At 32.8% G+C, this 67,510-nt stretch overlaps 5 protein-coding genes across 5 annotated transcripts; 2 read left to right on the top strand and 3 right to left on the bottom strand.

Annotated features, from left to right (window-relative positions):
- Window positions 1-2,531: 2,531 nt before the first annotated feature.
- Window positions 2,532-2,711, top strand: LOTGIDRAFT_127398 (hypothetical protein; the record flags this gene model as incomplete). Its single annotated transcript, XM_009063314.1, has 1 exon — window positions 2,532-2,711. A coding segment is annotated over one exon (180 nt), but the record flags the coding sequence as incomplete, so codon positions are not given.
- A 5,201-nt stretch (window positions 2,712-7,912) lies between these two features.
- On the top strand, window positions 7,913-14,155 carry LOTGIDRAFT_234917 (hypothetical protein). The gene is made up of 3 exons (XM_009063315.1): window positions 7,913-8,197; window positions 11,610-11,756; window positions 12,794-14,155. The coding sequence occupies exons 1-3, from the start codon at window positions 7,987-7,989 to the stop codon at window positions 12,943-12,945; spliced, it is 510 nt and encodes a 169-aa protein (XP_009061563.1). The 5' UTR covers window positions 7,913-7,986; the 3' UTR covers window positions 12,946-14,155.
- Window positions 14,156-16,071: 1,916 nt separating this feature from the next.
- Window positions 16,072-22,632, bottom strand: LOTGIDRAFT_234918 (hypothetical protein; the record flags this gene model as incomplete). Its single annotated transcript, XM_009063316.1, has 9 exons — window positions 22,058-22,632; window positions 21,548-21,711; window positions 21,145-21,256; window positions 20,001-20,137; window positions 19,291-19,372; window positions 18,855-19,012; window positions 18,172-18,328; window positions 17,713-17,808; window positions 16,072-16,167 (listed from the first exon to the last, which is right to left on the bottom strand). The coding sequence occupies exons 1-9, from the start codon at window positions 22,544-22,546 to the stop codon at window positions 16,072-16,074; spliced, it is 1,491 nt and encodes a 496-aa protein (XP_009061564.1). The 5' UTR covers window positions 22,547-22,632.
- Window positions 22,633-26,426: 3,794 nt separating this feature from the next.
- LOTGIDRAFT_234919 (hypothetical protein) lies at window positions 26,427-34,164 on the bottom strand (the record flags this gene model as incomplete). The annotated part of the gene is made up of 3 exons (XM_009063317.1): window positions 26,427-27,186; window positions 28,064-28,365; window positions 34,147-34,164. The coding sequence occupies 3 exons, from the start codon at window positions 34,162-34,164 to the stop codon at window positions 27,075-27,077; spliced, it is 432 nt and encodes a 143-aa protein (XP_009061565.1). The 3' UTR covers window positions 26,427-27,074.
- A 20,869-nt stretch (window positions 34,165-55,033) lies between these two features.
- LOTGIDRAFT_234920 (hypothetical protein) lies at window positions 55,034-65,826 on the bottom strand (the record flags this gene model as incomplete). The annotated part of the gene is made up of 8 exons (XM_009063318.1): window positions 55,034-56,085; window positions 56,505-56,585; window positions 56,674-56,708; window positions 57,573-57,757; window positions 58,651-58,809; window positions 59,407-59,484; window positions 59,643-59,771; window positions 65,806-65,826. 8 exons carry the CDS (start codon window positions 65,824-65,826, stop codon window positions 55,034-55,036), a joined length of 1,740 nt encoding a protein of 579 aa, XP_009061566.1.
- Between the last annotated feature and the right edge of the window lie 1,684 nt (window positions 65,827-67,510).

Raw genomic sequence — 67,510 nt, forward strand, 5'->3', positions numbered from 1 at the left:
CATCTATGCTAAACGCAACTAGGATACACAATCTATGCCACAATGCAACTTGGATACACAATCTATGTCACAACATAACTTTAAATCATAATATGATAACAAAAACCTAAGATACAATAACACAAGAGGATACAACATCCAAATCACAAAAGACAAAACATCAAAACACACAAAGTATCCAAATCACAACGCACATAGGATACAACACACAGGTCACAAAACACCTAGGATACAACACCCAAGTAACGGCACACCCCAGATACAACACCCATGTCACAACACATGTAGGATACACACAGATAAAATTGCTATGTGACAAAACTCAAATGATAAACTTCCCTAGGATACAATATCCATGTCACGACGGACATAATATACAGCACCCAGGTCACAACGCACCTCTTAAAAAAGATACGACATCCAAGTCATACATACACCAAGTATACAACACTCTAGTAACAACAAACCTCAGAAATATCACCAATTAACAACACACCTGAGACGCGACATCCATGTTAGGTTGCAACACAGATATAACATCCATGTTAGTCTAAAACACACATAAAACACCCTTATTACAAAACACCTAGGATACAACATCTATGTCACGACTTACAACAGACATCACCAATACCACCGTATACTCTAAAACATCTAAGAAAATAATGATATACCTTTGATGCAATCAAATGGAATTAATGGCACTGCACATGTAAGATACAACACCAAAGTAAATATAGGTCAACTATAAAGGGAGAAATTAGACTTTAAGATTAACCTGACACGGAAATGTAATTTAAATAACATTGCAACGAACCTCCTAAATGATTGGGTATTTAGTATAAAAAGTGTCAAATGAATACATAAATCATCCACATTAAAGACTGGTACTCAAAATTCGATCAATCATCAATTACAAGAATACCCTTCGCTTCAGGCCAAACGATGTCTTCTTGTAAACAGTTACAGTTTGTTATTGGCTTAGTTTCATTTTTTAACCCTTGAATTTAGTCTTCAAATATTACACAAAACACAACAATGAAACCTTTAATGACAATAGACGAGACACATACCAAACTATGAGGAAATATGTGCTGAACTGCTTTTTCCCATAGAAAATAAAATATCCTATGCTCACTGTTCATAAAATAAAATAAAATAAACACATAAATTTAAGAAGAAAAATAACTTCAAATATATATTGCAGTTTTATAAATTTTGAAAAATAATCAGAAGGTCTATGCGTTACAAATTTGCAGGTGCGCTTCAGCAAATGCAGTAATTGCCTGAATCCCAAGGCCATATTGAACTTGTTGCGGATATCATTTACTGTCTTGGATGTCTAATTGGACAACAGTGACAGTGTCATGCCATGAATATATTTCAAAATATAACTCATGACTAAATAAATAGTTTGTTTACAAAAAATGTTTACAAATTATGTATGCAAATATATCATACCATTATTAAATCAAAATGTGGATCAAAAAGTGTTGGAAAAGTGTCTGCAAAGCGTTGACACTTACCTGAAGTTTACGAGGCTTGTTCAAAACAGCACTATTTAAAATGACCGAAAAGATCGTTAATGCAGTATGGTTACCTGCTGATGTTAGCGACACGTCAAATACTGTCTAGTGACAAGTCAGGTGTGACAGCGAGATGATAAATACGTCACCTTCGGCCATAAAATAAACCTTACTGCAAACGGTATCACATAGAGAATACAGCGCTGTGTATAGATCTTTTGTACTCGTAATATCAGAATAAAATCCGTAATAGCCACTAAATATCAATAAATACAATGCCCTCTTGTAGTGAATTATGATAATTCCATTCACGTTTCCGTTAATATGAATATGAATATGAATATCCCTAGTTTCAAATCTCGAGATATTTTAATATCTGAAAATTTATCACGATTTGATGCAAATAACTTATTCAAATTTTATGCAAAAACTATGCAATTTTACATCAAAACAACAACATTTTTATGGTATCGCTGGGAAATCTCAACGTATTCCTGATCGTATCTTGTTTAGATAAAGTAAGTATTGTCTTTCTAAGTAAGTACATGTGTTGTTATACTAATGAAGTAACTATTGCCATAGTTGTTTGTATGGTCACATTGGTTACAGTCAGTATTGTCATACTAATAAAATAAATATTGTCATAGTAACTATTGTCATAGTTGTTTAAGTAAGCATTATCATATTGGTTGTTTAAGTCAGAATTGCAATTTGGGTTAAAGTAAGTATTGCATTGGTCGAAGTAAGTATTGTCATAGTTGTTTAGTTAATAGTGTAATATTGGTTACAGTAAGTATTGTCATACTATCAAATATTATTGGTTACAGTGTTAATAGTGTAATATTGGTTACAGTCAGTATTGTCATACTATCAAATATTATGGTTACAGTGTTAATAGTGTAATATTTGTTACAGTAAGTATTGCCATACTAATAAATTTAGTAACTATTGTCATATATATTTAGTTGATATTGTAATATGGGTCAGTATTGCCATACTGGTTAAAGTAAGTATTTCAATATTGGTATAAGTAAGTATTACAATATTGGTATAAGTAAGTATTGTCATATTGGTATAAGTAAGTATTGTCATATTGGTATAAGTAAGTATTGTAATATTGGTATAAGTAAGTATCGTCATATTGGTATAAGTAAGTATTGTCATATGGGTATAAGTAAGTATTGAAATATTGGTATAAGTAAGTATCGTCATATTGGTATAAGTAAGTATTGTCATATTGGTATAAGTAAGTATTGTAATATTTATTAAAGTAAGTATTGTCATGTTGGTATAAGTAAGTATCGTCATATTGGTCTTAGTAATTATTGTCATATTGGTATAAGTAAGTATTGTCATATTCATTGGTATAAGTAAATATTGTCATATTGGTCTAAGTAAGTATTATCATATTGGTATAAGTAATTATTGTCATATTGGTCTAAGTAAGTATTGTCATATTGGTCTAAGTAAGTATTGTCATATTGGTATAAGTAATTATTGTCATATTGGTCTAAGTAAGTATTGTCATATTGGTATAAGTAAGTATTGTCATATTGGTATAAGTAAGTATTGGCATAATGGTATAAGTAAGTATTGGCATATTGATTGAAATAAGTATTGCAATATTGATTAAAATGTTATATTGATTAAAGTAAGTATTGTAATATTGATTAAAGTAAGTGATTAAAGTAAGTATTGTCATATTTGTAACAGTAAGTAGGCCTATCATTTTACTCGTAACAATAAGTATTGACATATTTGTAACGGTATGAATTTTCATATTTGTAACAGTATGTATTATCCTACTCGTAATATTGTCAAAGTAACTATTGTCATATTCGTATTAATAAGAGTGTAAATATTGTTATGTCGTTTACGTCGAGTGTCATATTATTCAAAACAAGTATTGCTCCCGACAATACAATTTTAACAGAGATGATTTCAATTTCCCAATTTCGATTGTTAATTTTTTCTTTTCATTGGCAGCAATATTCTTCAATCTCAATTTATTCTCTGTGTTTTTCATAAGATGAGCTTTCGGCTTAAAATAAATTATAAACTTCTAAACTTCTCACACATAGCTTTTATCTTCGCAATTGGAAAACTTTTCGATCGACTTCACGATTTCATTGATAAATACAATAATCTTGTATCTTTCATGATATCAAATTTGCTCAACGATGAGTTTACTCCGTGATAACTAATAACAGATCTAAGAGTTCTGATAGGCCCCGTATATTTACGCTAGCACAGTTACTTCCCTTGATATATGGAATTTGTTGAGTGACATAGCCTAATTCAGTGAGTTATATATTTAGAAACAACGGGGTAACGTTATACAGGTGGCTCTCGTTATATGATATAAAAATACATGTCATGTTTGTGAGCAGCCTCATCAACAACGAGACTTATTTTAACGTTATTGTCAGTCAGTATCAGAGAATTCCAGTCCTTTTTTTTTTTATATCTGTTGACATCTCTATTTTACAAGATATTTATATTTATAATTGTATAATAACCATAGAGTAATATATCTATTATAACTCAATGATAATAACCTAGTTAATTTGCAAATAATTCATTCATAAGGGGAGGCAATCAAAGATAGTGAAAAAGATTAAGACAATACACGTTTCCTCCGGTTCTCTCTTAAACTTTTTAATGCACACTTTCTAATTTTATAAATGAAATCGTTTATTTGACTATATCATTGGTTGAACATAGTACATTTGCCCATATTGCATTATTAAATACTTTGTCTCTGAAATTTCTAGATTAATTCTTAAAGATGGGTTTCCTTATTTTCTAGTGTCAAATTAGGTAAACTAATTGATTAATTAGTGTTTCTAATGAATTATCATGTATTCTTAATCATATCATTATGTTCTTATTGCATAGAAATAAGAGTTTTAACCAATCATAAATGTCCATGTATGTCAATTCTGGATAAACAAAAAAAGACTTTTTGACCTTTCTTGATCGGTCACTCATTGGAATTCTGCTGGTAATTTTCTTTAGCAAATTGTGATTTAATTATGGACATGTGACACAAACTGGTATTTTTCCAAGTCATTAGAACACTTCTACTTTCTATTCATATAAGTATTAGCATTTTCATTTTCATAAATGAAAATAAGGGAACTCATCTTTAAATGAGAGATTAATGATATGTATTTAGCCCTATACGCCTACATGGAATATAATGTAGCTTATGACTGAATTAGTTACTATTCTGAATAGGCTAGATGTTGTTCCGATCCTTTAACACATAGATTGTATATGACGTAATGTTCTACTACAGCTGGTATTTGGAAAGACAATTTACAAATTTGTTTTTTTATAATAGACACGACTTATAAATCAGGGAGGTATATTAATATAATGTACATTATATCCCAAGGCTATGTGAAATCACTTAAAGATGACAATGATGCAAGTGTTTACTGTAGGTTAGTCGAGTGCATGTATTTCTAGAGCAAACCAACACCCACGCGCATAACTATTTATATTGAATCTTCGTCGAAATATCAACATCGGTCTGAATATAGTACACAACTCTTACAGTTTGATATATTAACATACATTCTGTATTGGCCTATTTCAAGTATTTACATTTCGTTTAACAGTAGACATCAATTCACTATTAGTTTAGAGTTGGTATAAATATCTATAAAGTTTACTATACAAGCATTAATTTGAAATAAATGGAATAAAAGAATTAGCAAGTTTATTTTGCCTTTTATTCTGTCCCTTTAAAATATATTGTTAGACACACTGAGGGCTTCCTAGTATCTATCATTAGATTGGAACCATAACCTGACCATTTAAACGGTAAAATTGGACCTTCATTTTGTACATTACAGTTACCATAAAATTCTCTGTAAAACTGTATGACCTATTAACAGTTTTTATTTGGCAAACATTCTTTTAATTTGCATCATTTTTCGCGACTACCAACTTATACACCATATTTGGTTTTCTTTTGCAAGATCGTAACCATTGAGGCAGGTGTAGATATGAAGATGATGATGTAATAGATTATAAATTAAGAGTAAACATATCACGTTGTTAAATTGTTTTCAAGGTTTCTCTGACATGAAAACATACACCGCCAGAGACATACACCACCTCTCATCAGATGATGTTCGAATGGAAGAACAACAATAACATCACGAATTCACTATCTCTGGCGGGAATCGTGTACTTTTGAGGCATAATTAGGTCTAGGTCTAGATTTCAGGTTTACTGGATGGTCGAACATTTTCAAAATGGAACATATATATTCAAGTTTAATGCATTTTTCCAATTATCGCATGTACGTACATGTTTTGATGATGGACCATTCGTGCGTATACTTAAGATACAATCAGGCGTTTGTGGGTATTTATTATATATGGCATAACTCACACGATGTTCATTGACCATCTCCACAGAAGTTAGTTCCATTAAATCCTCTATGGTGATTAGTACAAGGCGATTTAGATAGCGCCATCACGACTGCTTCTGATTATAGGAGATGGTGTAATATGCCCCTCGTTATCAGTGACGTTTCTATAAATAAGGTGGATGGGAAGAGGGTCTAGCAGGAACCATTATTGAAGTATCAATGGAGCTTACAGGCCTTTCATTTCTATGTAAATTGATCAAACGTTTGAATGTGGGAACAACTGGTATTTCTATAAGCCATTAGGGGCAAGTGACGTTTGTATGAATCTTTAAAGGAGGGGATGGGGAGAGGGGTGTGTTGGAGCGAGTACCCAATCTCGCATTATGGCTTTTCGCTGTTTATGTTCCTATTATTTCATCAAGAATGCTGGGTATCGGACTTCAATGCTGAGAAGAGAAAAATAACAGCATTGGTATACAACAACATGCTAACGAAATTTCTGACTTTGCATTTACATTTACAGTCCATTTTCTTATACAATCAAGCCTTGTTTCTCCGCCATTAGAATGATGTTATCGGCAGTGCGGTTGGAGTTTTTACACCTACCGTACAGAGGTTAAGAAAAATTAATCATACCAAATAATATCATCCAGTACAGTAAACTATAAACTAGAATCGATTGTATGAAACGTGGCATAATAACATCATCATTATTATGATGAATATGTTGAGTACCCATTGTTTATTATAGTCTGATAGGCCATATAGCATACTGGAAGTCACATCTACAAAATTAACTACGGGTCATGCTGCCTTCATTAAAATAAGAATATTACCATCTTTTGAATTCACGGCAGTGGTATTAAAGTATAAATGAAAAGCACGAAACGAGTCTAACATGATGCAAGTTTGAGTAATTAGCAGCAATTTGCAGTGTCTCAGAGAAATCTTACATTTGAAGTCAGCAAACCAGTTTGACTTTCCACTTTATACTGTAATTATGTCATTTTAGACTGATTTAACCGTTTATAAAGTCGAGAGATAAGATCACAACTTTTTGTGGCAAAACCGGAAGTAGTATTTTTGGCACTTGTAATTAGCAATATCCATACCAGAACAGATTTTTGTTTGGTCTGCCGAACCGGAAGTATATTCATCAAACACAAAGGCACATTTCTTTACAGGGCACAATCTAATATTTGATATGATACGTACAGATCAGCTGGTATTTCTGAAATCCCATTTCAGCAAATCAGTTCTAAGGCTAAATTATTATTCCTGTACTTATCTGACATACAACCTTTGAATATTAAAGTGGTTAAAGAATAAACACTGTGGTATTTAGGTAATTATCAATAAGCCTGTATACTGATAATTTAAAGTAGCCCTGTCTGAAAATTTGACATTTTCCAGAAACAAAAACCGCTGAATTGGTTATAAATTACATCCATGTGTTCTTCAACAGCAAAGCCAGCAAAGTTCAGAAGACCCATGGAGATGGAATTTTCTGTTAATTCAAAATAGTTGATATGGTTTATTAGTGTGTGTTTATTTGAAAACCTGCTTCCGGATGCCGATCTTTAGATTCGTATAAGTTAAAAAATTTAAATCCAAGTTTATAAAATAAAAAATTGAGTAAAATGTGCCACACCCCAGTTGAAATGAGTCAATTAACAATAAGTTGATTCAGTTGTACAATGATAACAGGAAGACTCGTCAACTTGCGAGAATGTCGGTACAAGTGGTGATATATAAATACAAATAACGCCTTCAAAATCTATTTTTAGAATGCATTTGGTACCGCAGTAAATGATTTACCGTGCCATGAAATCAACACTTATTTCCTACTACAGTAGTAACACGCCAAAACTAAATTTGACTTCAGAAGGGTTAACCTTAGTAACCATGGCAATGACTGGGTTCGGTACCTGTTCTTTAATCTGATTGGTTAATTCCGCGTGGAGTAGAAACTTGTTAAACAGACTGGTACAAAGTTGGTGATCAAGCAACCGGCGTCCTGAGTGAAGCGCGATTGGTTTTGATTAGAGATTCCGTGGACTTAATTTTGCCAAAATGGCTTCACTGAGAAGTGCCTCTACCTGGCTGAAAGTGGCCTTTGCTTGTTTGATTATTGCTGTAATTTTGTTCATAGTTGCATTCGCCACCTCGGCCTGGGTATCTTATCATTACCGAAATGATTACCAATCTATTGGATTATGGAAAGGCAGACACTGTACTGGAAACTTTTGTACCGAAGGAAGATTTAGGTTTTCATTTAACTATGGTAAGATTTCTATTAATATTCATAGTTTTATTGTAGCAATTCATCATTACTTTTGTCTGGGACACGAGTCTGGACCAGCAGTAATCGGTAATTCATTACAGACACAGTGGGAAATATATCAATTAAAAACATCACTTGGACAGTGGCATACACACATACAGATGCTCCATTTGACGATTTGAATTATTGGTGGAGTACTATACTGTACTCCAAGACCAACGTATATTAGATAAATGTATTTTGTAATGTAATACATCTAAGTGAAGTATGACTCAAATTAAAAACTGTAATTGGATTGACTTGTTTGGTCAGATTGCGACTTGTTCTGTTGAAGAGCTGTGATATGAATAATGTATACTGTATCTGAAACTCGTTATTCTGTAGGTAACAAGAGTTAAAAAGTCATTCTTTGAATTTAGTTGACTGTGTAGTTAAAAATCTATTCATTGAAATTACATGTGCCCGTGTATTAAATTTTCATTTTAAATCTCTAGTCTTTGAATTAAGTTGACTGCGCAGTTGATATCTATTGGGGTTAAATTGAAATTATTATTGCATATGTATTTAAATGTTCATTTTATATGCATAACCATATCGTTATGATAATAACAAGATTTATGATATCTAGTAATATCTGGCCTTAAAGACTTGTATCGCATAAATTTCTGCAAAATAAGCATTTTTATATGAGTATTATCTTATATAATATAATCAGCAAATAAGTGTAACACACTGAAAAAAGATAGAATTGTGCAGTTCACTTTGAGTTTCAAACGGGCTCTACTACTTATAAGGTTTTGTTTTGTACAGATCTAACACTGTCTAAAATCTAAGTCTAAAATACATCAATAAAGCAGTATTTGACAAACCAACAACTACCAATCCTGTGCAGACAAATCCAGACTGGTGATTAACGCCAGTCCAATTAATCATCTGGACACGCCTGTAATGTCGTTATAAAATTCCCTTTACACTCAACCCAGCCCTTCAACTTCCCATCTGGAATAAGTTTGATGTATTTCTCACGACTAAAGCTGTGTATTTAGCTTGAGCTAGTGGAATGTCAGTAGTTGAAATGTGATACTGACGATAGGTTTTTGAGTTTCAGGTAGTTGATGATCTTACAGTGCAGTAGATCGTGTAATCTATGGGAACTTGGCTGTAAACTGTTTAAAATACACCATTAGTTCGACTTAAATATATATAGACCCAAATTTTGTTTAGCTTTTTTTCTGTTGGGATTCTACCATCTGATGAATCTGAAATCGAAACGATATATTTTATCTGTATATCAATGAATAAAGTATTTTTTCACAAGTATGTATAGTTCATATAATAAACAGTGAATCATAACAACCAGTGAATGGTTTATGTATGAACTATTTCCGCCTATTTCAGAATGATCTTCCGTACTAAACGTGAAACATTCACCCAGGCAAATACTTTATAATCAATGAGCTCATTGACTTAACACAATTAAGAAATTAGCACAAACAATCAGGGGTATTATCGCTGCCTTTAGTATGACTAAAAACCGAATTGCTGTATCCATGTTAGGAAGGTGCTAGATGGTTACTTGTAAAATTCGAGGGTAATGAGTCGAAATGACTATCACAGGTGGTTTTGTTCTGACTATGAAAGTTTTCAGTAGACAGAATGAACCTAAATTTAAGTTGTTCAGAAGTTTAGAATGTTAATAAAGGTCGAATAGGTAACTTGATACGTGTCTGATTTAAACTAGGTACTGAAGTAGTCGAACGAGTACTGATAGTAGCTGTAAGTTGTTTAGTATGCAGTCCATTTACTACCAAAAATAGAGTATTCTGTACTGCCCATGGTTCAGTGACTATAATTAGTTGGTATGTCTACTGTAAACAATATGTCATCAGGTCTTTACATTGCAATAAATCTGCCCAATTAAAGTTTCAAAATAAAGTTCTGCCCTAATGTTTGACCAGTATCATATTACATACATACACATCTTTATGACCTCTCTTACAATAACTTTTCTTATTGGCGTATGAATAGACTTCGCCTATGGACCCCACTGAGGCCCCCCCACCCCACCCCCTAAGTGGGCCACAGACCCCACGCTGCGACTGTCGCTTCATTCGGTATGAATGTATGTCCATAATGAGTTGCTGTTTCTGTCTAAATGTATTTTACTGTAATATAAAACACTTTTATACCTCGGGGACCCATCGACCATCTATGGCGCTTCAGCAATTTCAGTCATGAAAAGCAGCGATTTAGTTCATTTACTTACTTACCCTATTTTAGACTGCTAATTTTATGAGCACAGATTTGAAGATTTGGATGCATTTCCTACAAGAACTTATTCATAAAAATATTACCGGGTACTGTCAAATTATGAGTAACAATCTATTTATCTGAATAAATACGTTAGCCTCCAAACTTTTTATATGGTTTTGAAATGCTAAAACTTTGCAACTTTTTAAAAATTGCAAAATTTGATCACATATAAAAGTGTGTTTCTATAGTGGTTAGATTTGTTTGTTGATATTCCTGATTGATAGGATTCTGATTTCTGAAATTTTCACGACTATCTTCTTTTCAAAGAACAGAGTTTTGCTTAAGAGAACCAAAATTTCAAAATTAATCTAGTGAAGCAGGGCTCTATACTAAATTTAGAACATGAAATGTAATACCAGGGTGCCAAAAACAGGTCAAGTTATAGTACCTTCTTAGTGAGGTATTATCAATTGGTGACAAGGTGCAATATAAATTTGTATCATATCTGTCAAAGAGTAATGAACCATCACATTCCAGTTTTGGATGTAATGGCCGCCAAGTGGTAGTAAAAGTTAGGACTGTATGTTGCTATTACTTACATTGGATGTACACATATGTTTCACAGCATATACTACAACATGTATCTTGTTTATTTATTAATCTGCTCTGATAAACATATATTTGTAGATGTCATGGGTTGTTGGTGATCTTTGTAAAATATGTGATGTTTACAATTGATGTTATCACTGTGGTGCCCAATGACAATCTAATCATGCAGTAGTAGACACACAATTAATTAGAACTACAACCCTTTTCCGTTAAATATACATAAAAGGAACTGGCCGATAGATCGAAATTGATGTGGTGTTGATAGGACAAATGTCTTTGGTCACTGAAGTATTCATTACAGCAGAAACGAACTTTGGTACAGCTCCCACGAAATCCCGTAACATTCTTTTTAAAAGTCACAAAAACACATACGTCAGATGGTGGTTTCATAAACATTAGTTAACCATATATTTATATTTATGCCATTATTTTTAGATATACCATCAACGATGATGTAGTTTGTTACATGAATGTAATGATACGAACCTCGAAACGTCCTCACCCTTATTTTTCAATGATCTGCCAACTGTTATATGTTTATACATTTCAGATTTCCACCATGCTGTCCAGGCTTTGGAATGTTTAGGATTAATTTTCATCCTCCTATCTCTTGTTGTTCTTATATTATATATATTTGTTGATTCGTGTAGAAGAAGAAATGCTCTAATCGCCATTATTGTCTTCATTTTCTTATCCGGTAAGTAGCCATCTTTAAATATTTTGAGAGGGAAGCACCGCATGCTACTGGGTTACAAGGTCAACTTGTTGGTAGTTCTGACAACTAAACCCTTCCATAGTCAGTGTACCGTTGTTATAGGTTAATATCCTACTCCAATTCGATTACAGACTTCTTTATTTTTTCAAAGTCCATTTCATTTGGTACACCCATGCCGACAGAAAATTTTTTTTTATATATTTCCTGACTGGTACAAGCTAGACTACAAGATTTTCGATGATATTGTCGGTTTATGTACTTTTACCAAGAAAGTCAGTGCCGCAGTGGGCATTGGAAGGTCATTATGTTATGTTCCCGTACTGTACTCTTCTAGAGAAGAGCCGATTGATAGCTTCTCTCAATGGAGTAGAACAGTAATTTAACTACACTTTATAGAGTTGAACAAGGACAAACTTCTCTTAAGAAAACCATCGAACAGTATCGAAGCAGCTGCACCTCTTGTAGTTCTGGGGTTATGGGTATAGGTCCCTTTCTCCTTGTGATGTATTTCTTCTAAATTATGTTTTGTATTCTCAAAGGTAGACATGTTGTTAATACCAAACATATTCATTAAAACATATTTCAATTCATTCACAAAGGCGGGAAATGTCACCTCTTGGCCAGTAAATTATTTTTATAGTGCTATACTGTATAGTATTTAAGAGTTATGGCTTTGTAGAATGTCATAATGGTACCACGTGTTTCACCAAGGCTGATAAATGTCACGGGTTCGTTTGTATTTAATGTACAACATATGCATATCGTAAATTGTAAATAAACCAGAATACACGACTGGAGAATCTAAATCACAGATTTGTCAAAAAAGGTGATCAATCGGTACATCTAAATAATTATTCCGAACAGTACAGAACATGATTATTACACTCTGAAACCTCTGTAATGCTAATATTAGACTCTGACACCCCCAGAACATGATTATTAGACTCTTGACACCTCTAGCACATGATAAATTTTCTGAAAAACATATATTTATACAATGTGATTTTTTCTATTTTCAGTGTTCTTCATCGTTGTTGGTATTGCTGTCTGTGCTAGTAAATACGAAGATAGAGGATTCAGCATTGCATGGTCAATGGGATTGGCCATAGCGGCAGCCATCTTTGATTTTGTTGCTGGAGTTATGTGTGTGCTCCAAATTATCAACGTCTGAACAAACAACAACTCTATATAAATTTCAAGTGCCATCTCAATTTTCAGTCCAAATCTTAAACATGTATATCTTCTATTTATTTTGTTAATTATTCATTTGAAATTCTTTTACCTCAACCGCCAGGCTGTTGAATGGACTCAAATGTTCGAATGATATTCGAGCTTGGTCTATTTGTGAGGTGTTCAACTCATGAAATTTACTAATGTTTGAAGAAATGTCTTTTCTTGTATGGAAACTTGCATGGCTTTAAGTTACGTAATCATAAAATCGTTATTCTTATACCGACGAAGACACTAGTGTATACTGTTTTGAAACGAATGATTTCACTGTGATGTCACGTGAATGACGTTCTTATAAGTTTACCAAGTTTACCAAAAAGAAGATATAGTGATGGCAAAATACAGCATGTAAGACTAACAACATCATGATTCAGAACGTATTTAGCAACCTCAAAAGCTAAGCAAAATATTATTTTATATAGTTCTTTTAAGTTAAAGCTATCATGTTGGCTAAAAGGGGAGACATATGCTTTGTTTTTATGTCCTGTCCTTTTTCTCAATGATGGTAGTTTGAATATTTGTGTTTTTATTAGCATGTAGAATGAATCTAGGTAGAATTCAGAACGATTTAACCACATTTTGTATTTGAAATACTAATATTTTGTCTTTTGTTATACTAGTACATCTGGAACGGATTTCCTTGTAACTTAAAAGTTAAAGGAATTCTTTCCTTAAAGTTTAGACCTTGTTATAAGAAACATCTTAACTTTAGATTTATGAACCAAAACTATTGGTAAGAAATCTGCTGATTCTGGATTGATAACGACCAATCACAAAACTCAATACCACACAGTGAGCAGAATCTAAAGTTAAGATGTTTCTGACATCAAACTCGCTATTTTTACTATCTCAGGACGATTTCAGCAAGCCTGAATACAAATAATAACTCTTTTATAAGTCGAAAGCATCGACTTAAGACACCATGGAGCTCTTGCTTTACCTGCATTGTGTAAAGGATCCAACAAATCGAGTTGGATATGATGTTATTACAACTCAATGGTGTACATACATCAATTCACAGATGTCTCCGTAGTGAGTTTTCTGGGTATTTTTTCTAACAACTATAATGTTTTGTTGATATATAGCTGTTTCTATTTTCTATTTTAAGGTGTTTTTGTATGTTTTTTCTATATAAACTCATCTTCATAACTGTCTAGTTTTTTCCCCAATGATTGATGGTTATCTTAATTCAGTGAAGGCTCGGGAACAATACCTTTCGTTTCTGATATAAGTACAAACCAAATCTCAAGAATGAGGCTAGATCACACCTACATGAATTCATGTTCCTTGTTTAAAAAGGAATTCTTATTCAGAGGGTATCATCTATAGAGTTATAATATTATTTAACTTTTTGGAGTTACTCTGAATTACAACAAGTACTTGTTATAGCTACTCACTGTGTAGGACTTGCAAGGTACTATTTTGAAGACGTATAGTGAGAGTTTTTGAGAAGACCAAAATCAGATTAGCCGTCGTCATTTTAATTGGTTAAATCTCTAACGATTTTTTATTGTAGATGAACTGAGTGAAAGTCATTGGCCAATAGCCTATTCGTGATCTCTTTAAGTGAATGTAAGTATTTTAATATCTCATGACCCGGCGTGACCCAGTATAATAGCTGTAAATCACGAGTATGTCACTCCGTCAGTAGGTCAATGATAAGATGAAAAGGTACATATCAAATGTAAATTTCAAATATCAATGAAAATTTAAAACAGAGCTTTTTCGGCATTCTCATCCTTCGGGAACCCCTGATCTATTTCGAAGAGTACAGTACTGCACATAACCAGCAACCAAACGTCTTGTAGACAATAAATATCGCTTGCAAAAGCAAAATATCTATTTGTGGTATGGTGACACGTGAACCCAGCACAACACAACTGAGTTCACATATTATTATAGCAAGTTGTATGGTTGTTAATAACCAGATAGTTACAGAATGCATGTGTATTAGAAAATAGTCGTATCTCTTACATATTTTCAACAGAAGATATAAATATAGCAAGTTTAGGATAATTTGGCAAGATTACAAACTTTCACTGTATACATTATTTACACGCATTATAAATATGCTGAAACGTTATATTTTATATTATCATACATAACTGCAGATATATCTTACTGGAATTCTTCCACAACGAATGTTTACCCTGCCAAAATAATTTCTCATAATCTGACGGGCTGACGTGCGTATAGCCAACATGGTTTGTAATAATGGCCACCTAAACTCAAATCGGACCACATTGATGAAAATCATAAATCAAATGAGCATCAGCAAATGTGGAAGGCCACAATTTGTTTGACAGGGTTTTCAGTGCATGTATGCATAATGCATAATGTGAATAAGTTAAAGCAAAATTGGTGGCAATCCGTCACTTCTGCATCACTGCCATTATGAAGTTAAGAAATTTTACTTCCCCAGTCATGACATATTGAGTAATCTCTGTACACATCAAATAAACGCGATCCACGAAGGAAAACTACCTTTATGTCTGATAATTAGCCACACAAGAACTGACTCTATCCACTTATAAACAGCCTCTCCCCCTTTTATTAACTGACAGCTTGAAATATGAGTTTCATGGACAATAAAATTTTAAATAAATAAATGTGATGAATCAAATAAGCAAAGTGAACAATTAAAAGTGAATAATTAAAACTCATATTTCTATGTATATAAAATGAAATAACATATTGGGCTTAATTATTATAACAAATCGGCCTAAACACAATCTTTCATCATCAAAAACCCAAAATCGCCCAGGAAAACGGCTTTAATTCAGAAACCTGCTTCCAAACGCAATACAGTCAGAATCTCCGAAAGAGTTTAAATGTGAGAATATCTCACGTTGATCTTTGCAAGGCAAAGATAAAAAAACTGAATGGTATAAAAGGCGCGAAATGTAGAGATTACCTACAATGCAACCAATGAAAATCAACTTAAAAACAACCAATAGCAGATTACGATTCAAAACATATTATCATCAAACCTTTTTATGAAATATATGAAAATATCCATGAACCAATATGGTTCAACAAAATTAACAATGATATCATCACTGAATCATTAACAGGAATAACATGTCATCATATCTTCAAAACTTTCTGGCTTCTTGATAATCCTCCATGTTGACCCACTAACTAATATTTCTGCTGCTCGTCCCTGAAATGTAAATTATAACTGAATTATATAACGTCAGAAGTATACAGCTTATCTTTGTTAAAACGTGTATTTACTCATAGAAAAGTAAGTAATCCGTGTTTTATGAACCTCGTTTGGTTTTGTTCATTATCTAAACCAAGCATTTATATACCGAAGAGATTTTGAATCCAATGATATATGACTATTCTCAGATCATGGATTGTCAGTGGAGTAATGCACAGAAAAAAGTGATTTCAGGTTGGGTTTAATCTGATTAATATAATGATAATAGTCATAATTATTATAAAGCAAATGCCACAGAAATACAAGGGCCTCATTATTGGAATGATAAATATTTTCTTTTCCTCTAGAACACACAGTGGATAACTTTGGATTAAATGTAAGTTATGTGAAGTTGAATTTGTTTTCTGACATGTAGGTCACGAATTAGAAATAGATTACACAGGCGTTTTAGAAAAAAAACTTCAGTAGTTAACATCATATCACCTTATCATTTCTCCTGAATGTATTTTGGCTAGCATCCAGAAATGAGGTCATAAATTGAAGCGGTTTCAAGGTAACATACTTAAAGAACTATGGTGGGTGAAGTGTACCGTTAGGTCAATTAATATGGTAGTATGTGATTAGCCTTAATATTTGAGGTATGTAAAGATTTTGGGGATCGGATGAAATAGTGTTTGCAATCAATACTAATTCTAACAATAATTGGATATAGAGTCAGTTATATGAAGGGAATTTTAATCAAAACCAACGACTTACATTTGGAAAACGGGATATTTTAACAGTCCACCAAGAAAAAAACAGAGTTGGGGAAGCAAGTCCTGAATATGCAACAATTTTATTAACATTATGGTTTTAACGAGCCAAGTCAGCCAAATTATCTACAAGTCGGCAAATTTAACCAGCCACCTGAACTGACTACTAGTAAGCTATATTTTAATGATGAAAGAAGTGGCATCACGAGAATAACCTTTTTAAATGTAACCTAATCTGAGAGGGAAGGAAAGGTGTAGCCTGTATAAAGAATATTAACACAGTCAGTCATATTAGTGGAGCCTGTAAATCAATATAATTGATAGTTTGTAGCTGTTGTTCATTCACGATCAAGCTTACATCACGATTTGGTATATATTACGATTTAGTTTACATCACTATTTAGTTTATATCACGATTTAGTTTACATCACGATTTAGTTTATATCACAATTTAGTTTATATCGCGATTTAGTTTATATCACGATTTAGTTTACATCACGATTTAGTTTATATCACGATTTGCTGTAACACCTATTCATAATGCCTATGTAAATTCTAATATTGGCAGGATTTTTATTTTCGTAATTGCTCGTGATTCCCTTATATTCTGGAATTTTCATTCTCCATACGGCACCGAAACCGCTGTTGTTTCAGATTTCTCGTGGACATTATATTTTTCAGATTGTCTGGCTGGACAATAGTTTGCTCCATTGCAATGATGTGCCAGATTCAATCGGCCATGGACAAATTATTACCTTATTTTGCTAATAATGGTGAAAAAGAACTTTACCCTTAGATTATAGTTGGAAGCCATACTGTAACAATAAGCACCAACATCCCATATAGCTAGACCACACCCAACATGAGGCGTGTTTAAAAATCTCTCCTGAAACAAAATAAAACGAAAACATACCAAAAAACGTGACAAAAATAATGTAATAAAACCTGCATCTTTATAAAGGAAAGGATAGTATTCCAAATACGAAGATCACTCTGAATGGCTCAGAAAAGAGTGTACTAATGGGAAAGAGTGGGGTTGTCTTTGAAACTCAACCAAATGACACAGATAACGAGGAAATGGTTATCGACACGAGATACAGAAATTTCCAAGAAAATATCCAAGATGCAATCAGGTAGAGAAGAACTCAATAACTTAACCCTTCACTGGACTGTATCGCTTGGTTCTCAATTAAAAGAAAGCCTTTCACTTATACAAAATATTTAGGAGGACTATAAGGAATAAGTTTACCTTTCCAAGGAAATCGGCTGATTCACAAACGGGACCGACAACATTGTACAGATAGCGTCTTGAGTGTCGGGAAGGTTCTATTAGATCTATATGATGATAAGATCCATATAAACTTGGTCTGATTACTTCAGTCATAGAACCAGTAGTTATAATGAACCTAGAATAATACAAAAATACACATCTGAGATCCAAGTCTGTGTGATCTCTCCCAAAAGGCATGCTGGCTGGTATCAAGTGTTCCAGAAGAGTGACCATGTAGTGCTACCAATAAAAGTCCCTATTTTACAGAGAAATCATAAGGCTAAAATACCCTTATTTTCCTCATCAGGTGAATAATTTAAAGCTTTGGCCATAAATTGGCTCACAATGTCAAGCTATTAAGAATTTAGTTTTATAACTTGACTGCATTAGCTACAATTCTTGTATCATGGAATGCAGCTTTTTGATTGGATTGTATGCAAGCGAATACAACCAATCAGAGCCTTTGACATAAAGATTGTTTATATTTTGGCATATATTTATACAGAGTTTCTATTGAGGCCTCTGTTTGGCTGTTTTCGTTTGCGTACAATCCAATCAAACCGCTGCATTTACAACCATCCGGAACATAAGAAAGGTGGCTATTGCAGTCAAGGTTTAAGATGAAGTTCGTAATAACTTGCTTCACAGCACGATATCCTTACCTAATATTACCGCTCTCCTTACAGCCCAGAACAGTGGACAATAACACCGCCGTATTGCCAACTATAGAACGACCAGGCTCTACTATAATGTCAAAAGATTTATCAAAATTTACTTCCTTTAATTCTCCAATTAAATCACCGGGATTCGGAAAATGTTCCTGAAAAAGATTGGGATTTTGAATCAATGTTGCTGTTAATGTTGAATAGCACAAAGTAATCTTAACATTCGAAGTATTACCATTAGATATACAGCAAAATAAGACTCGTAGGCGCGGCCTTTATCTCATTATTCTATCTCAATCCATTAGATTATCACTTGCAGGATGGACTTTATTTATCATGAGAGTCAAAAGGAAATGTAAGATGTAGTATAAGGCAGTTTGGGAATATCCATCAGGCGAGGAAAGACATTAAAAAACGTTAGAGTGTTACAAACCTTATTCAAGCTTTCTGGAAGATCTACATTCAATTCTGATTCGCCAGCTCTTAGGGTGTTCAACCAATGTGATCGGGTACATCTGAAATTAGGCGATAGAATAATTTATAACCATATGAACAAAAAAAAACATCAATCTCAGAAAATACCTTTCGTTCGTTCTACATATACTAGAATTGATTCCCTAAAGACTGAAAATGGTTTATCTTGGATCGAATGACATCCTGGCAATAGAATTCAGCTTAATATCATGGCAAAAAAAAAGATCTACATTCAATTCTGATTCGCCAGCTCTTAGGGTGTTCAACCAATGTGATCGGGTACATCTGAAATTAGGCGATAGAATAATTTATAACCATATGAACAAAAAAAAACATCAATCTCAGAAAATACCTTTCGTTCGTTCTACATATACTAGAATTGATTCCCTAATGACTGAAAATGGTTTATCTTGGATCGAATGACATCCTGGCAATAGAATTCAGCTTAATATCATGGCAATCTAGAACATAGAAATACTTGGCTATTTTCGTTTCATCCCTTCACGTCCCGTCAAAATCGAACACTGATTAGCAAACTTACAGGCAACTTTGAGATGCCAAGCAGGCATTTTATCTGTGGTCATAATGTAGGGTCCCTAAGAAAAGAAAAAAACTGAACAGAAAGCCAAGACGGAAACGAAGCAAATGTGGATAGTACAAATGCCTCACTCTTTGTTACTGTAAGACTGGTGAACGTTGCTCATCTGAGCTGCAATTCCATTTCTCCCACTTACAGATTTGATCCAGGTATTCACAGCTTCTAATTGGCTATCAGTCTCATGGTGACAGGATTTGGTATCATCACCCTGCAAGTGATAAAAAATATATGCATTGGCTATGTAGATACTCCGATGGGTATGCCGAGTTGTTGAACACCCGCGGCGGTACCTCTTTAAATACTAAACACTAATAAAGTTAAACACTATTTGATTATGATACTATCATTACTGACATCATCTTTGACGAAGATGAGAGTGTCGTTACTGACGATTATGACGATGCCACCATTAACAATGATAATGCCACCACTGACAACGGATCTTATAATATTGCCCCTGGTGATAATGATTATGATTCTACCACTGACATAATAATAATGCTGCCACCACTGACGTTGATGTTGATAATACGTCCACTAACGTTGATGTTGATAACATCACCACTGACAATGATGTTGATAATACTACCACTGACAATAATGGTGATGATACTACCACTGACATTAATGGTGATAATACCACCACTAACGATGATGGTGATAATACTACCACTAACGATGATGTTTATAATACAACCACTGACAATAATGGTGATAATACCACCACTAACGTTGATAGTGGTAATACCACCACTGACAATAATGGTGATAATACCACCACTAACGATGATGGTGATAATACTACCACTGACAATAATGGTGATAATACCACCACTGACGATGATGGTGATAATACCACCAATAACGTTGATAGTGATAATACTACCACTGACAATAATGGTGATGATACCACCACTGACAATAATGGTGATAATACCACCACTAACGATGATGGTGATAATACCACCACTAACGTTGATAGTGATAATACCACCACTGACAATAATGGTGATAATGCCACCACTGACAATAATGGTGATAATATCACCACTGACGATGATGTTTATAATACAACCACTGACAATAATGGTGATAATACCACCACTAACGTTGATACTGTTAATACAACCACTGACAATAATGGTGATAATACCACCACTGACGATGATGTTTATAATACAACCACTGACAATAATGGTGATAATGCTTACTTACTCTAGTATAGTAATCTATATTCAGTCCTCCACCAATATTGATACATTTGAGATTCACAAAGGGCAATTTATTTAAATCTACTGCAAGGTTCTTCAGATTATTCATACATAACCTAGAAAGAATTCTCAGTGTTGTCATGCACATCTAGATATCAGCATAAGGACATTTGACAAAATACCAAGAAATTACCCAATGTTTGGCGTGTTTCTTACCACGAACGTGCATTTTACATTAAGAAATTTAAATGGGAATGAGTTAGGCAAGCATGTTCTGGTGGAAGCAAGTGCACAACAAGAGATATCCAACTGTAATAATAGAGATGACCTGTTTCCAGATATCTGTCATGTCGATGAGATTGGAACGTTCTGTAAAGAATTTCGGGATATATTGAAGCAGTTCCTACCTAATGGCAACAAGATCTTCTATAGTTGACCCCAGATGACAATGTAATCCAACTACGTTTATATAAGTTGTATTTTTAACTATATCTAGAATATTATCAAGTTGATCTTCATCAATACCAAATTTAGATCCCGCCATGCCTGTACTGACATATGGATGTACATTCTGAAAGAAAATGGACATATTGAGCTGATCTCAATCTAAACAGAAGCGTTACACCGATATTCAGCAATGATCAGAGAAGTATACCGAATTTAGATCTGCTCAGAATTGGGATGTTTTCTCACATGTGTTGAAGCGTATGCCATCATTTGAAGGAATGCCTAGTCAATTATCAGATTTGATGGGATGTGTTTCAAACTATTCAGAAAAAGGTCCAAAACCTCAAAACTGTTGAAGGATTTTCACTTTTGGAAAGTTGCAGACATTTACTGTATGCCCCGGACAGAAATAAGGAAAAGTTTAACAGGCCAAAATTGTATATAAAATACTTTTGTGTAATGTTACTTACTACATCGATATTTAGATTTATCCGCAGCAAAATATTGGCCTCGACCTTCAACTCGTGACAAACTTGTATTGCCTGCCGTAAATCAAAATCACTGTCTACATTAATCAAACATCCGGATTTCACCGCGAGGGTGGTTTCCCATCGCGTTTTACCATTACCATTCAATAGGATCTTCTTTGGATCAAATCCCAATTTCAGAGCCAGTCTCAACTCATTCCCACTAACAAGAGTCAGAGAACAGCCTGCGTCCTTAATGATCTTGAGTAATTCTGGATTAGAATTGGCTTTAATGGAATAATTCACTGTGGTCTGATTCGGTATTTGTCCTAAGGCATCTTTATATGCCTTGATGTTGTCTTCGAGCTGTTGCTGACTGTAAATAAACACTGGAGATGCTGACTCTGAATAACACTGCTCTAACTTAGTCTGTATATCCTTTAATTTGACATCCTCACAATGTAGATAGTTATTCCTGAATGTAAAAGCCATTTGACATTATTTGATTAATAAATGGCAAGTACACTGAATATATACTATATGTTATGTCACATGAATATAGGAGACCAAACCATACGACTTGTCTATAGTTATAACGTTTTAATACTATAAACCGAACAGAATGGACTTAAGGTTACAAAAAATTATAATTCTTTAAGATGGATTCCCACATTAATATATTACGTAAAGTGTTCGATCACATTTTTTTTAATAAATTGACTGTGGTCCTATGTTATAACGACACGCCCACTTGCTTTCAGATTGAAGAAATTCTGCCATTGTAATGAACTAATGTAATAATGTTTGTTTCGCTTTTTTATTGGAGTGGACTTAATTACTTGTCGTCCGTCATCTGACGAAATTATTATGCAACACACGTTCCCAGTTCTGTAAATATTCAACCAATCAAGTATCCTGTTCAATGAACTATTTACCCACATCACAGTGTCATTTCTGTGTTATTCATTGTAAAACAATTTGTTATTTTGATTGGTAAGAATAAATCTAGACAAAATTTAGATGCAACGATGTGAAGAATCACATTAGATCGTAGATGTCTAGCATGTAGAATTTGGTTTTGTACCAGATTGCCTTAAATTTCGTAATAATCCTAAAAACTTTCGTAAAAACACGGAGATTCAACTTTAAAGCTGACCTAAAAATATTTACTGATAAGCGGTATATCAAACACCACTTATAGGGTACAATTACTGTTTATTGTAAATAGACCGTTATAGAGTGATGAAATGTAGCTGAACATTGCGTCAACTATTTATAATCGCTATAAGCACCAATGAATTCATTGTATTCATATTATTTATGACTCGGTAATTGCTCTTTATGAAACTATTCCAGGCAAGAATGTTACCTAAAAGTGGCACATTTAGCCCATTTATAATGCAAATATTCTTTACTCTACTTATTTAATCTGTAAATCCTTGAATTCAATAGTATTGAAATTGGTAAGCTGAGGTGTAGATCCAGTACTCCTTTATAATCTTATTTAGGCGTAAGTTCCCGTTGTATAGATTTGAGAACTGTAGCGTTTTGTAAGAGGCTTCCTTTTATAATCTTACTGTAGAGGCACTGGACCGAGTGTGGGTTCTATGTATGTAATTATGTCAAGGAAAAATACATTTGTGAGCAACTGTTTGAGTACTGTATGTAAATATAGGCTTTAGAAGTGCTAGAAATGTACAAAAATCCCGTTTTGAAAAACATGGTGCATTTGTCCTTGTAAATTGTAGGTATCTGATTAGTCATACTCGTTATCGCTCAATTTTTATCATTAAGTATGAGTTCTTCCGTTTGCATAAGATTATAAGTTATAAAGTTCATTTAAAGTCTTTAATATGTTTTTATACATTTCATATTGTAAATATAACTTTAGGTTGCACCTGTGATACCGTTTGTTTAACTGGGTGAAAATAGGAACATCAAAACAAAATAATAATATAATACAATATATATATATATAGGCCTATGCCTATCACAAAATTTGGAGGACAGCCAACAGCTTAACAATGTGGATCAAAGGACACATCAAAATTTTGAACTTTGGGGGAAGGGGGAATATTTGGCGCGTGAGCTCTGTGCAACATTAATGTAGAATACGTTTCTGCTTTAAAACATTTATCTCATAACCTAATTTAATGTTTCTATTATTATAAGTATATGTATCTTGTCATAAAATCTTTCCACTAAGTTTCCCAATAAATGTATCAAACACATAATCTTTCCACTAAATTTCCAATAATTGTTTCGGGTTGAATCGAAATCTTCATGAAAGTGAGGCGATAAGTAAAATCGACATATTTTTTATTTACAAATTATCAATTCAAGGGATGTAACTCTTCATTTAAATTTAATCTGAGTAGAAAGTAGGAAAGTTTAAGAGAGGTAATTAGTCACGTACAATCGTCTTTATAATCACTTAATTAGCATAAAGACAGGACTCCTGTAAAAACAAAGAAGTATACAAAAAAAACAAAACAATAATAACGGGTTGGTACTTGAAGGGAAAGATTCACCATTTGTTTGACCAATCGTACCTTGGTCCCAGAAACAGGAAGTTAAGCTGATCAATAATAGTGCTCACTGCTCAACGTCAAAATTTGAGCCTTTATTTCCATGTGTGTCCATTATAATTATCTGAAAGTACGGAGTAAGTTAAAAAAAAAAATAGTATGTTGAGTTGTCACTAGATGATTCTATAAGTTTACACTAGTTTTTGTTTTGCCTCTCTATTTTATGTTTAGTATTGTGATTGGCAGGTGTTGTTAAAGACAGAGTATGCTTACTCTTCTTGACAATTGGTGATACTTTTCATTATAAAATGCTTCCTCATTTTTATGGGTGTAATATTTTTTTATCATTAAAATAACTTTTCTGAGCAGTTTCCTCCCTTGAGAAGTGTTAAAATTAGATAAAAATATGTTCATCAGTTACCTCCCTTGAACTAATAAAATTGAACAGTCCAATGTCACTGTTTTGTTTTTTACAATACATTTCATGTTCTATTTTAAATGGTTTTTACCTGACAATTTGTTGTGAATGTTGAGTAACAATGACGGGTGTAGCGCCAGGCAGGGTATTCTTTTAGACACCGTTTTACATTATGAAATACTGATCACTTGTGATTGATATACATACTCATGTCAAAAGTTCATTAGCTTCTACCGATGATTTGCCACTGTTATTTTGTATTTTGTGCTTCGTTTTGCGGATTGAATAGTTATCGATACAGAAATAATAAGTGGAATATATTCAAGTAAGATGTATATTTGAAGAGGATTATGCGATTTTCGCACAGTGCTCGTATTTCTGAAGGCTATTAGTATTTACATAAACACGTATTCAAGACCCAAACCAAATGGTGAACCATGACCTTTAAAAAGAAGTATGTTCCAGGGAAGTGTGAAGTCCTTAGTATTGAAATGATATCGACATGTATTGTGGTAAGTACAGGAAAACGTTAATAACAGGTATTGACACATTTACACATCTATAACTGGGTGAGGTTGGCCTACATTGGCAATATGTCTTAAACTATAAGGCCTATATACATGTAGGTCTACTACAGCAAACAATGTAAAGGACTCTTACTGCCAGTGAACAATCTACAGGTTTGAAATAGCTCACTTGTCATGTTATGTTCTTTCTCTTCATGTATCTTTTTAAGAAAACTGAACCACACCTTGAAAAATTGTGCCCAATGGCAGTTTACTGGGGTTAGACTTAGTTCATATCGTGACTAGAAAGATTTTCAATGATGCTTAATAGTAATTTAATTACTTTTGAATATTGAAATGTAATGATTTATTTTCTATATAGTATTATCCCAGAGATTGAGTCAAAACGCTGGGAAAGATCTCTAAAGAAACAAGAATTATCTCCCTTGAACCAAAGCAAGGATGTCTATGTTAGTCAATGCTCCGTTAATAAGAAGTGGGAGGAGGACCAGGTAGCTTTTGATGTTCCAGACGAGCTTAGTGCAAGGTAGTTGTATGTTGAAATTTGATGAGATATTTCTAAAGCAGGGGTATTCAGCCCTTTTCTTCCTGTTACCCCTTTCAGGATCATTGATGAAAATGAATCCTATGAATCCTAACTATTTTGTGTTTTTCTCGTAATGCTGTCCCTGCAATCTTTTTTTGTGTCTGAAAATAAAGCCTGACTGAATAGAACGACCTAAATTTTAATTATGCCAGACTACAAAGCGCCTGTTCTATAACGTCCATGAATGGGGCACAATATCATAATTCGCCCAAGACGTTATAAACCACTTACTGCCCATGACATATTATCGCAATTTGCCATCAACATATCCCAGATTTAATGATTTTACCCCAGATGATTTTCAAATACGGCAAATTAATACAAATTATTTATTTTTTACATCATAGAATAACACAATAACAGAAACAAAGAAAGAAGAGACTTTGACCTAATTGCACAATAAATAGACTTGATATACAGTAAGGTTTGGTGGTATAAGGAATTCTATCTTAACAAGTTAGTATTATTATACATAATGTTATGTTAAAACATAGAGCATTAAACGCCAGTAACCAGAAATATGAAGAAAACTTGAAGATAAAAATAAAGCAGTTTAAACAAGCAACAAAGAAAAACTGCTAAAACATAGGCTACTATACAATACATGTAAATCAAACTATACGGGGAAGTGATCAGAAGACAATGTGCAAATATGTTTCCATGTCAGATTGAATTGTAGTTTGTGATTCAGTTTTCGTCTGAGATGCAAGGACTCCTTAGAAAATATATGTCCCAAGTATTCTACTTCTTTAGCGAAGGAAGAGAGTAGAAGTATCCAACAATAAAAGTGCAACAGCACAATATTCCAAGGTAGATAGGTAGGCCTACATTTATACCAAACTTTAAAAAGAGAAGTAGATTTTGAAGCTGTATATTATGTTCAGGCGGTTGAATACCCCGTCGTATTTTTTCTTCCTTATGGCGAATATTCAATAAACATTTCGTCATGAAAATTAAGAGTTCATAAACCATGTAATGGACCCAATTCTGACATTGCCGTCGAGACGACTTCATCATCTGACATTTTTATGTAAAGGAAGAGTTTATCATCATGAATATGATAATGTGATTTGCTATAAAATAAGAAGAATACAAGAGATATAAATATATGCATATCATGTTATTTCAATCAGAGCAATTTTACAATACGTTGCCTACATTAGCACTATTTCACAAACGTAATTTGTCTCGTAGTGAAGACAATTGTCCATAAACCTGTCATATTTGAATTGTTATGGGATAAAGTTCTATATATTTACAAAATATAAAGCATAAGCGGCCTTCGACATATTATGCACATCCGGGGTTGTTTCTTTAGCTGAACTCCCCAATTGACGTTATTTTTGCGTCAGATTTTTGCGGTAATGGATAATATAGACCCTATGTCAGCCAACCTTCGTAGACAGTAAATTGTTATTGATGCCCGGATGTACACCAATATCTTGAACGACTATACCTAAAAATGTCAAGTATTTATATCTAGAAATCAATATCGACAAAGTGATTTTGTGCCTCATTTCTCCGATGCAGACCTACATATTTGATTTCAACTAAAACTGTGACTGATTTCATCTACCTGAAAATGAGTTTGTAACTAGTCTGTAAAGTTTATATGCCGTTGAAAAAGACTTATAGAAACAAACACTTGACGTTCTAAAGGTAGAACCCGTAAGTTGTCGTAAGCGGGTTTAAATCCAGTTTTGTTTTGGTTTGTTATATTATATGGAGCTATGCATATCTTAGAATACAATATTCTCTCTCCGTCAACATCAACCCGTAAATATATAAACGGCAAAAAATCATCCTGCTCATAAATTTTGGCATGTCATCGTAATCTTTTCATTCCATCTTTATTGCCCAGCGCACGTTTTCCTCGTGCATTTTGAGTATTTACTCTTTGTATGTTGCTCACAGTCCAATAATGACAACGGTTGTCCGGGTTCTGCACACCTTCTTACACACTCCGCATATTCATATAGCATGTCTTGATTGTTTTCCTTCATTATTGCAAGTTTGAATGGAAGTGTGACATCTTTAAAGTAGTTATGATGTGTACGGATGAATTCATTGGTGAAGCAGCATATGAAGTTCATTTTCGCCAGTAACTCTTTAGGTTCGAAGTCTGCAACGTAATTCTGACAAACTGTTGACGAGTTTTTACCTTGGCACATGATAGAACAATAGTTCGGCGATGTTGCTTGGGATGCAATGAGTGTAACGAAAGTCAGGTGTAAAATAACTGAACAGAAATCCTGAAAATAGAAAAAAAATATCTGCAACCTTTGATTAATAAAACAAGATATAAGTAGCCTTCACAGCTGTGGTCAGCCTATCTCAGGCGGACCAACTAAAAGCAAAAACTTCCAATACAGCTCGAAACCATCTTTCTGGAATAGTGGTCTTCTTCATACCATAGCTAAATAATTACTTCTATCTACTCCAACTAAATAGAACACATGTTTCAACGGGGAATGAAAGAAAACGTCAATCACTAAAAAAAATTGGTTCTATTGTTAGTAAATAAAATAGATATTTCAACATTAACATTCAAAAGCGTTTACTATCCACATGGGGAGAAAGAAAATTGATAATATTTTTTAAAAGAAATAAGCCCCATTTTCCATTAAAGTAAGATGTGATCGTCCACACAATAAAATGGTGTTCAACAAAGCTCTCCTTTGTGTCCTATTTCTTATAGTTTGTTATGACCTTGTCAATTATAATTATTCAATTATAGCATACTTAACACATTAATGGAAAAGAAACGTAAATAAGTAAAGCGATTTTCGGGTGGTTTACTAGTAAAAAAAAAATTTTGAAAACAGATATTTTTACTCTCTGTGATATGATGAAAACCAAGTCACATTTTTACTTGAAGTTATAAAAACTTGTTTTTGATGATGGTTTGACTGTGATAGGGGAGGGTGTGATTGACTTTACATTATTATAAGATCATATTTTCATTTTTTAAATGTCGTCGTATCATGAAACATGTATTTCTCACCATCCGATTTAAAATTTTTATTTTTATACAACTATAAGTAAATACACTTTGAACAGTGCATAACATATTGGATGATTTCGTAAATATCTTCGGTTCATTTAGCTCATATAATGAACAAGGATGTTCCTGAATGTGCAAACTATCGCGAACGTCATCGTATAAACGACCCTGTGTATGTACGTATATTAGATCAAGGTCAAGCAATAATTTATACTATCCCTATTTTAATTGAGTTATGCTGATGATTTAACTGGGCATGTCAATGACTGAACTATTTCCCTGAAGCGAATATCCTACTGATAACATGGGCTATATTACAGTACATGTTAATTTGATTACAAGATAGATATGATACATCATCAGTAGTTTGTATTTTGATAAACCTGATTAAACGATAAGTTTCATAACCAACAATATCGTATGTACATTACGGTAGATGTAGGATGGTGTGACTTAAACGTTTCCTATTGCTTCCCACGCTATCAACACGAAATTTGTGACATTATTAAGTCACAACTGCCCCAATCAGTAATGTTGATCACATAATACGGGGTAATTCAATTTAGTTGAAATAAATCAATAAATAAACTAAGTACTAACGATCCAAACCGCAAAAACGAAACCGGAAATAAAAAAAAAATTATTGGCGAAACATTGGTAGCAGCTTATAAACTGTAAGCAAAAGGAAGTATATTAATCATAAGTGAGTAAGTACACCCTGCCTGACACCACATCAACCAATGAACAAAACGAATTTGGGTAGATTGTTTTCGGACTATGTAAGTCATGAAAAATAACATCTAAATTTATTTGTTTATGAATTGGTCTTGTCAAATATTTTGACGCATTTGAATACTTAAAAATGGCGTCATCATGGTGGTTACAAGCAAATTTCTGAAACATTTATCTTTTTCCTAATTTATGAATGAATCTTCGTGGTTATGACATTTTGATTAATAAGTGTCCATCTTGCGCTATTTTCGTAACTGAACAACTACGACGGTAATTTTTTTGAGTCATCTCCATCGTCGGAAAAAAACGGTTGTAAAAATCGGTTTGTGAGGCGTGCTATTGTAACCTTGACGTCATTGGTGATGTTCATTCTCTTCATCTTTTTGTCACTCTGTTTACCAATAAAAGATGAGAAAACAGAACAAGTTTTTACGGTCTTTCTCAAAGGTTCCATCACCGTATCCCTAGAATGGGTTTTGACAAGAAATATGACGAATGGGGATGTTTGGAACCAATCCGATCAGGTGCATCATCAAAAACAATCCGATTTTTTTGACAACTGCGCTTTCTGGAATTTGACAAATAAATCTCATTTACTTTACTTAAGTCCGGAAATCACATCCGATAAATATTAATTCATCCATATAGTTTATGATTACGTTTTATTATTTTTATTATCCTTTACCTTTAGTAACTCATACGTAACTTTCCTTATAATTTACGTAAAATTATAATTTTCCTGTATGATTCTATAGTATTGTATTGCAATGTGAACTGAAAGATATCTTAATTCAATCTTATAATTGTTATGGTATTCAAAATTTCCTTATTCATAATCGTGACATGTTTTCCTGTTTATTTAAGATATAGAGGAAAGAAAATGATACCAAAACATTATTCAGCTTTTTTAACATCCTTGAATGCAATCAAATCCAAAAATGACAATTTATAGCTACATCTAAAACATCTTTTACGTAATATGTATAAAACGAACACAAAGAGAAAATTGCCAAAGGGCCACTCTGAGGTCCGCGCTTTACTGCATAATCTCTTGTTTATTCTCTTTCTGTAAAAGAGCCAATTATTCTTTTATTCCCTTTCCAATTCCACGATAACGCTTTAATTTTTTTAGAAGGGTTTCGAAGGTTTCTGATAGGTCCGCGCTCGGGGACGTTATATCGTGACGGGTGCTGCTGGCAAGGTACATCATAGTACATTTCTATTGCTTGGTCGTATACTGATGTATTTATGCTAATAAAAATGATTTAAAAAGAATATGATAGTTTTTGCTTGCCACATAATGAAAGGATAACAGTAATATTCGAGCATTAATATAATTGTAATGTTGTAGTTAGTCTGTTAACATAACTAATTATTTCTCATATAATATAAGAAGATTGGCTCTAAGCTACGAACGGTTAATTAGGTCCTCGGGCTTATAATCAGATATTGTCTTCAAAATCAATATAGGTTTCATTGGTGTGTATAACTTTCAGTTATTGCTTCAAAATATATGCCTTTGCCACACTTTTGTAGAAAAACAATACCGAATTGAATGGAAGATTTTCTTTCAGGAGGTTCATATTCGTTGTCGTAGACTGCAATCATTCTTTCCACGAGGCAAATAACCTACTCCCTAGAAATACAATGCTAAAAGAACCAACAAGACAATGCAGAGCTAAGGGAGTATACGCATATAAACATCTGCTACTACAACTGAAAATATTATCTTGCCTTTTTAATATAGAATTGAAAAAACTTAAGAACCTTGGCGTAATTAGCTCTAACACAGAATTACATTGTTATCAATTTTGTATGGCGTTCACTATATATGTTTTATATAGTATAGTTCGACAAGCATATATATATATATTTATTTAAACGTTCTCCAAGATATTAGGTATGAACTTTTAAATTTGAATGGATGGGAATAAAATATATGAAATTAAAGATGTTCTTCTTTTCTGGTTGTTAAATGAGCCATGAAAATATGACACTAAAAGCATTGTTGATTTGATCCCTCAGGTTTTTCAAACAATCTCATATATATACATAATATATGTCAGACATGGATTAAATTCGTTTCGTACCTTTCCGCGATAAAATTCAAAAAACTAGTTATAAACTTTTTTTAATGACACATTCTCAAAGAAGAAAACATTCATTATCACAAGGATAATAAAACATTGTCACTTTTTGTGACTTTGGCGATTATATATTCGTTTCTCATAGATCACATGGTAATATTTTAATTTTCTTAAAACACCCCTTTGTAGTTTTCGATCAAAAAGTATATAAAACTCTATTTTTGTTTTGTTTAAAACTGAAAGCAGAGTATCAAGGTGTGTTTCGTCCACATTGTAATGACCCGAAAGGACAGGTACGGCTCCGTACCGATTAATTAATGGTCCATTATACTGAAGCCGTGAAACATTAAATATGATGGGCTTGTACTATTCTCGTTTTTATACTATTGTCTGAAGCAATTAGGGAGGAAATAGTTTTGTTGGTATCTACATCTTATCTATTTTAGTCTAATTTACATCCACTTCTCACACAATACTTCTAGTGTGTACATTTACCTAAAAATAGTCACGCATTCGATTAACCTATACTCGATAAAGATCCCTGATGAATATCAAATAGAAAATTAGCCTAAACACATCGTACTTCAGATGCATACAATATTGCCACAATATAATAAGAAGGAAACCTAAATTTTAGACGGAAAGGCTGAAAAGATTCACAAAGATAGTATCATTTGATTCAAAGGGAGAATGACCAAAAATATATCACGGTACATTTGAAGTTCGTTTAACCCACTATTTCAAATTCAAAAAGACAAAAATACATCAATAAAATGATGGATTGGGTGGTTAGGTTTGAAGGTTAAGGGAGATATCACGAGGCGAGTTTAAATTCAATTTAATAAAAAGTGATTAATTAATTAAGTCATATTGCCAGATACCTTTTGACACGAAACTGTTCAAGTTGAAGAGCCCAAGTTAGTTTTTTTCTCTAATTACATGCACTTTTTGTAAAAACTCTGGCAAAGGTCACAGACACAGGAAGAGTATTATACATTCATAAAGTATATTAAATTACATGATATACTTTAAAGAAATTAAACTTGTGATTTTTTTAACAATAAGGTTTATAAACATTAAATTAAATTTGTATAGGCCTACTAAATAGATGAGGTAAACGCTTTCCGGAATGAGCGCACCTTAATTTTACTCCATTGCTATACAGGGTTCAAGAGGTATCGCATCGCAGTTTGTATATTGAATTTATCAAATTACCATTCATAAAATTGATTTCAAAGGCGGGAAAACCAAGGCCAGATACGCATGCGCAGATAAAAGTATTATGAAAGCTGATAGCTAGTCATGCAAATACATTATGAAACCTTGTCATGCATTTGCCATGATTTTCTGGGTACTCTGCCCGTCTGCAGATTAATTACGAATAATTTAACAATTATCAGATGGATTGTTACTAATATAAACCGCTTCCAAGCATTCCTAATACACCGCACCCAACTTAGAAGTATCAGTTTGTACCAAATTATTAATTAGAAGTAATTCCATATCAGCAATATAATAACATTCATGATCGTCAAATTAAAAGAAATGAAGCAAATGTCAATGAAAAGGGTGCAACAACTGCACAATGTCATGCGGTTCAGTTGAACAGATGCTAGATCTGCTTTCGTTTAAATTATAGAAAGTATTATGAAAGTATTTCTGAAGTTTGGTTAACAGCTATGACATTGAATAAAATTACTATTGTTAGTAATAATGAAGGCTTATTAAGTATTCGGTAATTACTGCAATTACTTATAATTACTCGGAATTTCAACCGAGATACATACCAACATAGGATTTTACTTCCGAATTTGTTCCTCGGATCGAAAATTTAGATTCACCATGAGTTACATGTAAGTTTATTCTGATTTCTAAATTATTTTACTGTTCAAATGAAAATCCTAGACGATTCAAAAACTCGTAATGCTTCAACCACAAATTGCTAAGCAATTTTTGATTCCCAGAGAAACATTGAATATGCTTCATTCTGCCAAAAATACTGTAATATTTGATACATTTTTGATAAAGTCTTTTTTTAAAAGTTACATTTCGTTGAAAAGATCACACTGTGATAATTTGATGTAATAATAACAAATTTTGTTTAAAATGTAAATAATATTAGCACGTGTGACCGGCTCTCTGCATGGATACTGTGGGCTGTATCAGAAATCCTTAAAAAGACGAGATTTAAAAATATACCATCTACTCACCATCTTTACTCTATACATTTTGAAGTTTCACTTTTAAATCACTTAAGTGAGAGATACACTTTGTTTTTCTTATTCCACTTAGTCTCCGTAACTGAATGAACACAAGATACTGTGATGACAATCTTGGGACAGTCTAAACGTTTTGCTTCGATGCTCTTGGTTTTATGGGAGCGTGGCCCCTTAGGCTACCTTTAAATAAATATATAGTCCGAAGGTAAGAAGATTAATTAACTAAGCTGTCACTATTGGATGTCGCACAAGGTGAATACCTCTACTTTTTATTGCCTTATAAAAATTACAATAGGTATCACAGGTAACCCTATTTATATAATAGAATAAGTTAGACTAAAAACTCTTTTATATAATCAACACTTTATAGGCCTAGACGAGCACACGACCTTCACATATCCCCGTAAATCGATCTTCATCAATTTCTGTAAAAAATATATCGTGTGATATCGTCTTTAGCTTCTTGATCTAAAATGAACTTAAGCTGGACATCAACAGGTCGTCACCTTATAATGCCGCAAACAAATTATTTTCTCGAATCTCATAAACATTGTGTTTTACATTGATTCACAAATCAAAACTTATGGAAAATTAATAACATTCCAGCTGAACAAACTTATATTGATACAAATTAATACCGAATACAATAGTAATACGAGCTTGCCCATTATATTCACCCACGGTTATTCATGAAATATGGTAATGAATTTAATTTAACGCTTAATATTAATAAAAAATGTATTTGTCAACTTCATATTTCTATTGGGTTAACATATACAGATATGAACAATGATTCATGTTTTTAAGTTGTTATCCATTATGCCGCCTACAATGTCATGTAGATTATAGCAGCGACAAATATTCAAATGACCACTGCTTTGATGTTTATTTCATGTCAAACAATTAAATATTACTACAATTATATTAGAATTATAAGACAGTTGCGCTCGGTTTTATCCAAATCATGCAGAATCAATAGGTAAGGATATAAAGATTAGAATGATCTTTTAGATAATATGAAACTCCCGGGCACTAGCTATAATAGGACCTCAACAACGCCTCGCCGAAATCGGAGTAGAGTTAGAGTACTTCGGACTAACCGTCTGGAAACCATCCTTATTTAAAGTGATATTATCACTGGACTTGACCCAAACACCAACCAAAATTTTATTTCTTGGTAAAGTTCAACAATTTGATAATCTATAGTGGACTTCGGGTAACGGGATGAATAGCCAAAATTTGTGGGGACTGTCACGTTAGCCCCAGTCTGGCATTTATATTACACCTCCCCATTCATCAGAATCAAATTGCACTTTGACCTTTTGACGCTGAGGGGGGGTGTCCAGTTTCAATGAATGAAACGATTTTATTGACCCATTTATAGCGTGAAGGTGTAATGATAGTATTTAGCACATGACATCAAACAAGAGCATTACGTCAAAATTGACAGTGAACACTTTTTCTTTTTCCCATAATTTGAAAGTTCATGGTAACATTATGGAGATTTGATGAAGCGCACCTTTTTGACATACACTGTACTTAACACCTTTACATGCATCATCCCATCTATATTGTCAGCTTGTCGTATTAGGTGAAAGAACGCACGTCATATACTCATACGTTAAATGAACAATCATAAGTCATGACGTGGGGATTGTGCATCATTTCCTATGATGCCCCGATGAACTTTATTTCCACGTAATCAAACTAATAAATATTGTTTTCATCTCACGGACTGAATAAAGCATCATCTTTACAATACTTCATGAAAAGTTAACATTAATAATAGAACGCGCAACTGACAAAATGTGGGCATCTCCCAGAGATTCTACCAAATCACTGTATCCGACAATAGATCAAATTATGGCCAGGCCCGTAGACTGGCCAGTACTCCTGGTCTACGGACTTTCACGGAGTATTTTAGATTCGAGATTATTTTTGTTAAAACACAAGTTATAATACGTTACATTTTTATTGCCGTTTTAGTTTAAACGTAGTCGGGTATGTTTTATGGTAAAACGTTGAACAAATACTCCCAAGTTAATTTTCTGGGTTTTTTTTTTGATAAAATATTTATCCATTTTTCCTACTTTGTGTTGTTTGATTCATATGAATACAATTTAGGATAATAGATGTCTATTGGTTAGCATTTATAATGAACCAATCAAATCTTTTGAATTTTGAGACGGGACAGATTACGATCCAGTATCAGGCCAATAATTTTGTTACCAACGACTTTTTCTTTTCTGCAGACTTTTTATGATTTTCAACGAACCCAATTGTATCAAATTGTCTATTCTAATGTAATTAAATATGATGTCTGGTTTCATCCCAGCTCATTCAACTCACAATGGTCCAGCGACTACCAGTTGGTCTGAGGTAAGAAACCCATACCAAGTGTGACGGGTGTAACAGGTGTGATAGGAGCATGAGTTTAGTGTTATTTAAAACCAGTTCTAAACTTTCACTAAAAATTCTGAACTTCCACGCAATGAACGCACCATTCGCATTTGCCTCCGAACGTGTTTGAACTATAGCAATTTCTTGTGGTTGTTTAAGATCAAAAATGAAGTGGGAAACAGTTTTTTCTGTGGTGTCATTGCACTAATCAGTCTTCATTAGCTTCAAAGCTAGACTCCACGTTGTACTAGTGCTTCTGATGCTATTTTCAACCCCATATGAACTATAAATAGCGCATTAATTTCCCACTGCAGGCGAGAAGAAATTTTTTCGATCATATTTTTCGTAACCTGTCAATGACACTGACACTAAATCAGAAATAGCTCTAATAACAAGTGGTCGGGAGTTTGGACTGAAAACCACAAATGAGTTCTTTGTGATGAAGATTTTGCTAAAACTGTCTTCAATCAAAAATTTAACCCAGAATAAGATTAAAATAGACCCTAGTCCAGTTGTGATATTGTGGCCAATTAATTGTTTCATTCAGATAAAAACCATAATTTTGGGAATACAGAACTGTTATTCTCTAGTTAGTTTGATACGAAAGGGGTGACGAAGATTGATATCGGTTACGGGAAATATAAACTCACTGACCGAGAAATCAATATTTAAGGGAATTGACCTAAAATGAGAAAAGAAATCAATTAGTTAATCCTGGTGTTTTTCTATAACTTAACGTCACATCAAAAAGGTTAAACTCAATGTGTTCAATTAAGGAAGGGGTTAGCAATAAAGGGTCTCTTTTCCTATCAATATTAAATCAATATTATCTTACATTAGCTTTTCTCCTGAGCCAGTCAGTCTAAAAAATCGATTTAATTCAAGATAATATGATCGTATCTCAACTTTGTTAAAATTTAATTCATGATTTCACATATTTCAAAATAGATTCGTAACAGCTGTTCCCTCGAGTGGGTGTTGGAAGTAAATTGAGTATATAATTTAAAATCATTCACATTAAATATAATAGTCAACTACCAAACCAACAACACAGACACTACTAACTACTACTAACAGATACCTAGTTTGCGATATCAGCATCCACTGGAGGCGAACTTTAACTAGGCAACTACCAACCACCAACATTATATATCACAATATGTACCACCACCTTTCTGAAAATAACGATCAATCTTTTATAATATTTCAACTTACTGTGTGATTCAGTAATATGATCTGCATCTTGCCTCCAGAATCTCTAGGTTGCATAGCCAGGTTCCCACCAAAGATTTAGAATTAGTTCATGTTTTTTTTTAAAAGTACATGTAGTGCACCCGCTTAAGAGATTTATGTAAATCATCTACATAGGGTGGAAATTAGGTTAAGCTGCCGATATTAAAATTATCTGCAAATATCTATTCACAAATCTACCTAGGATTACTACGGCATGCGATGCTTTTGATAGATATCATGAAATAGAATGAATACTCAACCAAGCAACATGTATAAATGATTTTAAAGCGCGACCTGATAACCATCTATGCAATTATTATGAAATACTTAATCTTAGTAAGTATATAAATCATATGAAAACCTATCATCAACAGATTTTCTCAGCTGATAAAAGGGATTAAAAAGAGGTTTTCTGACATTTCGGTAACTCACGACTGATGAAGATGTTGCGACTCTTTTTTTTTCGTAATTTGAGGTAACGTGACCTAGATTTGAAGCTTGTATCGCAAACTGTCTGTTGACTAAACTGGAATTGAAAGGAGACGTCATCTAGAAGTATCTCTTGAATGGTGTACATACACGCTGAAGTAAATTTCTGTACGCGATACACATACATAAAATTGACCATTTACATATACATGATACTCATGCATACACTTTACATTACATCATGTTACATGATTCTCATGTAATCCATTTAATTGTACACGATACTCATGCATAAAATTTACATTACCATGACTCTCATGCAATCAATTCAAATGTACATGATACTGATGCATACAATTAACATTAACATGATTCTCATGCAATCAATTCAAATGTACATGATACTGATGCATACAATTAACATTAACATGATTCTCATGCAATCAATTAAATGTACATGATACTGATGCATACAATATACATTAACATGATTCTCATGCAATCAACTTAAATGTACATGATACTGATGCATACAATATACATTAACATGATTCTCATGCAATCAACTTAAATGTACATGATACTCATGCATACAATATACATTAACATGATTCTCATGCAATCAACTTAAATGTACATGGTACTGATGCATACAATATACATTAACATGATTCTCATGCAATCAATTTAAATGTACATGATACTGATGCATACAATTAACATTAACATGATTCTCATGCAATAAACTTAAATATACATGATACTCATGCATACAATATACATTAACATGATTCTCAAGTAATCAATTCAAATGTACATGATACTGATGCATACAATATACATTAACATGATTTTCATGTAATCAATTCAAATGTACATGATACTGATGCATACAATTAACATTAACATGATTCTCATGCAATCAATTTAAATGTACATGATACTCATGCATACAATATACATTAACATGATTCTCAAGTAATCAATTCAAATGTATATGATACTGATGCGTACAATTAACATTAACATGATTTTCATGTAATCAATTTAAATGTACATGATACTGATGCATACAATTTACATTACCATGATTCTCATGCAATCAATTTAAATGTACATGATACTGATGCATACAATTAACATTAACATGATTTTCATACAATCAATTCAAATGTACATGATACTGATGCATACAATTAACATTGACATGATTCTCATACAATCAACGTAAATGTACATGATACTCATGCATACAATTTTCATTAACATGATTCTCATGCAATCAATTCAAATGTACATGATACTCATGCATACAATTTACATTAACATGATTCTCATGCAATCAATTTAAATGTACATGATACTCATGCATACAATTTACATTAACATGATTCTCATGCAATCAATTTAAATGTACATGATACTGATGCATACAATTTACATTAACATGATTTTCAAGTAATCAATTCAAATGTACATGATACTGATGCATACAATATACATTAACATGATTCTCATGCAATCAATTTAAATGTACATGATACTGATGCATACAATTAACATTAACATGACTCTCATGCAATCAATTTAAATGTACATGATACTGATGCATACAATTAACATTAACATGATTCTCATGCAATCAACTTAAATGTACACGATACTCATGCATACAATATACATTAACATGATTCTCATGCAATCAACTTAAATGTACATGATACTCATGCATACAATATACATTAACATGATTCTCATGCAATCAATATAAATGTACATGATACTGATGCATACAATATACATTAACATGATTCTCAAGTAATCAATTCAAATGTATATGATACTGATGCGTACAATTAACATTAACATGATTCTCATGCAATCAACTTAAATGTACATGATACTGATGCATACAATATACATTAACATGATTCTCAAGTAATCAATTCAAATGTATATGATACTGATGCGTACAATTAACATTAACATGATTCTCATGCAATCAATTCAAATGTACATGATACTGATGCATACAATATACATTAACATGATTCTCAAGTAATCAATTCAAATGTACATGATACTGATGCATACAATATACATTAACATGATTCTCATGCAATCAACTTAAATGTACATGATACTCATGCATACAATTAACATTAACATGATTCTCAAGTAATCAATTCAAATGTATATGATACTGATGCGTACAATTAACATTAACATGATTTTCATGTAATCAATTTAAATGTACATGATACTGATGCATACAATTAACATTAACATGATTTTCATGCAATCAATTTAAATGTACATGATACTGATGCATACAATTAACATTGACATGATTCTCATGCAATCAATTCAAATGTACATGATACTGATGCATACAATTAACATTAACATGATTTTCATACAATCAACTTAAATGTACATGATACTCATGCATACAATTTTCATTAACATGATTCTCATGCAATCAATTCAAATGTACATGATACTGATGCATACAATTAACATTGACATGATTCTCATACAATCAACTTAAATGTACATGATACTCATGCATACAATTTTCATTAACATGATTCTCATGCAATCAATTTAAATGTACATGATACTGATGCATACAATTTACATTAACATGATTCTCATGCAATCAATTTAAATGTACATGATACTCATGCATACAATTTACATTAACATGATTTTCATACAATCAATTTAAATGTACATGATACTGATGCATACAATTTACATTAATATGATTCTCATGCAATCAATTTAAATGTACATGATACTGATGCATACAATTTACATTAATATGATTTTCATGTAATCAATTCAAATGTACATGATACTGATGCATACAATTTACATTAATATGATTCTCATGCAATCAACTTAAATGTACATGATACTGATGCATACAATTTACATTAATATGATTTTCATGTAATCAATTCAAATGTACATGATACTGATGCATACAATTTACATTAACATGATTCTCATGCAATCAATTCAAATGTACATGATACTGATGCATACAATTTACATTAACATGATTCTCATGTAATCAATTCAAATGTACATGATACTGAAGGTATTGTATATTTACGTCGAAAACATGATGGTATTTTTAACAAGATAAAATTTAGAGAGTTTATACCTGACTTTTATATCGATGCATAGCTAATGACCATTTGTAGAATATGCAGATTTTCTTGATGAACTTGTTAATTAAGTCATGTAGATTATGTTAACAAATGTCACCATCTGAGCATCTGCTTATATTATGTATATTAATTAACAGAACATACACAAAATAAATGTCACAACAAAAATATATGTATAAAATATCAATAAAAAGAACATAAAGGTCCCATACCTTCAATAACATTTGTAAAGCTGACATTTGGTAACATCTGTAAATGTGCTAAGTTAGTCTACAATTAGTAGGTAGTACCTTCAATATGACTAAATACAAATTATTGAACTGACTTAGTTGACGTTTATTCAGTCATTTTTGTCGAAAATAATATAACCACGTTATACGAGTTGAAAATGTACGCCTATTTTCAAATGCCTATCGATATCAATATAACAATATCAGAATAATAATACGTTACATCAAATGTTATGTTCAAACTTGAACAGAACGTATGATAATTCTATTCAAATCATAAAATTAGAGGTTAGGGTGGTTGAAAGTTAACAAGTTACTGGCGCAGGGTTCAAGCAGTGTTAAGATGGGGGTACGTCTTATCAACAGGAAGTCGAATTGCAGCGTAATATCGACGTTCGCTCTTTACATCGCATAATGTAAATTCTGATATACAGACAACGCATTTCTTTCTTATTTGAAAGTAATATGGGACGTTTCCAGACAGCTGCTAAAAATATATGAAGATGTCATGGGATTGACGGTATATTATTTTTTTAAATATAGAAAAATGAAATAAAAGCGGTACATCCTGGCAACAGACTGAGGCTATCGATTAGTATGTCTGTACACGTAGACGACTTTTGAAGACAATTTAAGTCTAATTTGGCAAAATAAGCTACACATGAAAAACTGTCTATAATAGCATGTAAATGTATATCACTTTGTTGTTCGAAACATGCGAAAAAATCCCCTCAAAACAGGGTTCCACCGGTCGACAAGTTTCAAAATAGCTATCAGAGGCTAGAAGAGAGGCAGATGTATCGGTCTTTTCAAATAGCTTACTTTGCAGAAAATACGTCCTGAGAGTGGGATTCGTATACTATTTTACAAGGCTGAATATATCTTCAAATTGAAAGTATGTACTGTATATTGATTATTGAAACAAACAAGTGACAAAACGAGACTGAAAAGCCCCATAAGCGTTCAGTACTACTTATATAATAATGTGTTGTTGGTGATACATAACCCTAGGCATGGCCGAATCAGGAAGATTTTTCTTATATAGTTCACAAACAGAAATGCCAATTGACAATTTAGTACTACCTAAAAGCAGTAACATATATAAAAAAAAACTTAATGACGCATTCATCACACTTACAGATGACACTTTATGAAAAAGTAGACTAACTTTGACTTTAATGTAAAAAGTACAAACATATACAATAACTGACATTGTTTCAGGTCGATTTTTCAAAAAGACAAAGAAAACTTTCTTTTCAGAAAACACCCTCGTAAGATAAAGTAGAATACAATACTTTATTATTAATTTTAATTCATCTGGCGGAATAATGATTGATTGCTTGTATATGTATAAAAACTTTATATAAAACTAAATATTGCACTAATATTTTTATGGTTCATATACTAAACAACTGTTCTCAAAGCAAACAAAATTCATCTATCGCGACACTTTGATTTTTTAACAATTACGTCGCCTTCTCTCGTTTTGAACCGAAAAAATCATGGTTTGTTATAGAAAAGTAGATTGGCAATTAATCTCATCCATCCTATCTTACGAAATGTAAACATATTCGAGAATTCTATTACTTGTATCTTCTGTACCACGTTGAATTTTAACTCTATAGACCGAGCACATGACGACATCCAATCTGATTAAAATTCGAAAGGTGACGCGACTCCACTTGTCCTCCATAATCTGTGGAAGTTATTGTGCATCCCATATTCTGAATCAACCAGTCAAGTGCTCTGTTTAATGTAAGGTTTCCTCACTATATGTGAGAAACACTGGAATATTCATGGTAAAAGTTTGATTAGCATTGTCCATTTAAAACAGTGTTTTTGACTGATTAACATAAATAGCTTTTGATCATACTGGGCCAGAATTCGACAAAACCGCTGGCGTAATCAACATAATGGCATTGAAACATTTTTAAAACATAAGGAAACATATACACATGTCTTGTTCTCTCGCTCTAAGATGACATTGTCGTCACAAATCGTTATTTAGGTTTCGCTATATTCTATGATAAAGAATTAGCAGTACCAGCTTTCGCACAGTTGCTACCGTAATGCTCTGAGCAGACTCGAGAATCTATATGTCCGTCTTGTCTAATGTTTTAGAGGCATTTCAAGTGCCCACTGTAGTTGGAAAGGTTGGAAAGGTTGGAAAGCAAGGGTCTCGAACAGATCAGTGTTGACTTCAGCCTCCAAAGAGACCCTTTTGGTATCTCTGGTTATTGCAGATAGCAATTTAAGGCCAAAGATATGAGAAGCCCAACAGGTTCTATACCATAAAAAAAAAATCCATAACTGAAAATTCATCGTTAATAAAAATGCCTATAATTGTTAAATAAAATAACACCACAATATTCCTGTTCAGATATAATACAGTGATATTGATTAAGTGTTCGATTTACTTCTACTTAAAAGAGTACTAGATATGCTAAAAAATACTATTCCGTAACAAAATTAGCAATTTTTTTAAGATTTGGTAAATTAAGTACATAAGTTAACTTTGCCTTCCATTTGCTGATCGGTGGTCGTATATCATTGCAAATGATTGTGTAGGCAAGTTATGTGGTTAGCATTCTCATTTTGTAGTTGATAAAGGATATATGTTTGAAAGACTGCTTAAGGTCACCATCAACTTTTCTTTGTACAGGCTCCAATATATCACTGTAGTGACTAAAATCCATCACCTGGAAATAATCTCTGGGTTATATTCTGGATATAGGCGTTTTCACAAACTCTCAACTCTGTGGCACTGCTACATGTATATGGTAGTAATTGTCTGATGCTTGTAGTTTTGCTACCTTGAAAATAAAGATCATACATTGCCACATAAATTAAACCAATTTCAAATTTAGTCACCTAGGTGTTGTAACGGTGGTCTTCCTTAAAGTCCAAAATTGAGATCTTGTATGCGCCGTGTCTAGGCTCTGTTTCTAAGAAGTTATTTAATTTAACATGGAGGTGAACTAAGTTCGTGTTCTGATTTTGGAAACAAAGTCATGCGCGAAGCTTCGAATTAAACTTATCTCATATGATACATTTCAAATTATACACTATAAGTGCTCCTTACTGCTTTAGTGCACATGGGCATAAGCATATACATACATAATATAATGAAAGTTTTTTGTAAAGTCTAATTCTATTGGGGAGCAAGGTATCATTTCGGAGATTTTGAGTGCAATAATATACTATGTCCCGTGGGACCAACGTTGAAATTTACGTTCAGTTGAGCGATGTCACCTTATAGATATGGTACAGCAAATTGCCTTTAAGGCATCTAGATTAGGACGGAAATCACTTAGCTTAGTCATTAACTTACTTCTCACTAACGTATGTTTACATTCTCTCTTCATTCAAGTTATTTCAAAAACAGATCAGCCAATGAGGGTACAGTACAACTACACTAATACGTTGTACAATATTATAGTATTATAAGTTTTAAGATCTAGAAGTAATTGCTTTATTTACCTAATCTTCCCAGGACTGGATATGCGGTAGAATATAACTGAATTAAAGGGGCATTCCGCTTTTTTGTAAAAAGTTGTCATTATCAAAAACGTAGTAAAATATATCTGAAAATATTTATAAAGTATGCTATTTATATCTATGTATCTTTATGATCAAACTGAATTTGTTAGTACTGATTGTTAATTAAGCAGTTAGACCTAGTTTTGGTGTTTGGCTTTATAATGGCTCGATATTATTAGTTGAAATCTTTAGAATACATAGAAGACATATTTCTCTACAATTAGACGTAAATTTACTCAAATCCGTAAGAGCTTCCAAACAGCATAACGAACTTTAAAAACCTCGGTAATGTTTTTAAATATTTTTGGCGTTTAAAAATTAACGGCTGGATATTTTTAGTTGCAACTTTCAGATACGTTAAAGGGCACATTTCGATTTTGGTCTATAGTTTCACAAATTTGAGCAAACAAAATTTCAACCTAATACAAAAATAGCGATGCCATCGTAATACACCCACATTTGTAATGGCAGCTAATTTGTCCGTGAGGTTGACAAGAGTTATCAGTAAATGACTGTTTCTGAGAGTGAAATTTTCATATTTCATGGGTTTTGTTTACAGATTTTTTATACAAGTGGGATTAATTTAACATGTCAAGTTTCATTTAATCAATATAGAATTGAATCTTTTGTATGGCAGCAAGTGGCAAATCTTTGTGTTAAGACAGTTATATATTTACGGACAGACAGACGGCTATATAGGGTTTATCCTTGGGTGATTACAAACACTCACACCAAGTTTCGTCAAAATCCATCAAGAAACCAGCTCTCTATCGTGTCCACAAACAATTCAAGAACAAGGGCAATAACTCATAGTAAATATTTTTCGATTCGTCTGATTTTCAATAGGGATCATCCTTGGGTGATTACAAACACTCACACCAAATTTCGTCAAAATCCATCAAGAAACCAGTTCTCTATCGTGTCCACATTCTATCGTGTCCACAAACAATTCAAGAACAAGGGCAATAACTCATAGTAAATATTTTTCGATTCGTCTGAATTTCAAAAGGGGTTCATCCTTGGGTGATTACAAACACTCACACCAAGTTTCGTCAAAATCCATCAAGAAACCAGCTCTCTATCGAGTCCACAAACAATTCAAGAACAAAGGCAGTAACTCATAGTAAATAATTTTCGATTTGTCTGATTTTCAATAGGGTTCATCCTTGGGTGATTCACTGATTACAAACACCAACACCAAGTTTCGTCAAAATCCATCCAGAAATCAGCTCTCTATCGTGTCCACAAACAATTGTGGACAGACAGAGGCGACGGCTTTATACGCCCACATTAATGTGTGGGCGTTTAAAAAGCGGAATGCCTCTTTAATATTTCGTCTCCAATATTAATGAACAAGTGATGCAGTTTTCACAGCTAATTTTCGGCTAACCTAAAGGTCCGTTTCCTATTCGTCTAAAGCTTATAAGTAAATGCACCGAAAGTGCAGTACATGTATTGATCTTCGCAGATAATGAAATATAAAGATTTTGTGTATTTTGAGTTTGAAATCATTGATATTGAGGTTAACGTTTTCCTCGTGGATCTGGTCGTTGATCTCAATATTCTTTACTTTCATAAATTTCAGGAAACAGAACCCGGTAACGGAATGGGTTTTCTCCATATCTGGATCTGGAGCAAGCAAGTAAGTGAGATAGTTCTCAACAAAAATGTACGCATGTAGATTTTACGTTGAAGTAGAGTGCAGTAGCCTAATAGTTTGGAAGGAAAGTTCGCATTATCGTTCAGTAATTGCAATTACCATTAGAATCAAATAAGTTCAAATTGAATTGTGAGCAAGGGGGTGGTGGGGGGGGCGTATTTAAATAACAGTCTGATTTTCATCTCTTAAATTTTATTATTTGATCATGATATAAAAATTTCAAAATACATTCTGTCAACTGGCGTACACATCCACATGCCACATGGTGTTACAATAGAACTATAAGAAACACGGCATATATATATAAATTGTTCCATAAGTTACACTCGGGTCTAATGTGCTAATTTGCACGATGTTCTTGTGGGCTACCGTATATTTTAGATATTTAATTGCTGGAAGACCTCGACTATGTTAATTTCCCGTTACATTTGCCGATAGAGGTCACTTAAAACTCATTAGAACCCCGATCAATAAACTAACATTAAATTATAATAATTTCGTGTTCTATTATCAGGGTGTGGACTAAAATTAACATTTTTCTCCTTTTCTCTAATAAAAAGCGTGGAGGAAGATTTGATCAGAATGGAAAAAGATGATACTAATGCGCCATATCATGGCAATGCCACAGGGAATGCCGTGAATAAAGGTCCAACCTTTACAGTCGACAAAACGAAAACTAAAATGGCTACGAAAACAAACAAGAAGTGGATACGTCTTGCTACTGTTTTGGCTTATGTTTTGGCAGTATCTTTGGCTGCTATTGTACTTGCTACCTACTACAGTTTAATTTGGAAGCCACAACTAAAAATTCCACCAACATCTATCAGTTCTGATGTGACACAAATGGACAATGGATTACATAACTTGTCAAGTACAGCAGCTTCTCACTCTTCTGTAACGACTGTCAATCCAAAGTCTTGAACACGGATCAACTATTCATCAGCATTTTGTGATTTCTCTATTGGTAAGTAGGTAAATAAAAAATCAACTTTTAAACCATTGATTGAAAAGTTATCAGACATCCATTCAGGAAGTATTCGTAAAAACAAAACTCAGGAAAAAATAAGTGAAAAAATAATTTTTTTGTCCTTGGGCGATTAGAAAATCACATTTTTCTTTTCAGAAAAATACTATAATTTTTAAATAGGTAGGTCTATACAAGAAATGGATTAAGAAACAAATGAATTTATTGTCCAAAGTCACTTTAGATTTGAAGATTTATACATCAAGCTCTTCCTTATAACAGGGTTAATAAAATCTGTAACCTGGTGCATCACCCATAGAGATGGTTATTGTGGATGGATGTTGTCAAATTTTAAACAGTTGTATGGTACTTTAGTTTTTTAAAATGATAAAATTTAATATGTTTCATATATCTTATCTTTACATAAATTCTTTTTTTTCAGAATGTGTAGTACAGTGATACTTTTTCAAAGACACTATTTGAACTTACCCTTCAGTTTGTTGACAGAGAAAAATCATCAGTTCGTAGCGTGAAGTGGAAGACATGTTCCTTTTTCATTTCCTAAATGATCTTTCTGGGCTAATGTGTTCATGACTGCATATTTTAAAGAATCGGTGGTTCCAGTTCAATATTGCAATTTATTGTGATAAATCGAATCAAAAACATCAAGAGTGCAAACCTTTTTAAAAACAAACTTTAAATAGTTCAATATAGATTTTAATTCAGAAAATTTCTAAAATAATTTTAGAGTTTTAAAGTGAAAGAAGAATGAATGGAAGTGTGAATGCTATGCAAATAAAATTCATGATTAGTAGTATAAGGTTCCTTATCTAAAAAACCAGAATAAAATTATGGAAGAAGGCTGAAATGATTTTTTTCCTCTTTGCCTTTGGCCTTATATATTTGTTGTCTTTATAAAACATTTGATCAAGTTTTAAATTGCTTTTGGTATATCAGACTTACTAGATAGTTGATCAACGAAGAAAATCCTTTGGTACCATTTAATGTCTTTAAAACTATTGCAATTTGTTGATTTATTGTAAAGAAAGAAGTTTTAGTTTCATTCTATTGTGATGTTGATATGCAAATTGGCTTTGACTTCTTAATTATTCTTTTATGAAGAGAATTTAATCAATCTTGTTGACCAAGATATTTCTTTTGTTAAGATATAAGAATGCTTGACATTTTTTATTTCAATTTCTAGTCGTATTTATTAGTTGTTATTTGGTATTTAGTGCAATACTTGTTTTTTTCTATAGCCAAAGAATTTTTATGAAATCCTACTTTGACAGTTTACATATTTCTTACATTTTCTATTAATCTATTAATACACTTTAATACATTGATTATATCTAAAGGATTTCAGGGTTTTGTTAAAACTAGTCCCACCTCAAAGTTAAGATTTCTGGTGTAAAATATCAAAGTTTTAATTCATGAACCAGACAGTGAAATAGAGCAGCAAGGTTACCTTCACCTTGACTTGATAACTTACAACACCACACCCATTTTTCTAATGATTATTATTATATATTAATAAAATATAGCACCAGCAGTATACTGGCAATGAGCACGACATGCATTTTGTTCATCACTATTAAGGATTCATATTATTATTGACCCATTATTCAATTTGAAAATTTTAATTCTTTATTAAATAATAGGATTTTAACATCATGTTCTCTTTTATAATGTAATTTTCTGGTCATATTGTTATTTAAGAATCCACTTTTTCATGTGGCTTTTGGTCATATCTAAATATATTACGAATTATAATCTTTGATAATGAAGCAATTTGCAAAATTTAATAACAGGGACCCACCTTAGTATATGACAGAGAAAAAAATATAAGTATTCTGGAAATTTGATCATTATATAATGAATCTGAAAAATGTTTGTGTTAGGCTAACTATGATTGCTCTATTCAATATTTTATGTTGGCATTTACTATAATACTCAGCAAAGTGAATCTCCTTTTTTATTTTAGCTTTTAATTTATTATTTGTCAATTTTCTGTTTATTACTTATGCCAGATTCTTGGCCTTACAGCATTACTTTTAATTATACGGGCTTCATGTAATTACTGATATCAGGTGTGATATATTGATCTGCCTGTATTTACAAACCATGTTCATTGGGAGCCATGTTTCCAACCTATGTGTCTTGTTAATTTGATAGTAAGTGCTGCATGAATTGCTCAGATGGAGTTGTTAGAAGAAGTGGAAGTGATCTCCCATTATTGTCCTGATCACTTGCTTCTTAATGTTCATTTCAATTGATGAACTTGAAGAGTAAGCTCAGTATAACAATTCTACTGACAGATCATGCAGTAATAAAGTTATTGAAATATCTCTTATTTATAAAATAAATCTGTATCTTTATAAAGTTGTTTATTTTTCAAAATGCTTTGATAGTATTCATATGCACCCATTTGAGAGCAGACTGATTCCAATCAGTACAAAGCATGATATTCTTAAGAGGCATTCTTCTGCAAGAAAGCTAGAAAGTATATATCACCTCAGAACAGTGTTAACATACCTTGGCTTGGAACACTGAGAGAAAATGACGCAGCGCCAATGAAGCTCTACTAGTAGCACCTCGTGTGCTGGTAATTTTGAGTGTATTTGGCCACTCGTGGTCGTGTGGAAAATATCTATCTTGTTTGATATTTTTGACCACTCTTGCCGATGGCACACTGTGTGCGACGCATACGTTATTGGTATTCAAAAATGGCAGCGCCCAGTGAAGAAGTAACAGAAGCAATCCTTGAGGACAAATTTGTTGAATTATGGCAAGATTACCCACTGCCTTTATAATATCCGATCGCCTGAATTTAAAGACAAGGACAAGCGTGTCAGCGCTATCCAAAAAATAGCGACAGCCTAAGAGCAAACTGGTAATCTAACTGATTAATCAAGTTGTAGGCCTACGGATCTGCGCGAGGCATCATCATCATTCAGCTCAAGTCATTGTGAACTGTGTAGGTTGGCCTATACAGCCTAGTTCAATCATTGTCTGTTTATACAGTTCTATGGTGTAGTGTATTACTGTATTATGTTGCTATATTATGTGAAACGAGACTAGTTACTAGTCAGATAGTCTAACAAATAGACCATGTAAGACTTAATAATAACAATAACAACTGCATTCCCTCCCTTTCTTCATCGCTTGAACTATCAATATGGTAGTCCGTCATTTTGATTGATCATATGATAGGCTGACCTCAGATATAGTTGAGCGAAATGTGTGTTGTGTACGGGGAGTAGTGTGGTGAGAACGTAGCGCTGCCAATGGCCAAAGTGAGAACATGGTTACTTTCTGTGTCTGAATCACATGTTGCATTTGTTTCATTTGAAGTATTATTTACTTTCTAATTTGTTGAAATTTTATGTAGGCAAGCTATCATCAACAAGGAAGAAATTTTAATGGCTCAACTAGATGAGTGGGGGCCCAAGGACTGAAGTTAGTTTAGGCCCCTCCCTTGAGAAATTTTTATAACTGAGGACATATTATTGCCCAGACTCTAACATAAGTTGTAAAGTTCCAGTTGTGTTAACCTTTTAGAGATACCAACTTTGGAACATTTATATTTAATTTTGTATTTTTTTCTGGGGGTGGGGGACTGTGTACTTGGTAGGTTACAAGTCCCTGTGGTAGTTGAGCTTACGGAAAATTTTGTCTTTTTGACACGGGAATTCCATAAATAAAAGACTAAATCTTACTCACAAAAATATATCCTTCCCTTCGAAACACTCCCGCCACTCATGTGAGCTCCTCGGTCTTCTCTTCTGCTCTATGGACTTGACGTAATTTTTACGTCATAGCCCGGGAACATTTTCAACCAATAAAGAACTCTTGTAATAAAGTCCGAAACCCGGTGCTTTGTCCTTTTTGGTCTTTGTCTGTAGATTAAGAGTCCGAAAAAAATACCCCCCATAAAAGAGGCTGGATCGAGTTTGGTTCAAAGTTTTATCATTTTGCATAGTGAAAGAATGATCTGTGGGCCCCCTGGAAAATTTTGTTACTCCTGCTCGGCTTAACGTCACCTGACTTTTCATAGAAACGCCACTGCCCACCACAGATGCAGGCAAAAAAACACACAGGTTGTATTTACATCAAGTTTTATTGTTTACCTTGTCCAAGCATACACAACAAAACTTACATGATTTATTACATTTTTATATAAAAAAATTCATTTCATGGATGATAAAAGTTGTAAAATATAAAATCTTGACGAGGCAAGACTAGATACAATATATTTTTTTTCTGTTTTTTCAATATTTCAGAAAGACTGGGGTTGGTTTCTATGAAGTTTCATGATCTATGCATTATTTGAGTATTTGATGTAGTACCCAGGTTTTCTAGCCTTTCTTTGTGCATCAGGAACACATATATAATATACATTGCAGGAAACAATATGATATTCACTGTTTTATCACACTGAAAAACCAAAAAATCAGGTATTACACAGAAAATCTGTTAGGACAAAAAAAGAAGCTACTTATATATGATACATGTTTCTAAATACATTAAAAAAAAGGCCAGAAAAACTCTTACAATCCTTACAAATGCAAAGGATTAACTACAATTTAAATTTAAGTCCATGGCAATTGAGAAATATGTACATCTTGAGATTAGTGAAGGCGGAAATTAACTGTGATGAAAAAGTTTATATACCAGTCTTTCCAATTAAGTTGAGAGATTATGAGATTAGTACTCAGTGGAAGAACAATAAAAGCTTAAAAATATAAAACTCTAACTACTTAAGAATGAGCACAACCATCAAGGCACTTTTCCATCATTTTACAATGGCAATAAATCACATGTTACAACTGTTGGACTAGTTATGGACTTCTGTTCGATTGAAGAACAAATGCAAATTCAAGCAATATATTTTTTGTACCATTGCAGAAATCAATTTGAATTTGCACATTACATGCCCTGCATAGATAGTAATAAATATCTGATGAAGGCCTGGTTTCATTCTAGTATCACAATTTATCAATAAATTAGTTTTGTAAGGATCAGAGTCATCATACTGTGTAGTTTTGGATACAACATCCTCATCAGTACAGCTACAAGATCAAAGAAGAAAACAATAAAGCATTTATAATTACAGCAAGTAAAATTCCTCAAAACACTGGAATTCATTGTCCACAAAACAAACAGAAATGTCTCATTTGAATTAAATACATGTACAAATGTATGTTGGTTTGAAGAAAAAGGTGACCTTTGTGTTTTGGCCTTTATATTATGCATTATAATAGGGTTACAACTTTGAGATTAATACGAAAAAAAGGAGGTGTATAAGAAAAAAAACCTTTTCACCATTAAGGCTTTGTTTTCAGAATACTGATGCCACTAAACCCAATAGAACACAGGCAAAGCAGAATGCCATAAATTCAGTGGAACCAAAGAAACATTATCATTTTGGAAAGACGAAGAAAAGAGGGAATATTAACAACAAAAATGTAAAATTTACTCTGAATACACCTTAAATCTTCTTTAAAGATTGGCATTGGAAAAAAAATATCATTGATTCAGAAAAAAGGCAAGGTAACAATCATAATAAGTGAAAATAAATAATAATAATAATGCTATATTCAATATAATGGTATAATACAATAATGCTGCTAAATATGACTTTATACAATAAAGTGGGACAACCTGTAACTTTTCCTAATTATCTCGAAATTACATCACTCTTCATGACTATTTCATTATTTACCTTCAAATACTTATCCATGAACTCTCTCTCATTCATTTTCTGTAACTTTTCTACCCTATTTCTACACAATTGTACACTAATCAATTACCATTGTACCTATCGGGACTTCAATTGTGTATTACATACATTTGACCCCACTATAAACTTAATGAATCCCTTTTCAAAAGATACAGTAAGAGATAAAGTCTTCAATTCAAATCCCTTTTATTTATTCCAAGCGCAGCTATTGATTTTCCTACAGAAGGAAACAGTGTTTTATCAACTGATGTGCCAATGAAATATTACCCAACATTTGATGCTACAGGTTGGCCTTAAAGTACATTACAAGGGAAGTAACTCTTGCATCCATGAAAAGAAATGTAGTTATAATGATACTTTGTTCAATTATTTATCTATATGACTAAAATGAAGAACCAATCATACTCCGAAAGTAACGAAATACAAAGTATATATTTTGTAACAACATTTTCATTTTCATTTTTCAAAATAATAAACACTGGTTAAGGGCCAAATTGTTCTGACATTAATAAACACAAAATTGCATTATTTTCTTATGAGTTTGACTTTTTTTTACAACCCTACATAATAAGGTTTTATAATGCCTAGGCATATTAGGCATGTATCAATTGATTTGCATATACCAGTATTGTCAATCAATGCCTGTTGGCACGCCCTCTTAACAATTCATTAACAAATAGTAAACATAGCACATCTATTATGCAAAAAATGAAAGTGAATTCAACAAAATATTAAGCATATAAGCCCCAAAAGCCTTATTCCAATTGCACACACATAATATTAGCAATCTGTAATCATTTCATAACAATGATGACATAAATTAAATGTTTAAGATAAATCTAATTTTTACAGTTCAGATAAAGACTTTGTTCTCCTTCATACTAGTATATAAGTTTCAATAGCCTATTTCTTAGAAATAATGTTACAAAATATAAACTATATTATGAAAATATTCATGAGTTAACATAATCTTAATAAAGAATAAATGCATCAGATACGTTGCAGTGCAGATATATTTTTTTCATTAATTACATCCTTATTCCCAAGTAAATAATTTGATTAAATATCAAACAATATATTTGTCAAACTAATTATTTAATTTTGACCTTTTTTCATTAAAGAAAGGATGTATCGCTTTTAAAATCATTTAGGCTTCTAAATATGTTGGTTATATAATATTTTCATTATAAATTTCCATATAAATCCCAAATAAATAAATACATACCAACCAATATATTTGTAACTAATATTTCATTCTAATTTAACCTTTTTAATTATGGCAAGGATTTTGTTTCACTTGTGAAAAATATATTACATTTTCATTCTCCATTTTTCCATTACAGAAATGGTTTAAGTTTGGTTAAAAACCAAATTAAGCTTCTTAAGTCGTTGTTTCTGTTTTCTGAGAATCATCTCCCAGTTTTTCTGATGAAACACTGTCAGCTTCATCTGTTTTTAGAGTTGGTTCTGTTTTCACATCACCAGTCTCCTCAGTTTTCAATGAAGATCATCACTTTTAATTGATTTTACATTATTATTTAGAGTCAATTTCTCGTCCTTTGATAATGCATTATCATTTTCCTCGTGTGAAACTTCACTGTTCGAAAGATTGACATGATCGTCAATAAGATCCGTTGTATTTAGAACAGCCTCAACTAAAGGTGATCCTGCTTTTATGAAATCTTCGGGTTTCCCTTTATTTCCTTCTACTTTGGATTCAATTTCTTTTGAATCTGGTTTAGCAGGTTCATCATTTAAAGAACTTTTAAAGTCAGAAGGCTTCTCTACCATGCTAGCAGCTACATTGGCCAGAGGATGTTTGCCTTCATCCGAAAATCTTAGTTCTTTCTTTGCCACACCATTTGAAGCAGCATTCTTGGATTTATCGTCTTGATTTGGTGGGCTGGTTTTTTCTCCACTGTTTGAAGTGTTCAGAGACAAGGGAGATAATGGACTCAAGTTAGCAGCACACTCAGCGACCCAGTCTCCAACTTTGACCAGACCTTCAGGAGTCTTCATTTCAGGAGATGTTAAAGGCGAGAAAGATGGTGCATCAGGATTTAATTTACAATTCAGTTTCAAAGCATCGCTTTCGTCATCTGAGAAATTATGTGACGTGGCACCATTGGTTCTGACAGGAGTTGTGGGAAGTTTGTTGCCCATTCTGTGATCATCGTTTCTATGAAAGACCTCAGCAGCATCTTTAGCACCCTCGAAACCACCAAGCTCATCCTCCCAGGATAACTCTGAAGGAGACTTGGCTGAACAGGAGCTGTTCGATGCAGATGGTATTTTGACACGTGGAGCTTTAGGTTGATCATCGTTTGAATATTCAACCTCCACCAAATGTTCACTTGGTTTTGTGTTGTCGATTTTGACAGTTAAGCTATCTCTTTGACATTCCACAGTTCGACCTTCACTACTATCTGACGAAACAGTTCGTGCTCTTGATGATTTTTCAGGACTATGTCCTTTTCCCTTTCCCCGACCTCGACCTCTACCTCTTCCTCTGCCGCGGGGCTGAGGTGCATCATGGTCCATTTGAACACCTACAAAAAACAGAAATAAATGATTAACATACCTTTGAATAACACATAGTGATTCTAAATTCAGTTCTTCTGTTTGATACAATAAAAAAAGGAATTGTATAAAATGCAATATTGATGACATTTTAACTGATACCATAAATTGAATCTTACAGACACCAGATCTATCATGCATAGCTACTACATTTTCACAGAGATCAATATTTATCAATATTTGCTTAAAAATTATTGAAAGATCTCAATTTCAGATAACCATCATGTTTTCCATTGTTAAATTCTATTCTGTTTCTCCCACAATAAAAAAATATGCACTTTTGGGGCATTAGTAACCTTCTCACATTTACGTAGTATTGGTGATAGCACCTACAGATATGTTGAGTACTACAGGTTGTCCATGAATATAATTAATCCCACATGCATACCTCTTGGATGGGGAGCTGCATCTATTTTCTGTGGTCTTTCTTCTAAATGTCTGTCAAAACGTCCACTGCCAATTCTACCAGCTGAAAAAAAAGGAAGATTAGGTGATTAGAGAGGCAGAATGGCCAGTATTGGATTGATTTTAATGTAGATAACAGCAAAAATTATTACCTGGGCGTTTTGCTGGTTCCATTTTTGAATCATAACTGAAAGAAAGAAAGATGAAATGCAATATTAACCAGTAAGTTACTCGAGAAACTCTAAAATGGATAGATGCACCATTTTTTTACCAATCGTTTCCTAGTCTGGGAATCAGTAATAGTGTTCACAGATCACCGTCGCAATTTGAGCCTTCGAATCCATGTGCGTCCAGAATTATCCACGTTTGAAAGACGACTCATGTTTTTTTTTGCTTTCTGCAATATATAGAAAAACATCTATGGAAATAGGAAAAGAAATTCCAAGTTTGAGATATTTTTGAAGGTATCATGCGATTTTCGAAGATTTCTAGTTCTACTGAAGACTATTTACATATACCGTATTCAAGACTCAAATCAACCCCCCAAAATGGCTCATCTGTCCCTTTAAGTTTTGCACAAACAGAATTCTAAAATGTTAGTTGTGTAAGGATTTTCATATCATCACAAGGAGAAAATCAACATGTAGCTATTTAAATTGCAATCAATAAATGGCTCAGATAGGCATAAATGAATCCATCAGGTATCATTCAAGATGGAAATGAACAGTATTAACATAGGAGTTAATCTATGTTTTGGCAATTTCATTTGTATATCCTCTTGCATATGAGCAATCACAATGATTTACAAATTCAATATCAATCATCAATTTTTGATGGGTCTGTGTGTATTTTAGGAGTTGGGTCTTACAATGTTTATAACTCTTATTTGTTTCACTAAACTTTTCTAAAACTTATTCCTGAAATGTGTTACATAAATAAAGCAATTTCAGACTTTCATAATGTCTGTTTACTCCTTCCTTTAAATAAAAATAACAGTGTTGCTAACATCAGATCAGTATCAATGAATGGCAACAATGATAATATCACTTACTCTTGTTGAATTTTATCAGCATCCCAACTTCGTCTCCAGTCACCTGACGATGTCTTCTGTCTATTAAGTCGAGCTTTATCAACACGATCACGTTCTGACTTCCACTCTTGATACTGTCGTCTTTCTTTCCCTGTCATGGTGGCTGACATTTCAATTTTAGATTTTAATCCAGCTTGTCTATCATCCTGAAATACAGAAAATATAAATCAGAGAGTTACTGTTCTGAAATAAGATATTATTTAGATAATGCAGTATCATTAAACTATTTAAACCAAACTTTCATTCTGTTTTTTGTTATTTTATATTTTTAACACAGCTATTTCAGTTACGGTCTGCCTTTTGAATATTCATCCCTTTGCCAGCCAGTCAATCAAATTTCTTCCCTCTCCAACACCAGGAATTGAGGATGCGAAATAAATCCGCTCAATACACCTTTCCTTCATTCATAAAATTCCAACAAAACAAAAGTTTGGTTTATTTCATTGATAATCTCATGCACAATTTTTCAATTATTTCAGGGGATGAAATTTACAAGCACAATCATAAAGTGACCCTATTGTAAGAGAGGTAATATGAAATAATATGGGTTATTTCAGACATCTTTCACGAATAAAAATCTTGAGATCTTTTGAAGTAATCAGGACTGGTTTTCCGCTTGGGTTTGGGTCAGCAAGACAAATTTCATACTTTTACATATTTCTTTTATGCAATATCATATGAATCTCATTAAGCAATTAGTTTATCAGAAACTAATGAGTGACTAATGTAGTGACAAACATTATGCAGTAATCAATCAAGGAGAAAAAAAGCTTACATTAGGAATTAGATAATTAAAATCTAACATAATGTGACGTGGGTTTGAATCCAACTCAAGGTAAGAAAAATTCTGATGCCAATACCAGTGCTTCTGAGAGTCAGCCCAGTGTCGGCCTTCTCCCCATAATACCTAATTATAACCCTGTGCTATGATACAAGAGTTTGAAATTCAAATGAGAAATGGGATCTTAGCCAACTTCAAATAAAGTTTAAGATCAAGTACATATAATAAGTTGTATAATATTGAAACTGAAATTCAAACCTGTTTTTCTTTTTTGTGAGGCATTTGACCTTTAACCTGTGAAAAATCATCTCCCCCATAATTTTTATGATGACGTCTGTTTGAGTCTTCATGATATGAGACTGGGCGATCTCGCCTCTGATCTGTTAAATAATTATAACTTGGCTCAGCTGGGCAATTCTGAAATAGAAAAATAAAAATTTTGATTAAAATTTATGAGCTGATATTCTGAACTTCTGGGCTAATGATATTGGCTTGACATTGCAGATTGAAAGGATGGTGTCAGTAATAAAATAGTTTTCTACCATACAAAATAGTTCAAAGCCTTTCTATTTAGATGAATAGTTGCGAACCGTTTCTATAATCTTAAAAGATCAAGAGAGAAATATAAGAAAACAAATGAAAACTTAGACAGAAAGTTCCATTAGTTATTGGCCTACACGATGTAAATGTGCATCAGCTGTTCAAGGACATAAGAAATTACTTACTGAATTACAGTTGGCTTCACTTAATGTCATGTACTTTTATCAATGTATATTGTATAAAGGGACAAACCCAGTTAAAACAATTTGCAAACCTAGTCCAATGACCTGTAAAATGAACCCTTGCAATACTAGCAGCGGCTCTATCAGCAACATGATTATGAGCTCAAATATCTGAGCAGCCATTAACAAGTGATGTTAACGTCATACACTATAAGCTATATTACTTGTTAGTTATATGACCTAAAATATCTATGAACCTGTCAATTAAAACTTAAAATCTAGAAAGACTTACACGTGGCTTATCTTTTTTAGGTGCTGGTGCTTTATAACTTCCATTTTTTGCTGCTATTTTTTTGTCTGCTTCTATTTCCTGTAAAGATACAAATAAAGCCATTTTAAATACTTCATTCCATGTTTATCTTGTGCAAACTGCACTCTTTTTTAAAGTAGAAAGTGTATATAAAACCTTACTGGTCAGGCCATTATCCCATAAAAGCACTGTAATATCATAGATATTCAAAAACCTACCTCATGGCGTTTTCTTATAGCATCATTTTTCTTACGAATTTCTTCCATTTTCTTGGTAAGGAGAGCCTCCTTTTCCTCCTTGGTGAGGATATCCAAGAATAATTCCGAGTTGAGGTCAACATTTTGTATCTAAAAAATCATAAATAAAAAAATGTGATATATTTCTGGGCTTGATTTCCAAAATAAAAGCTTCAAAGATTAAATTCCACCAGTCCCTTTAAATTTCATCCAAAATCCCTGTATGTAGTTGGCTTTTTTATTTAAGAGAAGACCACAATATGGTATATGATTAGGTATTCTTGTTGGTCAAAGTCAGAGGGGCATTATAATGAAGTTATACAAATTAACAACAGTATGTAAAATATCCTACAAATGTTCAGACTTATATAAATATATTTTGAAGTATTATCATTTTGACTAAACTGAGCTGAATCAGGATTAATCAGGAAAGAAGGATCGAGATACAGTCGCAAATAACTAAATACACCCAAATCATATTTTGTACATGTTCCTAAACATATATTTGATATGGGCCAGATAAATTAACTGAATCTTTAAAGTTTGTGAAGCATATATGAAACAACAGATTGTTATGAAATCTAATACATGAAGGCCTGTATTTTGGATTTGAAATAAATCGCAAAGCACGATCTCTACTACATAATGCAATACTCATATAATTCAACTACCAAGCCTAAACTTTTATTCCTACATTATTTTCACATGCATCATCAATTAGATAATATAACATATTGCAATATAATTCAACTGATAGTTTGCCAATATTAATACAAATTCTTGATACAAGTACAAATATATATTTGTGTAATTATTCCAAGTTATATTTATCATTCTTGGTGTTATATTTTTAAAGAGATACACAGAGATACAGTACTTTAATTTTTTACATAAAAGAGCATTAACCGTTTAACTCCTCGGCCCAAACACTTCATATTTCTATGAGGTGAAGGAATCAAATCAATAGTAAACAAAGTCAGACATCAGCAATCAATTGTTTAAAATATGTAAATCTTCCTAATTCGCCCCTCCCCCTCTTCCTGAGAAAAATCCTAACTGTGCCATTGTATATTGCTATATCGTACAATAAATATCACACAAGCAGAAGAATAAAATTCAGTCAAGGCCAAGCACTAAATGTTATGTTTTCTGTTGATGTTCATAACCAATTTTATTTCAACATTTCACCCACTCAGTCATATTACCATAAGGTTTTTCCCTAATTTTGTATAAAATGTTCATAAACATGAAAAAGGTACAAATATGTTAAAAATGTCATTATAAAAAGATTTGATATGGTATCTGAACAATCAGCCTAAATCAAAATTGACAAAAATAGGTAAAAAATGTTGAATAAAAGAAAATAGCCCAGGGTCAGACAGAGATTCATCTGATAACTACCCTTTTACAAGATGTCAGATGTCAGTAAAGTAGGTCGTCATGTCAGTAACTGTCATCTCAAGTGCAGATAACTCCATCCTTCTATAATCATGTCAATGTTAAAATGGATGGAATTTTTGCCAAACTGTCAAATATAGACATATAAATAAATAATATAATCTATGGTATTCATATTAGCATGCATGCAGGAAATTTGGACACTAAATTTTTACAGAAAATGGATACATAATTAGACATCAATCTGTAGCAGGAAATTTCTCCATTTTGAGAAGCATTTTTTGCAAGTATTAACAAGAATCTTTGATACAGGTTGGTTATTCTAAAAGGATTGCTTACTCTAATATGCTGTATATAATAAACTATAAAGGTGTCCATTCTATATTAAATAGCCCTATGGGATCAAAGAGATGCTCTATCAAAATCCATTATAGAAATTTCAGTTATATTTCAGCTCCACCTTAATGATGTACAATGCCCTTGTTTTGATCTAACTAAGTGATTAAATAACGGCTATATAATATGATATAAGAGATATCAGGATGATATAATAAGGATAATACATGATATATAGAACATAATAATTATACTAGATATATATGTATTTATAATTGTTAATATTAGAACACATCATTATAGAAAACCCCAGAAAGTTATATACATACAATTGTGATTAGTAACATTGAGAAAATTCTGTTATTTTTTGGTCATCCCTCACATATTGTTTATATTGAATCAATTTTAATAATGCAAAGCCTCTATCAAAGCAACTTAATGAGAATTATTTTACTAACACAGCACAGCAATACTGGAAATTGTAGTATGTAACATAGCTGTTAAATAATGCTTAGGCAAGCTTAGTAAAATCACCCATAATGTATGCTTAGCTACAAATCCCAGAGTTTGTAATAAACACTAATCATCTCAAGCCCCTCAGTTTTGTTTCTTACTCCCTGATCTAAGGCCAGTTCCTAGATAATAATTATATAACTAAATAATAATTTTCCTTCATTTATTTCATAAAGTTAAGTAAAACTGGGGATTCCTCTACTTCAATGCTAATTGTTCTAAAAACATAAAAATCTGATAAAATTACATTCCAATTCGTTATCATAATACATGAAAAATCGCATAGAAACAAATTTTAAATTTTATTCAAAATCAAACAAAAATTCAATTCCACTGCAAAAGTCACACCAAAAATGCAAACAGCAGCCATATAATTTTCCTTTTTTCTATTTTCAAAAGAAGAGATAATTTGAGTTCTAGGAAGTGAAAATGTTTTCAATAGCCTGGTAAATTGCCATAATGTTAGCCAGATGGTAGAGGCTAATACCAATAGCCAGTCACAGACAGTAGGAGACTAGACCAATATATACTGGTAGTGTAAACTGCCCAATACCTTCACTTTTTCTAATGCTCAGGGCATTCCGCTTTTTGTATGTAACATTTTCATTATCAAAAGCGTGTAAATTTGAGAATATAAAGTATGCTATTTACATTTATGTACCGGTATGTACTTTATCAAATTAAATTTTTTATGAAAGCCTTATTAAAAACGGAGAGTTCTAATTAAGCAGTTTAACCTGGTTTTGGTGTTTGGCTCTATAATGGCTCGATTTTATTAGTTGAAACATATTTAAGGCATATTTCTCTATAATTAGGAGTTTAATTCACAGTAGTTTTTTAACAGCTTAAAAAGAGCAAAACAAACTTAAAAACCTTACTTAATGTTTTTAGTAGTTTTGGTGAAGACATTGATCTTTAATTCCATGTTTAACATAGTAATAAATTATTGTTTAAACCATCATTTCATCAAGTCATTGCATGGAACTCAAGACTTGAGAAGGGTGTGCTGTACTTAATTTTTTGTTTCTCCTCTCTAATGTCAATAGTATACTTCACATTCTTATATTTTTTGAGGAAATAAGTACAAAGCAATTGAAGAGATCAAAACAATGTCCTCCATTCAATCAATCAGTAAGGTCAATGAGGCAATTTACACCAACCAGGTCAAGTGTGTGATGATTAGGAATAGAATATTCTGAAACTATACACTGACACTCTCTATAATTATTTTCTATTGGTCTAGAATAGTTTGAATATAAAGGTCAGACAATATGTCTAAATTTCACAGCTCCATTTGTGTTATCATGTTGGGTGAACAGCAAGCAATTTCCTCTCAGCAAACACACAATTTTGCTGTTTAAAGCGAATTAATCTTCAATTAAAATTCTTAATGAAGAGGTTAAGATTTTCAGCCCTGACAAAAAAAAAATACATTCATTGATCAAAGCTCGAAGTCAAACACAAGCTAATGTTTGTCTTAATAATACGTTTTTTTTAACATGTTTCAGTACCCTAACCTATTAACATTCCAATATTCCAACATTTTAAAAAGGAATAACCACAAACATTGGTCATCATTGGAAACATCAGATTCAACAATAAAGTTTCTTTGGAACATGAAAATTAATTGGTTTTACTATAAAATCATACACATTGTAAATCAATTTCAGACACATTCAATCATGCCCGTTTATATTCAAATTGACTAGGTTAAGAATGTCTTTTTTAAAAAATTATGATGTTATATTAGTTAATGTGCATATATTATGATATATTTTATATTTACAAACATGTTACATCATTTTCACAGTGTCAAGATAATTTCAACGCTGTCTAATATTTGACATCATTAGTCACATTCCTTGTATATCTTTATGAAATATCGATCAAGCCAATTTTCTTTGTGTAAATAAAAGCAAAAGATCCCAACGCAGACGAGAAGAAGCCATATTGTTAAAAGCTTTTCTGATTGGCTTCCCTAATACAATCCAATCAAATCAAAAACTTCCATGATATAAGATAAGTACCTTAAGGTGTCCATATTAGAAGAAATTTGTAATACCTTGACATTGTGAAGATGATGTATATTATACTAATATATATGGCTCCAATATGCACTGTTTGTTAGTAAGTTTAGCTTAGAAACCTCCTTAATGCTGACATTTAAATCTATATTCAATCAGTTGCAGATTGTTACAAAATGTATACCAAAAAAGCATTATCAGCTGATCCTTTGAAGGTACTGGTCACAGCATAGAATTAGATACTCCATAACTCAGAGTTAGACAAATGGCGTTAGCTAAATTTGCCACTGTAGCACTAAATAGAGCAATTTCCATTTAGGTTAAATGCCTAATGAAGAAGCGTACAAGAAGTTTCAGAAATTATATCAAAGCCTTTGCTATTAATTGCTTCAAGCCGCTAACAAGCAAACATAATCTTTGGCCAAATTAAAGAGGTTTCACTGTACAATCCAATCAGTTAGTCAAATTAATGTCAATCAAAAAAAGAATAACTTCTCTACCAATAAGGACATTGAATCCATGTCAATCCCGACCTCTGTGCCCAACTGAATAAAAAATTTGAAAATGAGAATAATGCATGGTTGGGTTGAATTTTACTTTGCTTTTGCACACTTTAACAATCAGTTAACACTATACCAGCCATTGACACTTTATTGAAAAATTGAGACTAACAATTAAAATCTGATGAACACAATGTGAAGCTCTTACGAAAATGTGTCTTACAAAGTTCATAATAGCTTGACATTGTGAAGATAGGATATCCCCTGGACAATTTGTCCAGCTAATTGTCAACATGTGCATCTGTAAACATTGTGGTAGGAGCAAAGTCGAGCCTTAACTTTATACGGAACCAGATACATGTCCATGGAATATGACGAGGGTAATCAAAAACATTTGAATTTAGACTTAAACCCATTGACATGATTGTCAGCCCTTTCACTTGCAACACAAACAAGACACTGGTTAATTTCTCCCTGACCCCATGTCGTAATCATAGCCTAGTCATGATATCTTCTCTGGCAGTATTGAAAGCTGAAAGATTTTTTTTAAACTTTTACATGTATGACGGACACCGATAGCATCATTTAGAATTTTTATTCGACTGTGGATCGTGCAATTCCACTATTGCAATAGTATTCATTCAGCTTCTGTGATAGTGACATCATAAAACCCTTACTTTTAGATGATTTGCACCCTTAGATGTCTGACAAAAAATTGGAAAAGTGAAAATTGACCATATCAGTGTTCCCTGATACACATAAAAAGTTTAGAAAACCTATTTACAATCCCTTTAAGGCAGATTATAAGATGTTGCTAAAGATCAAACTCATCTACAAACTGGAAGCTTCATCTTATTTGATGTTATATGCTAAGCACAGAAAATGTCGATATTATAAAACAAGCACCTGGTGTAGTTGCTGCCATTGGATGTGCAAAAGCAAAGTATATAACAAAATAGTGGGGTATATCACATCATAAGAGCATGAAATATCAATTAATACTATAATACTGTAGTTTATAACAGTTAATTTGGGAATAACAGTTAATATTGCACATAACTATTAAAAGCGTGCAAAAGGTAGAATTTAAAACAACGTAGTACATGTTGCAGAAAGCCCATGATATTTAGATATTTATAACGTACAGTAAGTATATAGGTCCAACTACTGTATACTACATATAAAGTGAAACAGTATATAGACTATACCAGTTACTGGAACTTGCAGATTCCTGCCAAATGAAACACTTGATCGAAAAGTTTCTACAACTCAGACAAAGCCACATTGATAACGTTTCACAAGACTACATCCAGTCAAACGATTACTAAATGATACAAGGTTAATAAAGGAAAGAATTTAAGGAATGTGTCCCACCTGAGACTGTTCTTTCGCCATTATAACAGGATCCCTCGGAATACCCGTGTGGATTTTGCTAAAGCACCATGGGCAAATGGTGGATTGATCGAGACTACTATTGGCTGGGTGCCCACGATGACGAATAGTTTGTATGGAAACACACGAGTATCAACGAGTAGAACTATTACTCTACTGTATTCGAACAACAAAGCATTAATTTCCTTGTTCTATATAGGTTAACGAAAGTCAAGGATTATCACCAGAGGCAGATTAACCTATAGGCAAACTAGGCAGCTGCCTTTCGGCTCATGGAAAATTCGGCCCATGACAAAAACCAAACAGTTAATAAATTTCCGCAGGCCTATCGAAAAATGTCCTACTACGAGCGTGATGTTTGAGAATCGACTAAATTGTTTGAGCCTAATGGTGATGAATGACGATTTAGTGCATACGATTGATGCTGATTGATCTGTTCCTGAAAAAAAAAAGATCGCAAACTTCCTGCCATCAAATTTTAATCACACCATGCTCCCTCCCTAAAATGAGAAATTAGGCCCTCTACCGTTCTACAAGTCCAAAATCCGCCTCTGATTATCACTATGCATGTAATTGAGGGAGGGGCGGAGGGGATATTGCCCAATGCCCAGCTGACCAGGCTTAACATCCCCACCCCTTAGTTTTTTATCAAAATACCCATTCGGGGCCTCCATCTAATAATTCACAAAAAATCGCCACTGACCCGGGCCAATTTTAAAGATGAATGATTGACTGATTGATATGCAATTTTATGTTCTACTGTATGCTACCGTGCCTGATTGATCTAATGAACACGAACTTCTTGCAGTGTGCAATGGGGGTAGGTCATCGTACCCAGTTCAATAACATGACTCAGATGTTATAAATCTTTGTATGATCGTTTTAGCAATTTTGGGAATAAATGACAAAACCTAAGATAATCGAAGAATCCTGAGGAATTACTTGATTCGTTGCCATTAAAGCTTTTACTGTTAAAACCCGAGAACGACAACATTTTAAATTGAGTATACACGCTTCACAAATTTCCAACATAACGGGATGATGTGCACTGGAGATGCTATATAGATACAAGGATAAAGGGAGATATCATGGGAATAAAGGAGCTTAAACAAAGGTGCCGTGTGTCAAGACGATAGAAATAGAACCGCTCAGACCTTCAAATTAACCTAAATTATCTATGAGTACTTATAGCTCAAACCATCACCACCCATAAAGTAAAATTTACCTGTAATTACCTGTCGAGCTATCGAAAATCCAAGAAATGACATGTTAAACCAGCCGTTTGGGCCTAAATGACATGATTACTGATATACACTTACAGATCAATATCCAGGTACAACATCGATTTTAACGAATGGAATGTGAGGAATTTCTATTATTTCTATTAGCATTGATAATTTATTAACAACGTTATATTCAATAGGAAATATCACTGATAATGAAATATTTCCTCGGCACTGGAATTACAGGGGTAGAAGAGGACAGAAGACAGTATACCAAGCAGACTTGATTATTCGGAAGGGAAAGAACTGTATCCGGAGGGCCAATGAAATATAGTGTTTGCTTTTGCAGTAATGGAATTGGTCGTTTGTTAGAATTTTTCAGGGGGGGGGGGGGGTCCATTTTTTGGGAGGGAGTGTGCATGAGGGTGTATGTGGGGGGGGGGGGGGGGGGCTTTTTTTTTTTT

Source organism: Lottia gigantea (genome assembly GCF_000327385.1).
Source record: "Lottia gigantea unplaced genomic scaffold LOTGIsca_57, whole genome shotgun sequence".
Taxonomy (NCBI): domain Eukaryota; kingdom Metazoa; phylum Mollusca; class Gastropoda; family Lottiidae; genus Lottia; species Lottia gigantea.

Excerpts from the sequence above, each read along its gene's own strand:
- LOTGIDRAFT_234917 (XM_009063315.1), top strand. The coding sequence starts at position 7,987 with ATGGCTTCACTGAGAAGTGCCTCTACCTGGCTGAAAGTGGCCTTTGCT. Across the intron at positions 8,198-11,609 it reads TAGGTTTTCATTTAACTATG|ATTTCCACCATGCTGTCCAG; the intron begins GTAAGATTTCTA and ends TATACATTTCAG. Across the intron at positions 11,757-12,793 it reads TGTCTTCATTTTCTTATCCG|TGTTCTTCATCGTTGTTGGT; the intron begins GTAAGTAGCCAT and ends TTCTATTTTCAG.